Genomic DNA, 72,089 nt, shown 5'->3' with positions numbered 1-72,089 from the left:
CAACATTCAGTCCCTCCCTCCTCCCCAGAGATGGGTGGTGGGGTGGGACTGAAGGATCAAACTCTTTAATCAGCCACTGGTTTCCCTGGCAACCAGCTTTAATCTTAGAAGCTTACCAAAAGTTGTCTCATTAACATAAACTTGGGTGTGATTGAAAAGGGCTTGTAAAATGAATAACAAAAGACACACATTTTACCTTAATTCTCCTGGAGTTATTTCAGGACATGAGAATACAACTAAACATTATAATGACAAAAGCCCTGGTGGCTCTTATATCTGAAATTACAAGGGTTTTGTCAGGAACAGTGGACCAATACTGAAAATTAATCAAAGAAAACCTCAACTAAATTACAGTTGGGAAGGCCTGTAGAGAAAGCTCTCACACCCTACTCCTCATTCTCAGTGACATGACAGATGTGAAGGAGAGAAATCTAGTGTCTGGGTTGCCATTCTGAATTCTCAACTTGTGTCTTTCTTAATTTTCTAGCACATGAAGGTGATTTTCTAGTTATCATTTTATTGTCTATTTATAATTTAATAGTATTATAGTCAGAGAACATCATATATGTGATTTCAATCTTGTGAGTTTTATTGAAATTTGCCTTAAAGCCAAATACATAGTCAGATTCATATATGCTTAAGGTGAAAGTGTTTTTTGCAGTGCAATGCAGTATTCTTTGTTTCCAATATGTCAAATTTTGTAACGCATAGAAATTAAATTGCCTGTTCCTTTTTTGATAATATGAATATTTTATTGAGTGGTTGAAGTATTGTTGATTAACAACATTAGTTTCTTGTTTACAACATACTGATTCAATTTTTTATGGATTATACTTCATTTACCAATGGTTGTATTTCCCTCTGCTGTACAAAAATCTTCTGTGTTTTTGCTGAACATTTTCTGTCAATTATTAAATTCTTCCACTGTGATTATAGATTTATCTATTTATTCTGGTGATTTTGTCAGTTTTTGCTTTATACATATTTTTTCAGGCTATGATTTTAGGTACATATAAAAGAAATTCATGCATGGGCCCAAAATAGTGAAACTGCAGGACAACAATGGCAAAGAGAATATCATAAAACAGCAGGAGGGAAAAGAGATGATCTTCAAAGAAGCAGAGTTCAAAGAAGCAACCTGGTTAAAGGACAATGTAATCTACACACAATGAAATGTTATCCTCAATGTGCTGAAAGTAAATAACAACAATCTGAAATTCTAACCCACTGAAACTATCTTTCAAGAATGAGGGCAAACATAAAAAAGAATGGAATAATGCCACTTGCAGCAACATGGATGGACCTAGAGATTATAATACTATGTGAAGTAAGTCTGACAGAGAAAGACAAATATCATATAATACCACTTATATGTGGAATCTAAAAAAAAAGAAAAAGATACAAATGAACTTATTTACAAAACAGAAAGAGACTCACAGACATAGAAAACACACTTATGGTTACGAGGGGTGGGGGTGGGGGTAGGTAGGATACATTAGGGATACAGGGACCTACTGTATAACATGGGTAACCATACACAATATTTTGTAATAACCTATATGGGAAAAGAATCTGAAATATATATATATATATATATATATATATATATATATATGTCACTGTGCTGTACACCTGAAAATAACGTGATATTGTAAATCCACTATAGCTCAATAAAAAAATAAAAATGAAGAATAAGGGCAAAAAAAGGTCATTTTCAGACAAATAAGGCTGAATCTTCAAGATATAAAAATGTTAGCCAGAAGGAAAGGGATCCCAGATGAAAGGTCTAATATATGAGAAGAAATAGGGGATGGAAGAAGGTAGTCCATGCAAATGGAAATCAAAAGAAAGCTGGAGTAGCAATACTCATATCAGACAAAATACACTTTCAAATAAAAACCATTGTAAGAGACAAATTAGGACACTACATAATGATCAAGGGATCAATCCATGAAGAAGATATAACAATTGTGAATATATATGCACCCAACATAGGAAAAACTCAATATATAAGGCAAATACTAAAGCAATAAAGGGAGAAATCGACAGTAACACAATAATAGTGGGGGACTTTAACACCTCACTTTAGTCCAGACAGAAAATCAATAAGGAAACACAGGCCTTAAATGGCACATTAGACCAGATCGACTTAATTGATATTTATAGATATTTTTGATATTTATAGATCAAAAGGATCAGAATACACATTCTTCTCAAGTGCACATGGAACATTCTCTAAGATGGACCACAGGCTGGGCCACAAAGTGAGCTTCAGTAAATTTAAGAAAATTAAAATCATATCAAGCATCTTTTCCAACCACAACACTATGAGATTAGAGGTAAACTACAAAAAAAAAAAAAAAAAAACTGTAAAAAACACAAACACATGGAGGCTAAACAGTATGCTACTAAGCAACTAATGAATCACTGAAGAAATCAAAGAGGAAATCAGAAAACACCCAGAGACAAATGAAAATGAAAGTACAACAATCCAAAACCTATTGGATGCAGCAAAAGCTATTCCAAGAGGGAAGTTTATAGCAATACAATCTTATCTGAGGAAACAAGAAAAGTCTCAAATAAACATCTTACACTTACACCTAAAGAAACTAGAGAAAGAAGAACAAACACAACCTAAAGTTAGTAAAAGGAAAGAAATCATAAAGATCAGAGCAGAAATAAATGAAATAAAGAAAAAGAAAACAATAGCAAAGATCAATGAAACCAAAAGCTGGTTCTTTGAAATGATAAGCAAATTTGATAAACCTTTAGCCAGACTCATCAAGAAAAAAAGGGAGAGGACTCAACCCAATAAAATTAGAAATGAAAAAGGAGAAGTTACAACTGACACCACAGAAATACAAAGGATCATAAGAGACTAGTACAAGCACCTTTATGCCAATAAAATGGACAACCTGGAAGAAATGGACAGATTCTTTGAAAGGTACAATCTCCCAAGACTGAACCAGGAAAAAATAGAATATATGAACAGACCAATCACAAGCACTGAAATTGAAACTGTGATTTAAAAACTCCCAACAAAAAAAGTCCAGGACCTGATCGCTTCACAGGTGAATTCTATCAAACATTTAGAGAAGACCTAACACCTATCCTTCTGAAACTGTTCCAAAAAATTGCAGAGAAAGGAAAACTCCCAAACTCATTCTATCAGGCCACCATCACCCTGATTAAAAAAAAAAAAAAACAGACAAAGATAACACAAAAAAAGAAAATTACAGGCCAATATCACTGATAAACACAGATACAAAAATCCTGATCAAAATACTAGCAATCTGAATCCAACAATACATTAAAAGGATCATACACCATGATCAAGTGGGATTTACCCCAGGGATGCAAGTATTTTTCAGTATCCACAAGTCAATCAGTGTGATATACCTCATCAACAAATTAAAGAAGGGCTTCCTTGGTGGCGCAGTGGTTGAGAGTCCGCCTGCCGATGCAGGGGACACGGGTTCGTGCCCCAGTGTGGGAAGATCCCACATGCCGCGGAGTGGCTGGGCCTGTGAGCCATGGCCGCTGAGCCTGCGCATCCGGAGCCTGTGCTCCGCAACGGGAGAGGCCACAGCAGTGAGAGGCCCATGTACCGCAAAAAAAAAACCCCCAAAAAAACAAATTAAAGAATGCAAACCTTATGATCATCTCGATCATTGCAGAAAAAGCTTTTGACGAAATTCAGCACCCATTTATGATAAAAACTCTCCAGATAGTAGGCATAGAGGGAATATACCTCAACATAATAAAGACCATATATGACAAACCTACAGCTAATGCCACACTCAACACTGAAAAGCTGAAAGCATTTCCTCTAAGATCAGGAACAAGACAAGGATGTCCACTCTCGCCACTTTATTCAACATAGTTTTGGGAGTCCTAGCTACAGCAATCAGAGAACAAAAAAGAAATAAAAGGAATCCAAATTGGAAAAGAAGAAGTAAAATTGTCACTGTTTGCACATGACATGATACTATACATAGAAAATCCTAAAGACGCTACCAGAAAAGTACTAGGGCTCATCAATGAATCTGGTAAAGTTGCAGGATACAAAATTAATGCACAGAAATCTCTTGCATTCCTATACACTAACAACAAAAGACCACACAGAGAAATTAAGGAAACAATCCCATTCACCACTGCAACAAAAAGAATAAAATACCTAGGAATAAACTTACCTAAGGAGGTAAAAGACCTGTCCTCAGAGACTATAAGACAGTGATGAAAGAAATCAAAGATGACACAAACAGATGGGGAGATATATCATGTTCTCGGATTGGAAGAATTAATATTGTGAAAATGACTATAGTACCCAAGGAAATCTACAGATTTAATACAATCCCTATCAAATTACCAATGGCATTTGTCACAGAACTAGAACAAAAAAAATCTTAAAATATATATGGAGACACAAAAGACCCCAAATAGCCAAAACAATCTTGAGAAAGAAAAACAGAACTTGGAAGAGTGAGGCTCCCTGACTTCAGACTACACTACAAAGCTATAGTCATCAAAACAGTATGGTACTGGCACAAAAGTAGACTTATAGATCAATGGAACAGAATAGAAAGCCCAGAAATAAACCCATGCACCTATAGTCAATTGATCTATGACAAAGGAGGCAAGATTATACAATGGTGGACAGTCTCTTCAACAAATGGTGCTGGGAAAACAGGACAGCGACATGTAAAAAAAAAAATGAAATTAGAACATTTTTTAACACCATACACAAAAATAAGCTAAAAATGGATTAAAGACCTAAATGTGAGACCAGACACTATAAAACTCTTAGAGGAAAACTTATGCAGAACACTCTCTGACATAAATCGCAGCAATATTTTTTTCAATCCATCTCCCAAAGTAATAGAAATAAAAACAAAAATAAGCAAATGGACCTAATTAAACTCAAAAGCTTTTGCACAGCAAAGGAAAACATAAACAAAATGAAAAGACAACCCACAGAATGGGAGAAAATATTTGCAAATGATGTGATCGACAAGGGATTAGTCTCCAAAATTTACAGACAACTCATGAGGCTTAATATCATCAAAACAAACAACCCAATCAAAAATGGGTAGAGGGACATCCCTGGTGCTCCAGTGGTTAAGAATCCATCTGTCAATGCAGGGGACATGGGTTCGATCCCTGGTCTGGGAAGATCTCACATGCCACGGAGTAACTAAGCTCATGGTCCATGACTACTGAGCACGTGCTCTACAGCCTGTGAGCTGCAACTACTGAGCCTGCGTGCCACAACTACCGAAGCCCATGCGCCTAGAGCCTGTGCTCCACAACAAGAGAAGCCACCACAATGAGAAACCTGCACACCTCAATGAAGAGTTGCCCCTGCTCGTCACAACTAGAGAAAGCCCGTGCACAGTAATGAAGACCCAGTGCAGCCAAAAATAAAAATAAAAAGAAAAGGGCTGAAGACCTAAATAGACATTTCTCCAAAGAAGACATACAGGTGGCCAAGAGGCACATGAAAAATGTTCAACGTCACAAATTTTTAGAGAAGTGCAAATCAAAACTACAATGAGATATAACCTCACACCAGTCAAAGTGGCTATCATCAAAAATCCACAAACAATAAATGCTGGAGAGGATGTGGAGAGAAGGGAACACTTCTACACTGTTGGTGGGAATGTAAATTTGTACAGCCACTATATCTGAAGTCAGACAGAGAAAGAGCAATATCATATGATATCACTTATGAGCGAAATCTAAAAAGAAATTATACAAATGAACTTATTTACAAAACAGAAACAGACTCACAGACTTAGAGATGAACTTATGGTTACCAGGGGGTAAGGGTGGGGGGAAGGGATAGTTACTGCATTTGGGATTGACATGTACACACTGCTATATTTAAAATGGATAACCAGCAAGGACTACTGTATAGCACAGGGAACTCTGCTCAATATTATGTAACAACCTAAGTGGGAAAAGAATTTGAAAAAGAATAGATACATGTGTATGTACAACTGAATCACTTTGCTGTATACCTGAAATTATTGCAACATTGTTAATCAATTGAACTCCAATATAAAATAAAAAGATTTAAAAACGAAACAAGAAATAAAGGGTTAAAAATGCTAAATATTAGATAAACCTAAACAAATATTTACTATAAAACAATAATAATTTAATAATATTTAAATTTAAAAGGAAAAATCCAAAATAATATTAAAATATATGGTAGGTTCATGTTTTGAAGGAGATAAAGATATTGATTACTTTAGACATTGTAATTTAAGTACTCACATTGCAATTTACAGGGTAATCATGATTAAAAAATGAAAACCACATTCTAAATACAAATAAGGTGTATAACTTCCAAACTAGTAGGAAAAATATGAAAATTAAGCCAAAAGAAGGCAAAAAAGAATAGGAAGTAAAAGATAGTATAAACTAGGATAGTAGATTTTTTTTTTTTTTTGTCTGTGTTGGGTCTTCATTGCTGTGCTCGGGCTTCTCTTCGTAGCGGTGTGCTGGCTTCTCATTGCGGTGGCTTCTTTTGATGCAGAGCACGGGCTCTAGGTGCATGGGCTTCAGTAGTTGTGGCGTGTGGGCTCAGTAGTTGTGGTTCATGGGCTCTAGAGCACAGGCTCAGTAGCTGTGGTGCACAGGTTTAGTTGCTTCATGACATGTGGGATCTTCCTGGACCTGAAATTGAATCCATGTCCCCTGCATTGGCAGGTGGATTCTTAACCATTGTACCTCCACGGAAGCCCTGGATAGTAGATTTTTATGTGACTAAGTTCATTAAAGTTAAATGAACTTGATGCTTTAATAGGTAAAAGAAAAATATTGGATTTTAAAATCCATTCTACAGGCTGCCTACAAGACTTTTGAAAGGTTGAAAATAAATAGTAATAGAAAAGAATAGGATAGAAAGTAAATAGACAGAAAAGGTATGCCAGGAAAAAAAAAAAAGCCAGCATATACACATTAAAATGAGAAACCAATAGAGTTCAATACAAATAGCATTATTAAAATGAACAGGTGCTAACAGTGATCAAGATAAAAACATAAGACTGTTATTGGCTCACTCATCCTTGTCATTTTATAATTTAAGCCAACATGGTGGTATGTCTTATATCTTCCATTATCAAAAGCTTTTTCTTTCTTTTCAAATTTCTTATTCTCCCTCTCCTCCCTCCCCCTTCCTTCTCCTCCTCACCTTCCTCCTTCTTCTTTTATTTCACTAAACCACCAGCATTAACCTTATGGGGGAAAAATAGTATCTCAATGTTTTATTTTGAATTTCTGTGATTACTTGTACGGTTGAACATCTTTTTTTGGCATTTGGATTTTGTCCTTTATGTATTAGTGTCTCACAGCCTTTGCATATTTATCTAATGGCATCTTTACATATTTATATCTGGCTTGGTCAAAGGGGGAGGCTACCACTCAATATCTGTAAGTAAACAGATGAATTTATGAGTTGAAAAAGGGAGAACTGAGACTTCCCTGGTGGCACAGTGGTTGAGAGTCCTCCTGCTGATGCAGGGGACACAGGTTTGTGCCCCCGCCAGGGAAGATCCCACATGCCGCGGAGCGGCTGGGCCCGTGAGCCATGGCCGCTGAGCCTGCGCGTCCAGAGCCTGTGCTCCGCAACGGGAGAGGCCACAACAGTGAGAGGCCCGCGTACCGCAAAAAACAAAAAAAGAATCTGCCTGCCAATGCTGGTGACACGGGTTTGAGTCCTAGTCTGGGAAGATCCCACATGCCACAGAGCAACTAAGCCCATGCACCACAACTACTGAGCCTGTGCTCTAGAGCCTGCGAGCCACAACTACTGAGCCCGTGTGCCACAACTACTGAAGTCCTCACGCCTAGAGCCTGTGCTCCTCAACGAGAAGCCACCACAGTGAGAAGCGCACACACTGCAATGAAGACCCAGCACAGCCAAATTAATTAATTAATTAATTAATTAATTTAAAAAAAAGAGAAACAGAGACCTGTCAGGGAATTGTTGAGCAAACTGCCGGCCTTGGCCAGGCATGATGATAACCGCTTGTCTGACTTACCTCACAACAGGAGGTCCTGATAAAGAAGGCTATGCTGCCGCTGATAACTGACCACGAGAATTCAGGAGGGGCCTGAAGGAGGAAGGAGGAGATGTATGTCTTGCCAACCTCCCAGAAGCCGTCATGCTGGAATCCATCATGGTTGAGAGATGTGTGAGCCGCCAGGAAGGACCCTGAGTCAGACCAAATATGGACACAAGCAAGATGACTGGCCAGAGACAACACAGAAACTAACCCCATCTCCATAAACCCTGAGACTGCGAGTCACGTGGCAGAGCAGTTCTCCTGGGTTCCCTTACCCTGCTGCTCTCTGCCCAGGTGTCCCTTCCCAATAAAGTCTTTCACTGTGTCAGTATGTTTGGCTCCTTTGACAATTTATTTCCGAGTGTTAGACAAGAGCCTACTCTTGGGCCCTGGAATGAGTCCCCTTTCCTGCAACAGAACTATGCTGATCGGGCACAATATCCTTCAGAAAAGCTCATTTCCAGTCTTATGAGGTTCTTGGGAAGTAGTTTTCTAGTAGTTTATCTAGTTGATTATAGAGAGGCAAGAGTGGGTTTACATTGGCTTTACAAATGTGGCTTGTGCTAGTTACAGAGATGAGAGTGGGTTATTCTGGCAAGACTTGCTGAGTAGTCTTTTCCCTTGATTTTCAGGGACACGGGGCTGTCTCAGATTGGACAGCTTCCAAAGGCATTTTCACAAAAACAAATTGATTTAAGAGGGTTACTTGTTACCATGGCTATGAAACTATCAGTCTCTCCTAGGAGCATATTTTTAATATTCAGCTCACCATATTAAAGATATTAAGCTTTTGTCATGTTGTTTACATTTTGTTTTCATTTTGTCTTTTAATTTGGAGACTCTTCAAATGTAAAAATCTATAGTTTGTCAGATTTCCTTGTCTTATTTATTTTTATTTTTATTTTTTGGCCTTGCCCTGCAGCTTGCAGGACCTTAGTTCCCCAACCAGGAATCGAATCCATGCCCCCTGCAGTGGAAGTGTGGTGTCCTAGTCACTGGACCTCCAGGGAATTCCTTCCTTGTCTTCTTATGCTTCCTATATTTTTATTTTTATTTTTTTAATTTGCATATGTTTAATGGTTATTTAATAATACCCTTTTCTCTTTATTTTTCTGTATACCTTTATTAGAGTATAATTGCTTTACAACACTGTGTTAATTTCTGCTGTACAACAAAGTGAAGCATTATATGTATACATAAAGGTCATCACAAAGCACTGTGCTATACAGCAGCTTCCCACTAGCTATCTATTTTACATTTTGTAGTGTATATGTGTCAATGCTACTCTCTCACTACGTCCCAGCTTCCCATTCCCCCCCAATGTCCTCAGGTCCATTCTCTATGTCTGCATCTTTATTCCTGCCCTGCCACTAGGTCCATCAGTACCATTTTTCTAGATTCCATATATACGCATTAGCATGCGGTATTTGTTTTTCTCTTTCTGACTTACTTCACTCTGTATGACAGACTCTAGGTCCACTCACCTCACTACAAGTAACTCAATTTCGTTCTTTTTTATGGCTGAGTAATATTCCATTGTATATATGTGCCACATCTTTATCCATTCATCTGTCGATGGACATTTAGGTTGCTTCCATGTCCTGGCTATTGTAAATAGTGTTGCAATGAACATTGTGGTACATGTATCTTTTTGAATTATAGTTTTCTCAGGGTATATGTCCAGTAGTGGGATTGCTGGGTCATATGGAAGTTCTATTTTTAGATTTTTAAGTAATCTCCATACTGTTCTCCATAGTGACTGTAACAATTTGCATTCCCACCAACAATGCAGGAGGGTCCCCTTTTCTCCACACCCACTCCAGTGTTTATTGTTTCTAGATTTTTTGATGATGTCCATTCTGACTGGTGTAAGGTGATACCTCACTGTGGTTTTGATTTGCATCTCTCTAATGATTAGTGATGTTGAGCATCTTTTCATGTGTTTGTTGGCAATCTGTATGTCTACTTTGGAGAAATGTCTATTTAGGTCTTCTAACGATTTTTGGATTAGGTTGTTTGGTTTTTTGATATTGAGCTGCATGAGCTGCTTGTATATTTTGGAGATTAATCCTTTGTCTATTGCTTCGTTTGCAAATACTTTCTCCCATTCTAAGGGCTGTCTTTTTGTCTTTTTTATGGTTTCCTTTGCTGTACAAAAGTTTTTAAGTTTCATTAGGTCCCATTTGTTTGTTTTTGTTTTTATTTCCATTACACTAGGAGGTGTTTCAAAAACTACCTTTCCTATCTTTTTAGTTTAAAATCTTTCACTACTCATGACATGTGATGAGGAATTTTCCACTTTTTATCATTAACTCTCATTTTCAAAGCAACTCTTTATATTGATTTGTAATAGTTTCATGTCTCCATATCTTGCTTCCTCTAAAATTCCAAGTTCCATGAGTTCAGGGTTTATATCAGTTTTTTCCTTCCACAGCACATATTACAGTATATGTGAGGTATGTGAGACTGCAGTGGGAAGCCTTGGATGAAACAGGAGTATGTAATTAAGACTGAGAGATGATAGACTATCTAGTGGTGTAAGAGTTAGTAAACACTGATGGAAATCAAGGATAAGTTGGATGTGGGAAAAGATTCAGGAAGAGGTAACTGTGGATCCAAATTTGATAGAATTCAAATTGTCAACAAAACTTGTTCTCTTGGACAACACAAATTTCTATCATATTAAAAAATAATAATTCTTCCCTTTATTTGGTATTAGTTCAGTAGATTGGAAATAGTGGAGTCCTCTTGTGGGATCTTAGTAAGGGGAGATGATTAAGCATAAAGACTGGTCTTGTAAAAAAAAAACCCTAACAACTGAACTTAATAAATGCCTAGGGAAGATTAGAAGACTGAAGACTCAGGTGGTAGCTTTATTTAAATGACTTCTTCTGAACTTAGCAGACAAAAGTAACCATAATTAGTATGCTTCCTCTAGGGTGGTCCCTAAAGGTGCACAAATCCCCAAGCCACACCTAGTACATCCCTACGGGTAATCAAAATCACAAGGTGTTTTCCTTCCCCCAAAAGATTCTCAAAAAATTTTGTGAATGTCATATTAAGTTCAAAGGCAGAAGGGCCTACATCTGAACCTCCTATTATGTGAAGTAATAAATTTCCTCATGATGATGAAAGAAAGAAAAGGGAGGGAGGGAGGAAGGAAGGAAGGGAAGAGAAAAAGAAAGAATCAAAGAAAGAAGGAAGAGAAAAGGGAGGGAAAGAAAAGAGACACAAAGAGGAAAAAGCAAATAGCTTAGAAATGAAAAGTCCCATTCAATTACTTGACAGATGTGAAGGAGAGAGGCCTAGGGTCTGGGTTTCCTTGAGAAAAGTGCTCTTCCAGTTATAGGCTAATTGTAAAATGCTGTGGTTTTGACATGCAAAGATATCTGGAAGCCACCTAGTTCAATTCCTTGAATTTTTAAAGAAAAAAAATCAAATGCTGAAAGGTTAAATTACTTACTAAAGTTAGTACCAGAGTTGGAGCTATAGTTGAGATCTTCTGATTCATAAACTAATGGTATGTTCTTTACAGTATGCTTCATTATACACTCCAACCTCAACAGCTAATGGGTAAGAGAGCACAAACTCAGCTAAACAATAATGTGTAGCTACATGTTAATGATTCTGCATGAGATGATCCCTCTGGATGAATTCCTGAGAATGTAATTAACATTTCCCAGGAGTACTAAAGTCAAATTTTCGTTATGCACCTCACATGATCAAATTTTGCTAGGCCCTAGGAAGAAGATAAATCACTTATGGATGACTCTGATAAATATATCCTTCTCTTCCTACAGCTTGCAAAATAATGAATTGGTAAGGCATATAAAGTTTTTAAGAAAAGATGGTTTTATCTGGTTAAGTGTGACGTTTCCTGTTAGGACCTACTATTCAGTTGCAGGGGTAAAAGACAAAAACCACACCAGAAAGGAGATTGATTTTATCCAGATCAGAGTACCTCAGCAGGGTGGACTTGCCTTAGACTTTTACAGGCAGAGATAAACAAGTATTGTTGGGGTGATTTACAGCTGAGGTTGTTTTATAAACTGGGTAAGTCTTAGTCAGTTAGTGGACGAATGTTTTTTTTCTAGTTAGCTAGTTTCAGGGGACAAATAGTTCTAACCTTAGCTGAAAATCAGGAGACAAAGAATGGGAAGTTGGCTAGGTATGAAGCAGGTTCAGGCAAAGGGGCAGAATCTGTGTCTGGCCTTGTCACAACCTTTACCCAATCAACAATTTTTTTTTTTTTGGCCATACCTCATGGCATGTGGGATCTTAGTTTCCCAACCAGGGATTGAACCTCTGTCCCGGCAGTGGAAGCATGGTGTCTTAACCACTGGACCACCAGGGAAGTCCCAACAGTTATTGAATCACTCATTATTTCTTAATTAAACTAGATTCCTCAAGTAATCAAATTCTCCATTGTCTTGACCTGGGCTTGATGAAAAGCTCTCAGTTATAAAATTAATTTATGGAATATATAACAGTTTGTTGTGAATGCTTTCAAATTTTTAGTTATCAATGTTTTTGCAATTAAAGTTGTCTACCAAGAGCTCTCAGAATGGATAGACTTCAGTAATGTAGCCAGGAATAACATAAATACTGTATAGAAAAAAATCAGGATAGTGGTGATAGTTGTACACCTTTGTGGATGTACCTAATGACACTAAATTTTACACTTAAAATGGTATGTTTTTGTTATATATATTTTACCACATATATTTTTCTTTTAAGTGTATAGAAAAAAGAAAAAATCGGAAAACATAATAGAAAAATCTTTTTAATAACAGTAAGAGAAACTAGACTATCTAAGAAGAAAATCATAAAACTGTTTAAAGAGGCATAAAAGAACACAAGGATAAATGGAGAGATTTACTATGTTCTTGGATTGGAGGATTCAATGTCAAAAAAACCAAGGAAGTTCTCCAATTTACCTATGCATTCTATGTAATGCAAAGGAACACTTAATTTATATACACATATACTATAGACAGACACACATACACATGTACAAACATTGATTCTATATTATCAATTATCTGGAATGAATAATTCAATGAGTAGTATTGTGAAAAGTGACTAGCTGTCTGGAAAGTGATAGTTGAACTCCTACAACTTACCTTACACCAAAATTAATTCCAGGTGGATCAATAAAAACAAAGAAAATCTAGACCTTCCTTCTACAAATGTACTAAAATCTTAAACAGGCATCACATTGATGATGCTGAAATTTGGCGTCTGTACACAGGTATCAAATTGAATCTTGGAGCCAGAGCTCTGGGTGAAGTAGAAAAGAATAGCTTTATTGCTTTGCCAGGCAAAGGGGGCCACAGTGGGCTAATGTCCTAAAGACTGTGTGTCCCATCTCAGGGAGTGGGGGTTGTGAGTTTTATAGTCAGGGGCAGGGCTGCTAATAAGGATCAGGGTGCATCCGGGGCCTGCATTCTTTCATTCTAGAGATCTTCTGGCATCAGGTGGTCTGTGATCTGTGGTTCTTGAGGCTATTGAATTGTGACCATCTCTCTGGAACATCTTCTATTTGGTGATGGTTTCAGTCCTGCAGAAAAACTCAAAGATATTCTTATGTATATACCTTGAGGAGAAACCAGGACCCTTCCCCAAGTCTGCACTACTGTTTCTTGACTGCTCCTCCCTGTCTCTACATCCCCTCCCTTCCCTGATTAGCAACTGTTTGAACCTGACCTTTGGAATTCAGAGAAGGGAACACAGAAGGACTTTTATGCCCAGGAGCCCCACAGGTCCTGCCCAGTTTCAACATCAAACAGAAATTCCAGGAGGAGGGATGGAGGGGGAGGTTGGGGTTAGCAGATGTAAGGGTTTATATATAGAATGGATAAACAACAAAATCCTACTATATAGCACAGAGAACTATATTCAGTATCCTATGATAAACCATAATGGAAAAGAATACAGAAAAAAAGTATATATATATATCTGAATCACTTTGCGGTATAGCAGTAATTAACACAACATTGTAAATCAACTATACTTCAATAATAGATAAATAAATAAAAATAAACAGAAATTCTAAACAAAAAAGAGACAGGTAAAAATGCTAACAGTTCCCATAATAATCACTAAAACTACAGTAAGTTATGTCTATATACCCACCAGAATGACTGAGTTCTAAAAGGTTGATAAAACCACATACTGGTGAGAAAGTCAGCAACAGGAAGCTTTATGCCCTGCTCTTGGGAGTGTAAACTGATACAACTTCTTTGAAAAACAGTTTGTCATTGAACATACACAATGACTCCAAACTTCTACTCCTATCAATTCAAAAGAATATAATTTATTAATAAAAAAGAATATCTGGAAGAGTAGATTCACATAAATAACATACTTTGAATAGAAGAATAAACATAAGGGATATGCTCTCCCACATATCAAAATATTAAGCTATTAAACATTGTCATATTAAAGCAGTTATAGAGAAATGAGTCATTGAAAGAGAAGAAAGCTCAGAAATAGACTCAAGGAGATATAGATAGATAGATAGATATTTATCTAATCTATGTTTCAAAAATAAATAAATAAATAAATGAAAATAAACAGAAATTTTATATATATATAAAATAACCTAAATTTTCATTTCAAGTCAGTGGAAAAAGATGAGCTATTCAATAAGTGGTGTCTGTTTTGATGAAATAGATGCTTACATTACATCAAATAATAAATACTTAGGGTGGGGAAGATTTTAAAATTTAAACAAGTTGTAAGGTTACCAGAAAAATATTTTAGGGAAATACCTTTATAATTTTGAAGTGACAAGTATGTGTGTGTGTGTGTGTGTGTGTGTGTGTGTGTGTGTGTGTACATGAATAAATATATACCTTAAATATACATTATATACATATACATTTATGTATAAATATATGTAATATATACATATATTACATATACATATACATATGTAATATATAAATATATACATTTAAAAAAAAATTTTCCCAAACTTAGAGTTTGAGTGATAATAGCTTGATTTTTTTTTTCTTTTTTTGCCGTACGCGGGCCTCTCCCTGTTGTGGCTTTTCCCATTGCGGAGCACAGGCTCCGGACCTGCAGGCCCAGCAGTCATGGCTCACGGGCCCAGCCACTCTGCGGCATGTGGGATCTTCCTGGACCGGGGCACGAACCCGTGTCTCCTGCATAGGCAGGTGGACTCTCAACCACTGCGCCACAAGGGAAGCCCAATAGCTTGATTTTTGAATGCATGACAGAACATTTACTAAGTCTGTTTGCTCTAACGTGACACTCTTGGGAAATACCATGTATCTGACAACCATCAACAACTTATGTAGATGCAGAAACACTACTGTTCTGTAAGATGAGAAGTTTACTTGTAAACTTGGTAAGTTGTTAGGATGTTTGCCACCTGGTAGAGATGTTATTACCAAATGTGACAGGTCTTTATTGCTCTGAAAAAATTAACCGCTCATAACTAATTTAGCAATCTTATTTGGTGTTTCTTTCCCCTCTGACTATATAAGTAAGAATCTGTTCTTCAAATCCTTCTCAAATCAACTCTTTTCTTACCTGTTGGTTACTTTATAATGAAGCCAAATCAAGTCTCTGTACCCCGGCACCAAATTAAATCTCAGAGACAGAGTTTTGGATGAAGTAGAAAAGAATAGCTTTATTGCTTTGCCAGGCAAAGTGGGCCACAGCATGCTAATGCCCTCAAAACTGTGTGTCCCCATCTGGGGGGTAGTGAGAAGTTTCATAGTAATGGTTCAAAGAGGGCGTGATCAGCTCATGGACATTCTTCTGATTGGTTGGTGGTGAGGTAAGTGCAAGTCAGCATCAACCTTCTGGTTCCAACCGGTCTGGGGTCTACATGCTTGTGGGCAGCATGCATATAACTTCTTTTACCTGGTAGGGGTTTCAGTATCTGCAAAACAGCTCAAAGATATTGCTATGTATATGCCTTGAGGAGGAACCAGGACCCTGCCCCAAGGCTGCACTATTGTTTCTTGACTGTTCCTCCCTTGTCTCCCCTCCCTTCCCTAATTAGCAATTGTTTGAACCTTCCCCTTGGAACTCAGGAGAATTGAAGGCTGAATGAAGCCTATTTCCTTAATCAAGAAATGGGCGGGGGAGGGCCTTCCCTGGTGGTGCAGTGGTTGAGAGTCCACCTGCTGATGCAGGGGACACGGGTTCGTGCCCCCGTCCAGGAAGATCCCACATGCCGTGGAGTGGCTGGGCCCGCGAGCCATGGCCGCTTAGCCTGCGCGTCCCCAGCCGGTGCTCCGCAACGGGAGAGACCACAACAGTGAGAGGCCAGTGTACCAAAAAAAAAAAAAAAAAAAAAAGAAACGGTGGGACAGAGAGGCATATCCAGCTGGGGAAGAATCTCATCTCGTTGCCTTAAAGAAATGGGGGACACAGAAAGGCCCAGGAGCCCCACAGGGGCTCAGTTTCAATGATTCAATAAAACTTAGATGTGTACTAACAAATCTATCTAAGAATTTTGTCCTTTGATATAATTGTATGTTCACAGAAAAGGCCCTGGAACGATATGGACAGAAGAAATTGGACAGCAATTATTTCTGAGGGTGGAAGTTGGAAATTGAATTTTTATAACATTTCTGCATTACTTTTGCATTTTTAAGAAATTCTGACTTAAAAAAATGTTATGTCTAAGTAAAAGCAAAGAAAGCAGAATGATCCATGAACTCTGTGTTCACCACTAGAGAAATGATTTAGCAAACTATGGTACCTCTATTCCTTGGAAAAATCTTCCATCATTAAAATTATGATTTTGAAGATTATATTATAACATGTAAAACTATTTTTTTGTGTGTGGCCATACCACATGGCTTGTGGGATCTTAGTTCCCCAACCAGGGACTGAACCTGGGCTCTCGGCAGTGAAAGCACAGAGTCCTAACCACTGTGAGGCCAGGGAATTCCCTAAAACTATTTTTTTTTAAGAAAACAAAAACTATGTATAGAAAAGAAAGCATAAGAGGAAAAACTTCACATCAAAGAAAAATTAATGAATTTCTCTATGGGAGAAATAGAGAATTTTATTCAAGCCAACCTGAAGATTATAACCCAGGAGTCAGACGGTCTTTCAGAAAACTCTGAGGATGGTTCCACTTGTTAGAAGTAGAAGTCACAATTATATACATTTTGGACACAAAGGATTGGCTATCAAAATGACACACTGACATTTTACATAAAGGTCACCAAGGATACATAGTCTAGATCTACAGGTACCAAGAGTACAACAGGTCACCATGACTCCTCACAGCATTAGGAAAAGAATGTTATCTTTAAGGAGTTATGTTTCTTGAGTCAGAAGAAGAAAAAAAAAAAGATCTTTATTGTTGAGCAGACATTCCCACCTTTGAGGAGGTCTGGTTAATGTATAATGCAGATGCACGTTGCACATTAGCAGGGGTCCAAGGCAGGTAGGGAATATGTTCTGCTTAAATTTTCTTATCCTGTCTTAAAACATGAATTTTATTCCATCAACCAGTATATTAATGATTATCTTTGAGTAATAGGTTATTAATAATATTTTATTTTACTTTTCAGGATTTTCCTCATTGTCTAATGAGCATTTATTATTTTTTATAATGAGGAAAATGTTGGTACAAACAAAACACAGCATATTTCAGCATGCCCTGACTCTTCTTTTAAGATGTGTGATGCAATAGGCTGGCCTCTCGTGGCTTTTACAAAAGCTTGTAGTTTGTGTTCCTCCCCATACCTAAGAATTTTACCTCAAATAATGAGTATTTGATAGTTGTGTTTTGTAAAGGAGGGCAAGTTAACACCTTAAACTGTGATTGAATTACATAGACAGTAGGTCTCTTGCAAGTTTTAACTAGGAAGACAACATTTCTGTACTGTGTTGTTAAGCAAAGCAACTTCTTCAGATGGTCTATTTGGAAAACAATCCATTTTAACTTGACAGTGAGAGGAAAAACCCTACCCTCTTAGGTTTATTTCCTGGAGGTGTGCTAATTAAACTAACAAAAGACAGATTAACAGTCGAAAAGGCACTCTGTTTTTGTTTGGGTTTTTTTTTGCGCAGGCCCAGCGTCTGTGGCATGTGGGACAACTTGTGGCCTGCAGGATCTTAGTTCCCTGGCAAGGGATCCAAACTGCACCCCCTGCAGTGCAAGCAGGGAGTCAACCACTGGAGTGCCAGGGAACTCCTCGACCAAAGTTTAAAGGTATAAGGCCAGCAAGCTTGGTCATCATTTTTACCTATGTTATAAGACATTATGAAGGGACACTGCTTAGTGAAAGGGGTATGTTTAAGAAGGAGCAATGGAGAAAAGGGAAGAGGATCTAAGGAAGGTACAGGAAGAAGAGGATGAACAGAATAAGGAGGAAGAAGAAGGTAAGGTACAGGGGTCAAGGAAGAAATTCAATCTAGGATTGGATCAGGAGAGGGAGAAGAGATTTTAAAGTTGGATTTTAGATCCTCCACATTGTTATTAGCCTTTCCTGAGGCATCATTAATAGCAGGAACTTTAGAGTTTTCTTTTAGCGGGCTCTTCATGCTGTTGCCAGACTCAATGGGTCCATCGGTTGGGGTGCATAGTCAACGAACGTGCCAAGTACTTTTGATCAAAGCAGAAGCATTTATTACTTGTGACAAGTAAGGAGTCAGAGAGATAGCTCTCAAAGCACTGTCTCTCTGAACAGCAAGATCAGGGAAGTTTTAAGCTAAGGGCACGTGCATATTCAGGAAAGGACGAGTGCAATCTTCTAGGTAGAGGTGAAGTTCTAGATGCCCTTACCAGTGCGACCATAGGCAGACGTTGCTGTTCAAAACATGGTGGCAATCCCCACCCTTAGGGTGGAGATTTTAGCATTAAAATGAGGCAGAGGTTACTCTAGGTTGACAAAATCCAGGCACCTAATTGAGTGAAGTCAAGAGGGTCAGCAAAGGTCAGCATCATCAATTCTTAGGCTCCACTTAGTCTGGTGGTTGAGTGCTCCAGGGGATTTGGATCCTGAAAAACAGCTCAAGAATGTGCTTCAGGCTGATCTTTACCTTTGAAACAGAACTGGGAGTCTTTATGACTGATTTATTATCTTTGCTATGGTTGCTTCTCTGTCTTGATGATAGTCGTTTGTTCCTATATTCTTTGTTCCTTTTGAAATCATTAATTTCTGAGACATATTCTTTGTTTCCACAGGAAGACCTAGGAAACCATAGTTTACCTTTCCCCTAATCATCAGTAAACAGAACACAGAGGGGTTCTGAAATAAACTTGTCCAGTGCATGTTACAATTTCTCTTATTGCCTGGTATTCTACTTCTGCAAGATATGATATAATCTGGTTTAACCCCATTCCCTTCCTTACTACTGTCTTACTAACAATGCCCATCTGAAAATGCAGGTGATTGAATTTTTGGAATCTTTCAACCATTTGTGTCTAAGGTGGCAAGCAAATGAATTATCTTATTCATATACCATATCCCACTGAGAATGAACAGACCTGACACAACTGGGCAGTCTTTAAAAGCCAGTTGAATTCATCCACCTTAACCATGAATCTGAAAAGAATAGTAGCTTCAACAAAGAATGATTGATTAGCAGCATCAGTCCCCAAAACTCAAAGCTTTTAGCACCTGAATTGCTGAGCTAGTTTCCTTTTTGACTGCTGAACCCTGTGGCTACCTTCTCACTTTCTGTTCTTTGTTTTCCAAATTGACCTTGAATTTTGTTTTCCAGTTGGTAATTCAATGCACCAGATCTTTTTGACTGTTCAAATAATCACAACAATGAGATCACTTTACATAGATTGAGAAGTTAATACCCATTGTCAATGATAGAGAAAGAATAACTTTCTTGGCATTACTGAAAATAGTTATACCCTTAAAAGGATGTAATCTGGCAATATCTGTTATGTTGAAATTACAGTTCACCCTAGCAATTTTCCTCCTGGGAATCCTTCCAAAACTTATCGATTGTTCACAAGTGGCAAAAATTGGAAATGAAGTGAGTTTCATTAGGTAATGATGAATTTTAGGTAATTATTAAAAATGACTTAGAGCTATTACTGTAACCTGGATGGACTGCTATGGCTTGTTGAATAAAGTAAGAATCAGAGAAGTGTGAACAGTATTCTATTTAATAAAATGGTGAGTAAGATCCCTCTATACGTATATTAATATATGGTTAAATGAGCATGGAGAAAACTACTAAAGTACACATGGATTAGGGGGAATTAGTGGTTTATCCTTATACCAATATCACACTTCTTGATTATTATATAGTACATCTTTAAATCAGGTTGTGAAAGTCCTTTTTAACTGTTCTTCTTCAGGATTGCTTTCATTTTCCTTTCTGAACCTGCATTTCCAGGTTCCGGTCTCCAATTATTCCCCTTCTTGTCAAATCCAAAGGGTATTTTCCAGTTTATTCTTACCTGATCTTTAACAGGACTGAAGGTTTTCGACTCACGTGAACGGCTCTCTTTCTCTGCCTCTGTGATATCATTCTCCTAGTTTTTCTTCTGTCTTTCTGGCTATTCCCATGTATCTTTAAGGCGTATCTTCTTCCTTTGCCATTAAACATTGGAGATTTTCAAGACTTGGTCTGGATCTTTCCTCATTCTACACTTCACACAAACGAGTATTGTTTCATAACCAGAGCTTTAATCAACTTATAAAAGATAGAACTTTACTTCTCTCTCAGTATAGTCTAGGTGGTCCCTGCTGGTGGAGAGCTCTTCTTTACAGAACTTTCAGGACCCAGTTTACTTCTGTTTTGTTCCTTAAACATTCCCTTGGGCAGAGGTTATAACCTGGAGTCCATTATACTGGTTTTCTGTTGCTGACACAACAAATTACTACAAACTGAGCTGCTTGAACAACACCTCCTTATTATCTCACAGAGTTTCATTTTCAAGCTCATTAAGGTTGTTGGCATAATTTATTTCCTTCTCATGCTTTCCATGTGGCCCTCTCTCTATTTAAGCCAGCGACAGTTGAGCCCTTCTCATGCTTTCGTTCTCAGACTGTCCCCTGTGTCACATCTCTCTGGCTTCCTCTCCTACCTTCATCTTCTGGGTTTTAAGGTTCATATGATTATGCTGGGCCCACCAAGACCCAGATAATTCAGGCTAAATTGCCTATTTTAAGGTCAGCTGATTAGTGATCTTAGTTATATCTGCAAAGTCCCTTTTGTATATAAGTAACATAACCATGGAGTAACACCCGGAGGTGAAGGTCACAGGGGCCAAACTTATGCCTACCATATCCATGGATAGAGTTCAAGAATACCATGAATTTGGATGGCAAAACAATTAACTCTATTTTCACTAACATTTTTTTGAAATGTACCATTTCCTTCAATTATAAATGTTGGCAACAAAGACACAGAAATATAGCAGTATTAACAATAAATTTTTCACCATAAAAATCACAGGTGGGCTTCCCTGGTGGCGCAGTGGTTGGGAGTCCGCCTGCCGATGCAGGGGACACGGGTTCGTGCCCCGATCCCGGAGGATCCCACATGCCGTGGAGCGGCTGGGCCCGCGAGCCATGGCCGCGGAGCCTGTGTGTCCGGAGCCTGTGCTCCGCAACGGGAGAGGCCACAGCAGTGAGAGGCCCGCGTACAGCAAAAAAAAAAAAAAAAAAAAAAAAAAAAAAAAAAAAATCACAGGTAAGGTATTCTTATATTATGCAGATAATCTTGAAATGTCATTCATGTCCATCACTTCCAAAATCACAGTTGTTATTAGATCTGCTACTAGATCTTATTTATTTTGTTAATAAAGAAACGCATTATCATATCACACATTTGTTTTTTAATATTTTTATAACTTTCATACTGAATTAATTTCCTTTGTAATCTTATATATTTTATTTTAAGCATTCCAAAACATTATTCTAAGGAGGGGTCTATGGGCTCCACCAAACTGCCAAAGAGATTTAAAGCACCAGAAGAAAAAAAAGAATTCCTGCCTTCAGGAATAGTTTTCCTTTCTAAGGTTGAAATTAGGTTACTGCCATTTCTATATTCCAATATAAACAAATAGAGAAAGAGGAATTTCAGGGTAAGACATTCCTTCAGGCAGAAGTTGCATGCAACATTTTTGCTCATATGTCATTGTAAGAACTGAAATGTGGCAATACTTAGCTGCAAGGGAGGCTTGGGGAATGTATTCTCCAGTTAAGTGACCTTGTACCTAGCAGGAAGGAGAAACAGAATATAGGGGACAACCAAGAAAAGAAAAAGAAAACCAATGACCTCATTTGCCTCTTAAATGAATAATAGGCATCTTTTGTACAAATTTCTTACTATAGACATGCTAATGATGTCATGCAATTTTCTAAAATATGTTTTATAAGTTTAGGAGTTAACAAGCCTTGAGGCTAAGTATTATGCTCTTGAAAGATTGAGATAGCATCTATAGTCAAAGTAATTTGACTAAAGAGAGACTTTCTTTTGAATATTGTGAAACACAGAGAGAGGATCTGTAATTTATGATAGGGGACATAGCATAGAACAATCTAATCTTTTGGGGAATCTTTCCCCAGCCTGACCAGTCGGATAACAAGTTTCTTTGTTTAGCATACTGAATTATAAATACCTTAAAGAGAAGGCAACTTAAAGTCCAGCCCCTGATTAAACAACTTTCAGGTTCTAGAGATTGTGTCCTCCCCTTGCAAGTCTCCTTGCTGGTGACACTTCAGGCCTGCTATATTGACAAATGTCCGTTGTACTTTAGGAGTGGTGGAAAGACCACACTTTTGGAAAATCAGACAAGCTTTATTCATCTAAAGGAGACAGGAAAAAGTCAGCACAAACAGGGGCAAGGATACACAGCAGAGATATCAGCCGCTTCATTTCAGAATGAGTTGTAGCTTCCCGGGCATTAAATCTTGTTGGGCATTAAGCCTTCCTTAGGCTATATAGGAGTGGGGTCCATGTCAGACTTTCTTGCAACAAAACTCCTTGTTTCTTGCGTTCACTTCTGTTTGCTGACCTGTGTGGCTTAGGCTCTGGAAAACCCCATATCTGAGCCAAGGACACCACCCCATGTTCTGGGAGTTGCTTTTAGCTATGTATTAGTTCATGTAACTATCTCAAGAATCCTACGAGGTAAGTGTTAGTGTTATTTTCAATTTACAGATGAGAAAACTGAGCAGAGATAGGTTAAGTGATTTCCCCAAAGTTGTATGTCTAGTGAGTGCAGAGCCATGATCTACACCTCAAGAGTGCCCTACCCCGCCCTACACATTACAAGAACTAACCAACTCTGCCCTTTCTCATTCTTGTTCACTCAGATTGGATTCCCTTGTTTACTTTGTTGACTTTAAAAATAAAAGTTATTTTACCAGCAAAAATGGGTTTATTCGGGAATAGCAGAGGAATTGTAACAGAGAAGAACAAACCTGATACCTTTAGCTCTAACCTTTGTGCTCTGTTGCCACGTTGACTGTGCTTAGTCATACTGGTTCTGCACCTTTGTCCAAAAAAATGTTGCCTAGAGCGTGAAATGTACTTGATAGCGCATTCTCAAGGCTCTGCCTTCCAGGCTTGACCTTTAAAGGTATAAGACTTTTCATTTACATAGAGATAAACAGTTGCAGAACAAAGAATAACATTTGTCTTGTTGGAGGTTTACAGGAACATGGTGACCAGACCTTTGTGGACAGATACAAGAAGAAAGGATTCTCACATCCCCTCCAAGGTCTGGCCTGCACCAAGAAGTCTACAACAACCAACCACACCCTCTCCCCCTTTAGTATTAAAAGAAGCCTGAATTCTAGCTCTGGTAAGATGTTTCTTTGGGACACTGGTCTGCCATCTTCTCCGACTGCTGCCTTTCTGAATAAAGTCGCTATTCCTTGCCCCAACACTTGGTCTCTCGATTTATTGGCCTGTCATGGGGCAAGCGGTATCAGTTTGCACTTGGTGACTGAATTGCAATTTGGGTCAAGCAAGCTATAGCAAAAGCCATAGGCAAGTCCAACAAACAAAGGAAAGTTACTTTATAGAGAAAATGGAGGAACTTGGGAGGGGTTCTTCTGAAGGAAAGTGCATGGTGAAAAGTGAGGGTGATGACAGTTTCTCACTGGCTGAGTTGCTGGGGTAGTCTCTTTCTTTCTTTTCTTTTTTTTTTTTTGCGGTACGCGGGCCTCCCACTGTTGGGGCCTCTCTCGTTGCAGAGCACAGGCTCCGGACGCGCAGGCTCCGCGGCCATGGTTCACAAGCACAGCCTCGCCGTGGCATGTGGGATCCTCCCGGACCGGGGCACGAACCTGTGTGCCCTACATCATCAGCAAACGGATTCTCAACCACTGCGCCACCAGGGAAGCCCTAGTCTGTTTCTTGTATGAACTGCAATGTACATCTTTGCTCTTTGGGGCCTGTAATTGACAATTCTTCCTGTAATTGACTGGGAGTGGTACTGTACTGCATGAGAGCTCCCCCTTCTGGCCTCCCAACTTTATTTTGGTGAGGTTTCCCTTTATTAATTTTCACAACTTTCTCCTGTAGAAATCCCCCAGCAAAAAGAGTCTACTTCCTTTTCCTTGAGGAGGTTTCTCTGCGATAATGGATGTTCCCCCTTGTTAGAAATTTTCAGCCCGGAGTTAGACTTACCGAATTGGCAATCTTGCAGGTGGTGCTCTTCAGTCCCTTTTTAACAAATCCTTCGAAAGAATCTGATGCAAGTTAAAGGCGGAGAGCTACTGCTGCAGTTTTCTTCCTCAGATACGTGAACTAGCTTGGCAAGTTTGGGAGATGACTGGGGGGCGGGGCTGGCCCCGGACGCTACTCATCCGATCGGCACTAGGACCCCGGCGCCGGGGACCGGGTCTCGCGGCGGCCGTTGAGCCCGGGGCGGGGTTGTGCTGTTCCGGGAGTGGGGCCTCCAGCTCGACCCGCCTCTGGAGGCGGACCCGAGTTGACTTAAACTCTGCGGCCGGCAGGCGCTGCGTTTTCCTCCGCTCGCCCTGGCTGGTTTGCGTGCCCGTTGGTAAGTGGGGGGGGCCTGGTTCCCGGCCGGCACTCGCACGTCTTTTCTGGTCTTGGCTGGGCTGGGGGCACCGGGAGTCCAGGTGTCTGCGGGCGGGGGCTGGGCGCGTGGCGGCGAGCGCTTTTGTTCTGTGGCGGGGACAGAGTGGCGACTGCGGGGTCTCCGGGGTCTCGGGCCTCGGGCCCGCGGTGAGCGCGCCCCGCTGGCCGCCGCCCAGAGCTGGGCGGGCCCGCTGGGCTCGGCTCGCTGCCCTCCCACGGCGCGGGGCCGGCCCGGAGGAGCCGCGGACTCAGAGCCTGACCCAGAGGGCGGCGCCTCGCCGGGTGTTTTCTGTGGATCGCCTTACTCTTCACGGTAGAGGTCGCGGGTGCCGACTGCGAGGACGCATTTTGTTAAACTCAAAGGCGATTGGTTAGGCTGGATGTGAGAGTGGCTTATGTTGTTATTGATTTCCTGTCGCTGGCTTGAAAAAAAGATCTTTGTTTTGTATTTATTTTTCTAGTGTTTTCTTCCTCCCCACCCCCATTATGCAGAACCTCCCGAAACAGAATTGCTTCGCTTGTATCTCCAAGTGGCCCGCGAACGCGCTTGTGCCGGAGACGTTTTCTGTTCCTCTGCAATAGTTAGTCCCTCGAGGCACTTTTAAATGCACAAATGCGTACCGATTTTAGATGTTCTCGAGGGACGCGAATTCCCTAAGCAGATGACCTTAGGATCCTGAGTTCAGCAAGCTTCCGGAGAATCGTTTCACTGAAAACAATTTGTAATACTTCTAGTGCTTGTAATCAAAATAAAGAGAACAGCAAGTGATGGGGATGAGCTTGGGTGCATTTAAATAGGCGGGTCGCAGAGCTTCTTTGGGGATTTTTCTGATTAATGCGTTAGCTGTAAACCACATTTAAGTTTTAGTGTTATTATGCATGAGTTAAGGTTTTACTTATTTTTTTACTGTACAGTTGGCTTCTCGTTTACTAATCCAATAAAGAATTAAGTTAAAGTGTTGCTTAGCGTGATAAAATAATAGTGGCCCAGGAGGAGCGCACGTGAATTCTCACTTAAAAAGTGAATGGTATTTTAAGGCAGACCCAGTTTCTGTTTCTGTTACTTTGCCTTCTTAATAAGAATTCAGTAAACTTAGTTTGCTTTTGGTGCAACCTTAAGGAACAGTTTGCACAGCAATGTCGTATCAAGTAAACAGATTAGTGTGTATTTTTATTATAAATTTGATGTGAACTTTATATAAATAAAATTCAAGTATAAATTTTGTATTAAATTATATATTATATATTTAAGTTTTATATTAAATTATTATCAGTTATAAAATGTTTCTTGCTGTTCCTAGGACCAAAGAAGTAAACACTGTGTGGAGTGGTACTGACACGTTTGGAAGGAAATGGGAACATATACAGTAATGAATGAGTAGTATCATATTTAAAGGTAAGCGTGTCTCCTCTAAGTAGTCTACTCTAATTTATCTGTTGTGGAACAAAATTATTAAGTTGAATCAGCATTGGTTAAATATTAAACTATAGGATGCTGTGGATTTGACGTCAAAGCTTGAGAAATATGGTTGGCGTAGCATGGAGAATTCAGCTGTTCATCTTTGCAAGAAAAGGAATAGGAGATGATGGTGAGGTGACTGTGGTCTAAGTTACTTAGGAAGAGGTCTACTTAACATTATTCTTTACATGGTCTGTTTCTTATTTTATTTTTTGAATTCATCGTATGTGGCACGTGGGGCTGGAGGAAGGCAGTACAGAGCAGAACTCTGGGAGAACCATTCCCTGAAATATCAACCTATAAAGCCAAAGGTCATTTCAGGGCTTCCATCCTGTAAACTCCAAGTAGTGTTAGGAAATCTTCTGTAATGATTAAGACCATAGTCCCTGCAGTCAGACTGCTGAGCGTCAGATTTTGGCTCTACCACTTGCCATCTCTGCAGACTTCGGAGAATTATTTAACTTCTCTGCCTCAGTGTTCTCATCTTCTGTGAAATGGGGGTAACCGTAGTACCTAGCTCACAGGATTGTTGTGATAAGTTAATGAGTTTGGTAGATAGAACACACTTGGAAGAGCTCCTGGTAAATGGTAAGTGCTTAATAAATCTTAGCTGTTGTCATGAGAAGAAATATATTTTATGGCCTAAGAAAATTAACAGTGTCTTACAGGAGATTCAGTTTGCTCATTTAAGCTCTAAATCAATTTATCGAGTTTGTGTTGATTAAACCCTTCACTGTAGATCATGGTGGAGGTTCTGTTTTTGTAAGGAAGTACCAGACACAACTCTGGTTTTTATCTGCAGCCGTATTTTTTTTAAATTAATTAATTAACTTATCTTGGGCTGCGTTGGGTCTTTGTTGCTGCGTGCAGGCTTTCTCTAGTTGCGGCTAGGGCTTCTCGTTGCGCTGGCTTCTCTTGTCGCGGAGCACAGGCTCTAGGCTCGTGGACTTCAGTAGTTATAGCTCGCGGGCTCCAGAGCGTGTGCTCAGTAGTTGTGGCGCACTGGCTCAGTTGCTCCTCGGCATGTGGGATCTTCCTGGACCGGGGCTCGAAGCCGTGTCCCCTGCATTGGCAGGCGGATTCTTAACCACTGCGCCACCGGGGAAGCCCTAAAGGCGCAATCTTAAAAAAAGAAATGTAATCTTGTGGACCTCTGAAGAATTCTAAGTGCTTTGTTGGCAGACAGCTATGTAGTGTGTCTATGCTTGATATCCTAAGTGTGCTTGTAAATGGAAGGGCAGTGTTAGAGGCTAGCCTGTTGAGGTAAATGTCTCAAGTGATTGCAGAGATTCAATGACAGTCACTAAGATTCTCTTGAGATATGTTAAATTACAAGACTTCATTTGTAAACAAAATCTTAACTTGTGGTTAAAATTGTGGTTAAAAAAATTATATTGTCCACTTAGGTTTCAAGAAACAAAAAATCATAAGCAAATTTTTTTAAGCCCCCAAAGGGAATTTATTGGATCACATAAATTAAGAGTTCATGTGAGAAGATATACAGATTGCCAACAAACACATGAAAGGATGCTCAACATCACTAATCATTAGAGAAATGCAAATGTAGGTGATACCTACAATGAGGTATCACCTCACACCAGTCAGAATGGCCATCAAAAAGTCTACAAACAGTAAATGCTGGAGAGGGTGTGGAGAAAAGGGAACCCTCTTGCACTGTTGGTGGGAATGTAGATTGATATAGCCACTATGGAGAACTGTATGGAGGTTCCTTAAAAAACTAAAAATAGAACTACCATCCCACCCAGCAATCCCATTACTGGGCATATACCCTGAGAAAACCATAATTCAAAAAGAGTCATGTACCACAATGTTCATTGCAGCGCTATTTACAGTAGCCAGGACATGGAAGCAACATAAGTGTCCACTGACAGATGAATGGATAAAGAAGATGTGGCACATATATACAATGGAATATTACTCAGCCATAAAAAGAAAGGAAATTGAGTTATTTGTAGTGAGGTGGATGGACCTAGAGTCTCATACAGAGCGAAATAAGTCAAAGAGTATGCTAACACATATATATGGAATCTAAATAAAAAATGGTTCTGAAGAATCTAAGGGCAGGACAGGAATAAAGACACAGACTTAGAGAATGGACTTGAGGACACAGGGAGGGGGAAGGGTAAGCTGGGACGAAGTGAGAGAGTGTCACTGACATATATACACTACTAAATGTAAAATAGCTAGTAGGAAGCAGCCTCATAGCACAGGGAGATCAGCGAAGTGATTTGTGACCACCTAGAGGGGTGGGATAGGGAGGGTGGGAGGGAGGGAGGGAGGGAGACGGCAAGAGCAAAGAGATTTGGGGATATATGTATACGTATAGCTGATTCACTTTGTTATAAAGCAGAAACTAATACACCATTGTAAAGCAATTGTACTCCGATAAAGGTGTTAAAAAAAAAAAGAGTTCATGTGGCTTGACTTTCAGGTTTGGCTGGATCCAACATTTGAATCTGAAAGAAAGTTTTAAAGACCTGAGACACTGTCTTTGAGTTCTGCTGTCTTCTTTGGCATTGACTTCATTCTCAGGCACAGCTCTCCCTTCATTGCGTAGCCCTAACATCTCCAGGTATATAGCCAGTCAGCTTCAACTTGCACAGAGCATGTCTTTTGTCTGGTTGCTCTGCCAGGTCTATAATTACATTAGTGCTCATCGAGTCATGTGCCCATGTCTGTGCTAACAACTGGGAAATGTTTTGTTTTTTTAAACTGTAGTTTAGAGATATAATTCATATATCATATTCATATAATTCAGTTTATTCACTTACAGTGTACAGTGGTTTTGCATATATTCACAAAGTGTGCAGCCATTACCACAATCACTTTTGGAACATATTCTTGCCCCCAAAAAGAATCTCTACTCATTATACTCTCCATATATTCTCTATACTCTCCATTCTCCCTCAAGCCATGCATCTCCAAGCAACCGTTAATCTAGTTTGTCTCTAGATTTGTGATTCTGAACACTTCTTATAGATGATGTCATATGTGATCTTTTAGGACTCTTTTCTCACCTAGCGTGATGTTTTCAAGATTGATTCCTGATAAGCATGTATGTATTTCATTCCTTTTTATTAGCAAGTAATAATTCCGTTGTATGGTTATGCCACACTTTGTTTTCCTTTCATCAGTTAACACACATTTGGATTGTTTCCACTTTTTGGCTACTCTGAATAAAGTTGCTGTGAGCATTCATGTACAAGTGTTTGTATGGGCATACATTTTCAATTCGTGTATGTATATATCTAGGAGTTGAATTGCTCTGTCATATCATAAGGTAACTGTATTTGACCTTTTGAGAAATTGCCAGACTGTTTTTGATGAACCATGTACATTCTCAGTAGTAACAGCAATGCATAGGAGTTCCAGTTTGTCCACATCCTTACCAACACTTGTCTTTTTGATTGTAGCTATCATAGTGAGCATTAAGTGGCATCCTGTGATTTTATTAATGATGTTGAGCATCTTTTTGTGCATATTGCCTATTTGTATATCTTTGGAAAAACTGTCTATTCAAAACCTGTTAACTTTAAATTCAAGTTGTTTTTCTATTATAGAGGTGTAAAAGCTCTCTATATATTCTGGATTCTAGTTTCTTCCTAGTGATCATATATATGAGGGTTTGTTTTTGGATTCTGTTCCATTGATCATTGTTTATCCCAGTTCAGTCCCACATGACTTTGTTTACTCTAGTTTTTTTTTTTTTAGCCATTGGTATTAGTTATTATAATTAGTTGTTGCATAATTACCTCAAATATTAATGGCGTAAAACAGCAAATAGGGGCTTCCCTGGTGGCGCAGTGGTTGAGAGTCCGCCTGCCGATGCGGGGGACACGGGTTCGTGCCCCGATCCCGGAGGATCCCGCATGCCGCGGAGCGGCTAGGCCCGCGAGCCGTGGCCGCGGGGCCTGTGTGTCTGGAGCCTGTGCTCCGCAGCGGGAGAGGCCACGGCAGTGAGAGGCCCGCGTACAGCAAAAAAAAAAAAAAAAAACAGCAAATAGTTATTATCTCATATAGTTACTGTGGGTCAGGAATCAGGGAATGGCTTAGCTGAGTGGTTCTGGATCACGGCTTTTCATGAGGCTGCTGTCAAGATATTGGCAGGAGCTGCACACAGTTTTTGAAGGCTTGACTGAGGCTCAGGGATTTGCTTCCAAGATGGCTCACTCACATAGCTGTTGGAAGGAGGCTGTAGTTTTTTGCCATGTGAGTGTCTCCATATTTTGCCTGAGTGTCCCGATGATGTGACTGCTGGCTCTTCCCCTTCTCATCAGGTCCTTTCAGATGGGCAGCAGCATCATTGGAAACCACAGAGGTTCAGGGTACAGGGAAGCCTTGCAAGATCATCAGTACCATTAGAGAGAGTGCAAAAAAGCTAAAAAGCCTCCCAGTGTGATGTGTGCCCTTGCTCAATGGTAGCTCTTCTTATTAATTTGCAATTACTATTTTAAGATCTGCTGGTAGTGGAGGGTCTCCTGCAGAGGTGGGGGGTGGGGTGGTGCTGTGGCTCATGGGGACAAGGACATTGGCAGTAGCAGTTCTGGGAAATACCCATTGGCATAAGGCCCCACCAAAGCGCCTGTAGCAATTTACTCTAGTTTTGTAGTTTAAAGTTTTGAAATTGGGAAGTGTGAGTCTTTCAACTTTATACTCTTTCTCAAAATGAATTTTGGGGTCGGGTTCTCAATTTCTGCAAAGAAGACATCTGGGACTTTGGTAAGGGTTGTAATGAATCTGTAGACCAATTTGAGGAGTAGTGCCACCTTGAGAGTATCAAATCTTCCAGTCCATGAAAGTGGGATGTGTTTCCATTTATTTAGGTCTTTAATTTCTTTTGGCAATGTTTTCTAATATTCAGAGTGTACAATTTTCACTTTTTGTTAAATTTATTCCAAAGTATTTCATTCTTTTTGCTGTTACTGGAAATGGAATTGTTTTCTAGATTGTTGTTCCCTCACCCCCCACTTCAGATGCACAAGCCCACATTGTCACCTGTGCTTCTGACTGGGTACAGATTGGAGGATCCCAGGACCAACCCTCTCCTTTTTTTTTTTTTTTTTTACATCTTTATTGGAGTATAATTGCTTTACAATGGTGTGTTAGTTTCTGCTTTATAACAAAGTGAATCAGCTATACATATAGATATATCCCCATATCTCCTTCCTCTTGCATCTCCCTTCCAACCTCCCTATCCCACCCCGCTAGGTGGTCACAAAGCACGGAGCTGATCTCCCTGTGCTATGTGGCTGCTTCCCACTAGCTATCTATTTTACATTTGGTAGTGTATATATGTCCATGCCACTCTCTCGCTTTGTCACAGCTTACCCTTCCCCCTCCCCATATCCTCAAGTTCATTCTCTATTTGGTCTGTGTCTTTATTCCTGTCTTACCCATAGGTTCTTCATGACATTTTTTTCTTAAATTTCATATATATGTGTTAGCATACGGTATTTGTCTTTCTCTTTCTGAATTACTTCACTCTGTATGACAGACTCTAGGTCCATCCACCTCATTACAAATAGCTCAATTTCGTTTCTTTTTATGGCTGAGTAATATTCCATTGTATATATGTGCCACATCTTCTTTATCCATTCATCGGATGATGGACACTTAGGTTGTTTCCATCTCCGGGCTGTTGTAAATAGAGCTGCAGTGAACATTTTGGTACATGACTCTTTTTGAATTACGGTTTTCTCAGGGTATATATATGCCCAGTAGTGGGATTGCTGGGTCATATGGTAGTTCTATTTTTAGTTTTTTAAGGAACCTCCATACTGTTCTCCATAGTGGCTGTACCAATTCACATTCCCACCAGCAGTGCAAGAGTGTTCCCTTTTCTCCACACCCTCTCCAGCATTTATTGTTTCTAGATTTTTTATTTTTTATTTTTTTTTGTTTCTAGATTTTTTTTTTTTTTTTTTTTTTTTTTTTTTTTTTTGCGGTATGCGGGCCTCTCACTGTTGTGGCCTCCCCCGTTGCGGAGCACAGGCTCCGGACGCGCAGGCCCAGCGGCCATGGCTCACGGGCCCAGCCGCTCCGCGGCATATGGGATCCTCCCAGACCGGGGCACGAACCCGTATCCCCTGCATCGGCAGGCGGACTCTCAACCACTGCGCCACCAGGGAGGCCCTGTTTCTAGATTTTTTGATGATGGCCATTCTGACCAGTGTGAAATGATACCTCATTGTAGTTTTGATTTGCATTTCTCTAATGATTAATGATGTTGAGCATTCTTTCATGTGTTTGTTGGCAATCTGTATATCTTCTTTGGAGAAATGTCTATTTAGGTCTTCTGCCCATTCTGGGGTTGGGTTGTTTGTTACGAGCTGCATGAGCTGCTTGTAAATTTTGGAGATTAATCCTTTGTCAGTTGCTTCATTTGCAAATACTTTCTCCCATTCTGAGGGTTGTCTTTTCATCTTGATTATGGTTTCCTTTGCTATGCAAAAGCTTTGAAGTTTCATTAGGTCCCATTTGTTTATTTTTGTTTTTATTTCCATTTCTCTAGGAGGTGTGTCAAAAGGATCTTGCTGTGATTTATGTCATAGAATGTTCTGCCTATGTCTTCCTCTAAGAGTTTGATAGTTTCTGGCCTTACATTTAGGTCTTTAATCCATTTGGAGCTTATTTTTGTGCATGGTGTTAGGGAGTGTTCTAATCTCATACTTTTACATCTACCTGTCCAGTTTTCCCAGCACCACTTATTGAAGAGGCTGTCCTTTCTCCACTGTACATTCCTGCCTCCTTTATCAAAGATAAGGTGACCATATGTGCGTGGGTTTATCTCTGGGCTTTCTATCCTGTTCCATTGGTGTATATTTCTGTTTTTGTGCCAGTACCATACTGTCTTGATTACTGTAGCTTTGTAGTATAGTCTGAAGTCAGGGAGCCTGATTCCTCCAGCTCTGTTTCTCGTTCTCAAGATTGCTTTGGCTATTCGGGGTCTTTTGTGTTTCCATATAAATTGTGAAATTTTTTGTTCTAGTTCTGTGAAAAATGCCAGTGGTAGTTTGATAGGGATTGCATTGAATCTGTAGATTGCTTTGGGTAGTATAGTCATTTTCACAATGTTGATTCTTCCAATCCAAGAACATGGTATATCTCTCCATCTGTTGGTATCATCTTTAATTTCTTTCATCAGTGTCTTATAATTTTCTGCATACAGGTCTTTTGTCTCCTTAGGTAGGTTTATTCCTAGATATTTTATTCTTTTTGTTGCAGTGGTAGATGGGAGTGTTTTCTTGATTTCACTTTCAGATTTTTCATCATTAGTGTATAGGAATGTCAGAGATTTCTGTGCATTAATTTTGTATCCTGCCACTTTACCAGATCCATTGATTAGCTCTAGTAGTTTTCTGGTAGCATCTTTAGGATTCTCTATGTATAGTATCATGTCATCTGCAAACAGTGACAGCTTTACTTCTTCTTTTCCGATTTGGATTCCTTTTATTTCCTTTTCTTCTCTGATTGCTGTGGCTAAAACTTCCAAAACTATGTTGAATAAGAGTGGTGAGAGTGGGCAGCCTTGTCTTGTTCCTGATCTTAGTGGAAATGGTTTCAGTTTTTCACCATTGAGGACGATGTTGGCTGTGGGTTTGTCATATATGACCTTTATTATGTTGAGGAAAGTTCCCTCTATGCTTACTTTCTGCAGGGTTTTTATCATAAATGGGTGTTGAATTTTGTCAAAGCTTTCTCTGCATCTATTGAGATGATCATATGGTATGTCTCCTTCAATTTGTTAATATGGTGTATCACATTGATTGATTTGCATATATTGAAGAATCCTTGAATTCCTGGAATAAACCCCACTTGATCATGGTGTATGATCCTTTTAATGTGCTGTTGGATTCTGTTTGCTAGTATTTTGTTGAGGATTTTTGCATCTATGTTCATCAGTGATATTGGCCTGTAGTTTTCTTTCTTTGTGACATCCTTGTCTGGTTTTGGTATCAAGGTGATGGTGGCCTTGTAGAATGAGCTTGGGAGTGTTCCTCCCTCTGCTATATTTTGGAAGAGTTTGAGAAGGATAGGTGTTAGCTCTTCTCTAAATGTTAGATACAATTCGCCTGTGAAGCCATCTGGTCCTGGGCTTTTGTTTGTTGGAAGATTTTTAATCACAGTTTCAATTTCAGTGCTTGTGATTGGTCTATTTATATTTTCTATTTCTTCCTGATTCAGTCTTGGCAGGTTGTGTGTTTCTAAGAATTTGTCCATTTCTTCCAGGTTGTCCATTTTTTGGGCATAGAGTTTCTTGTAGTAATCTCTCATGATCTTTTGTATTTCTGCAGTGTCAGTTGTTACTTCTCCTTTTTCATTTCTAATTTTGTTGATTTGAGTCTTCTCCCTTTTTCTCTCAGTGAGTCTGGCTAATGGTTTATCAATTTTGTTTATCTTCTCAAAGAACCAGCTTTTAGCTTTATTGATCTTTGCTGTTGTTTCCTTCATTTCTTTTTCATTTATTTCTGATCTGATCTTTATGATTTCTTTCCTTCTGCTAACTTTAGAGTGTTTTTGTTTTTCTTTCTCTAATTGCTTTAGGTGCAAGGTTAGGTTGTTTATTCGAGATCTTTACTGTTTCTTAAGGTAGGGTTGTATTGCTGTAAACTTGTGTCTTAGAACTGCTTTTGCTGCATCCCATAGGTTTTGGGTCATCGTGTCTCCATTGTCATTTGTTTATAGGTATTTTTTGATTTCCTCTTTGATTTCTTCAGTGACCACTTCGTTATTAAGTAGTGTATTGTTTAGCCTCCATGTGTTTGTATTTTTTACAGATCTTTTCCTGTAATTGATATCTAGTCTCATAGCATTGTGGTTGGAAAAGATACTTGATATAATTTCAATTTTCTTAAACTTACCAAGGCTTGATTTGTGACCCAAGATATGATCTATCCTGGAGAATGTTCCATGAGCACTTGAGAAAAATGTGTATTCTGTTGTTTTTGGATGGAATGTCCTATAAATATCAATTAAGTCCATCTTGTTTAATGTATCATTTAAAGCTTGTGTTTCCTTATTTATTTTCCTTTTGGATGATCTGTCCATTGGTGAAAGTGGGGTGTCAAAGTCCCCTACTATGAGGATGTTACTGTCAATTTCCCCTTTTATGGCTGTTATTATTTGCCTATGTATTCAGGTGCTCCTATGTTGGGTGCATAAATATTTACAATTGTTATATCTTCTTCTTGGATCGATCCCTTGATCATTACGTAGTATCCTTCTTTTTCTCTTCTAATAGTCTTTATTTTAAAGTCTATTTTGTCTGATATGAGAATTGCTACTCCAGCTGTGTTCTGATTTCTATTTGCATGGAATATCTTTTTCCATCCCCTCACTTTCAGTCTGTATGTGTCCCTAGGTCTGAAGTGGGTCTCTTGTGGACAGCATATATATAGGTCTTGTTTTTGTATCCATTCAGCCAGTCTGTGTCTTTTGGTGGGAGCATTTAATCCATTTATATTTAAGGTAATTATCAATATGTATGTTCCTATTCCCATTTTCTTAATTGTTTTGGGTTTGTTATTGTAGGTCTTTTCCTTCTGTTGTGTTTCTTGCCTTGAGAAGTTCCTTTAGCATTTGTTGTAGAGCTGGTTTGGTGATGCTGAACTCTCTCAGCTTTTGCTTGTCTGTAAAGGTTTTAATTTCTCCATCAAACCTGAATGAGATCCTTGCTGGATAGAGTAATCTTGGTTGTAGGTTTTTCTCCTTCATCACTTTAAATATGTCCTGCCAGTCCCTTCTGGTTTGCAGAGTTTCTGCTGAGAGATCAGCTGTTAACCTTATGGGGATTCCCTTGTGTGTTATTTGTTGTTTTTCCCTTGCTGCTTTTAATATGTTTTCTTTGTGTTTAATTTTTGACAGTTTGATTAATATGTGTCTTGGCGTGTTTCTCCTTGGATTTTTCCTGTATGGGACTCTCTGTGCTTCCTGGACTTGATTAACTATTTCCTTTTCCATATTAGGGAAGTTTTCAACTATAATCTCTTCAAATATTTTCTCAATCCCTTTCTTTTTCTCTTCTTCTGGGACCCCTATAATTCTTCGAATGTTGGTGCGTTTAATGTTGTCCCAGAGGTCTCTGAGACTTTCCTCAGTTCTTTTCATTCTTTTTTCTTTATTCTGCTCTGCATTAGTTATTTCCTCTGTTTTATCTTCCACCTCACTTATCCGTTCTTCTGCCTCAGTTATTCTGCTATTAATCCCTTCTAGAGTATTTTTAATTTCATTTATTGTGTTGTTCATCGTTGCTTGTTTCATCTTTAGTTCTTCTAGGTCCTTGTTAAATGTTTCTTGCATTTTGTCTATTCTATTTCCAAGATTTTGGATCATCTTTACTATCATTATTCTGAATTCTTTTTCAGGTAGACTGCCTATTTCCTCTTCATTTGTTAGGTCTCGTGGGTTTTTATCTTGCTCCTTCATCTGCTGTGTGTTTTTCTGTCTTCTCATTTTGCTTATCTTACTGTGTTCGGGGTCTCCTTTTTGCAGGCTGCAGGTTCGTAGTACCTGTTGTTTTTGGTGTCTGTCCGCAGTGGCTAAAGTTGGTTCAGTGGTTTGTGTAGGCTTCCTGGTGGAGGGGACTAGTGCCTGTGTTCTAGTGGATGAGGCTGCATCTTGTCTTTCTGGTGGGCAGGTTCACGTCTGGTGGTGTGTTTTGGGGAGTCTGTGGCCTTATTATGATTTTAGGCAGCCTCTCTGCTAATCGGTGGGGTGTGTTTCTGTCTTGCAAGTTGTTTGGCATAGGGTGTCCAGCACTGTAGCTTGCTGGTCGTTGAGTGAAGCTGGGTGTTGGTGTTGAGATGGAGATCTCTGGGAGATTTTCGCCGTTTGATATTACGTGGAGCTGGGAGGTCTCTTGTGGACCAGTGTCCTGAAGTTGGCTCTCCCACCTCAGAGGCACAGCACTGACTCCTGGCTGCAGCACTAAGAGCCTTTCATCCACTCAGCTCAGATCACAAAAAGAGGAAAAGGGGAAAAAATAGTAAATCTTCCTCTCAAAGTCCACCTCCTTAATTTGGGATGATTTGTTGTCTATTCGTGTATTCCACAGATGCAGGGTACTATCAAGTTGATTGTGGAGATTTAATCCTCTGCTTCTGAGGCTGCTGGGAGAGATTTCCCTTTCTGTTCTTTGTTTGCACAGCTCCCAGGCTCAGCTTTGGATCTGGCCCCACCTCGGCGTGTACGACGCCAGAGGGTGTCTGTTCTTCACTCAGGCAGGACAGGGTTAAAGGAGCAGCTGATTCGGGGGCTCTGGCTCACTCAGGCCCGGGGGTACGGAGGGGTACGGATGTGGGGTGAGCCTGCGGCGGCACAGGCCGGCGGGACGTTGCACCAGCCTGAGGCGCGCCGTGCGTTCTCCCGGGGAAGTTGTCTCTGGGGTTCTCGCTGATCGCCATGGCTCACGCCCATGTCTGGAGTTCCTTTAAGCGGTGCTCTTAATCCCCTCTCCACTCTGGACCTCATGGCCACTGGCTGGTCCACTGTGTTCAGGAGATTCAGCAGGAACCCTGGCAGCTCCTCAATGTCTGCTAGTGTTGGAGGGTGTCCTGCAGAGGCGGGGGGGTAGCTCTGGTTCACCATGGGGACAAGGTCACTGGCAGCAGAAGTTCTGGGAAGTACTCCTTGGTGTGAACACTCCCAGAGTCTGTCCCCAACCCTCTCCTTGAACGTCAGACACCAGTCTCAAGTCCAGGTTGATACCTGTATTTCTGATTGATTGGTAAGAGGTTTCTAAGACCCCCCTCCTCTGTTCAATTAATTTGCTAGAGAGGCTTACAGAAGTCAGAGAAACATTTTACTTATTGGATTATTGGTTCATTGCAAAGGATATTAAAGGAAACTGTTACACAATACTCAACTGAGTAAATTTGAGGATCTAATTGGCTTTTTTCAACAATTCATGGATTGAGAGTAAATTGGAGCTCCGAGGAGCTGTACAGAATGGAAGCCTTTTATAGAAACCTGGGCCAGAGAAGGAGGTTATTAGCAAAAGAAAAGAAAGTATTGTTTCAGGCAAGGTTACCTCACTAGTGCTGACCAGGAAATTCCAGAAATTTAAGCCCTGGGAGGTTTTAAACTGCAATTAAATCTTAGTTTGCTGTCCTGGGGGCAAGTGGCTCCAACCTAGGGCCTGTTTTTTTTTTTTTTTTTTTTTTAATTTTTTAACAATAGGAATCATCAACCAGATGGAAGAGATGTGTAGGGTGAAGTACATGGGAGGAAGGGATGTGGAGCTTCCACACCACTTCTCCCCAGATCATGTGTTCATCAACCCCGAAGCTCCCCAGCCCTGTCCTTTGGGGTTTTTATGGAGACCTCTTTACACAGTCATGATTGACTAAATCACTGGCCATTGGTGATTGATTCAACCTCCAGCTCCTCTCCCCTCCTGGAGCTGTGGGGTGGGGGAGGGAGGTGCAGGGCTGGGGGTGAGGGGTGGGACTGAGTGTTCCAACCCTCTAATTGTTAACGCAAAGACAGTGAGGCCAAACAAACTGAAATGTCAGAGTTTGCAGCAGAGAAAGGTTTATTGCGAGCCCATGCAAGGAGATGAGGTGACTCATGCCCTGAGAAGCCCTAAGCTCCCTGAAGGGTTTCAGCAAAGCATTTTTAAAGGCCAGGTGATTAGCTTGTGCCCGATTCTCTGATTGGCTGAGGCAGCAGGGTGGTGTCGCAGGTTAACCTTCTCAGTCCTCAGGCTCCAGAAGGCCTGGGGAGATGTGCTCAGGATCATCATGTAGTTTGTCCAACAACTCAGGAAATGCGCATCGAATACTGTTATCTAGGTACTTCAGAGAGGAGCTAAAGCACAGGATATGGGGGAAGGCCTGTGGCAGGAAGGCCCCATAGGGTCCTGCTGTGTTACAAAATCATTTGGTTGCTTCTCCTGGCAACCAGCCTCCATCCTTAGGTGCAGTCAGAAAGTCACCTCAGTGACATAACAAAAGACACCTTTATCACTCTCACTAAGGAAAATCCGAGGTTTTTAGGAGCTTTGTGCCAGAAGTGGGGATGAAGACCTAATAATGTATTTATTATAAATTACAGTATCACAGGGGTTTGTCCTTTTCATCCAAATGATCTGAATATATTGGCATACAGTTGTTCATAGTATCTCTTTTTAAATGTAAGGTTGGTAGTAATGGCCTTATTCCTGAGTTTAGTAATCAGAGTCTGTTTGCTTGCTCAGTCTAGCTAAAGGTTTATCAATTTTGTTGATCTTTTCAAAGACCCAACTTGTGGCTTTGTTCCTTTTCTCTCTTTTTGTATTCTTGTGGCTAAAGTTTATGACCGCAAAGGATACAATATAGGACCAACGGGAAAAAGATGTGCATAGGCAAAGTCCATAGAAGTCAGGTGTGTGCTTCCAGATTCTCCCTCCATTGAGAGCTGCATGGACATGCTTTCTCTGCAGCTGGAGACTGCAGGAACACATGGTCTCAGGAAGCAATTATATACAGTAAAAATTCTTAAAGACCCTAAAGAACATTTGTATATGTAGGTTACATCAATATTTACTGTATTAAAGACTGAAACAGGAATTTTAAAAAACTATTTTATTTAAAAATAACAGTAGGGCTTCCCTGGTGGCGCAGTGGTTAAGAATCTGCCTGCCAATGCAGGGACCAGGGGTTCGAGCCCTGGTCCAGGAAGATCCCACATGCTGCGGAGCAACTAAGCCCATGTGCCACAACTACTGAGCGGGCGCTCTAGAGCCCGCGAGCCACAACTACTGAGCCCATGTGCCACAACTACTGAAGCCCGCATGCGTAGAGCCCGTGTTCCGCAACAAGAGAAGCCACCGCAATGAGAAGCCTGTGCACTGCACCGAAGAATACCCCCAACTCGCTGCAACTAGAGAAAGCCCACGCTCAGCAACAAAGACCCAACGCAGCCAAAAATAAATAAATGAATAATAATTTTAAAAACCACAGTAAATCCTTACATGTTAATATGAATGTTTTCCAAAACAACACAAGACACTAGTGAAAAGAGTGGCATTGTTTTGTATTTTTGCAAATCTCTTTAATGTCTGGTTAATCGTTGGATTCTTTTTTTTTTTTTTTTTTTTTTTTTTGAGGTACGTGGGCCTCTCACTGTTGAGCCCTCTCCCGTTGCGGAGCACAGGCTCCGGACACTCAGGCTCAGCGGCCATGGCTCATGGGCCCAGCCACTTCACGGCATCTGGGATCTTCCCGGACCGGGGCACGAACCCGTGTCCCCTGCATCAGCAGGCGGACTCTCAACCACTGGACCACCAGGGAAGCCCAATAGTTGGATTCTTATATCTGCTTCTGCATTCAGTTTCTTGCTACATGTTACTTTAGTTGAAGTAGTTGAAGGATGTTTATTGGATGACAGAAATTCATCTTCAATAGGTCACTGTTTCATTATGCCCCTAAAGATTCACTGCCACAATTTCTATCAGTTTTTACATTTTCCTTCTATATGATCATGTCATTGGGCAAAGTGTTGTGGCTAGGGTGGCTTAGAGCGTGGGATTATTCACTTTACAACTGAGTGATTGCCATTCCTTCTCATCCAGCAAAACTTGAATGGCTCCCCTATGCTGGTGGGGAAGGAAGACAGTACTGATCATGGGGGTAGGGGGTACTCAGAAACCATTAATCTAATTTACTCCAGACAGTTGCCACCCTCTTCAGTATAACTACAGGCCAATGGAAGATCTTAATCTAAGGACACTTAGAAACTCAGCAGCTGCTGACTTTGGGAGTGGATGTCCTTGGAGCTGTGTCCTTGGGCAAAGGCCTGAATACCTCATCCTATTAGTCATGATTTCTCATGGTTTCCTGATTAGAACCCTCTTGTGTACATTTTTTAGACTGTAGTTATGGCTCTGAATTTAACTGCTTGCTGGATCTGTCATCCTTTACTTGACCCTTCTGACAAGAAGGTAGATTCTGTCCCTATACGTTTCTTCTGGTACTTGAGGTCTCTTTGCATCATTAATCTTAACCTCCAGTTTTATAGAATCTGAATCTTAACCCCATGACAACAAAATGCCTCTGTTGTAGTTCTTGGAATCCTGTCAACAACCTGGGACTACCAGAGCAAACACTATAATGCCCCTATTATGACAGGGGTAACCAACAGGGAGGAGAAGATTTTTATCAGATTTCTCTTCAGAGGCATTTCAGCATGCTTTATGGGAACTGTTCACTTCTACTCAGGGAGTTTGTCTACCTCAAGAGGCACAGAATTGCCTCACTCCTATTGTAATAAGTGATGCTTATCTCCTAATGCAGTTTGTACCCCAATAGAATATTGTGAAGTAGCTTATACTTGCCTACCAAGTATTAATCATTTATACTTGAGGCAGTTGTCAGGGATTTCCAGATACTTGAGACCACTACCCCTCTAATGGGTCATGTTTCCTTGAGGTGGGAACCTAGAGGGCCCAAATGAGTTGCTAGGCAGAACTCCAAGGAAGGATAACTGACTTCTTCCTGTGTGCTCTGTGATCTTTCGTTCCCACTTTAGGGAACAATACGCCTAGAAAAGGTGGTCTGAAATTTGTCTGACCTCTACTATAAAGACACAGCAAACTAGTGTAAACTTTCTCGCCCCAGAGATCATTGCGTTGCTCTGAATTTCCTGCCACCCATCATGATGAGTGCCAGCACCTCATGCTGTACTGAGATTATCAGTCAGGGAAAGGAGAGCAATTTATTCCCGCTTCTCCGTTCTCCCAGGAGAAAGCCATGTGGCTCTGACTGGTGAACCTTGATGGCATCTGGGACATATGGGGAACCTGGTTGTGGCCTGGTCATCCTGCTGAAAGTTACTGCCTAGTCACTCTTACCCAGTATTACCTAAGAGGAAGTATAATTAAGTAGGGTATCTGATTGTGTTGGCCTGTGCTTCTGAATCGAAGTTGGAGCTAGGTACCTGAAAGATTGGAGAGTAGACTGTGTAGGTGAACAGGTTCACCATGGGGCTCTGATGACCTTTCTTTTCCTTTAAAAGCCTCACAGGCAAAGCTTAGCTTAATCTCAGTCTGACCCACACCTTGGCAGGACACCCCACAGGTCCTCCTGGCAGCCTCCTGAGAAATGCCACAGTGTGGTTTCTCTTTCTCCCTAGTTCCACTTGCACTCAAGACTTGACAGCCTCGCTTCCCTTGGGGTATAAGTGCAGGCTATGAAATGACTGCGGTTTACAGTTCTCATCTGCCTTGGTATTACCTTGTGGGACTAGGGACACTGAAGTTGGTTTTGCTGTTCGGGTAAAAAACTACATAGGAATCCATTCAGTCTTGTCTCCTTTCTATCTGCAGCAGTGTAGAGAGCCGACTTAACAGCTGGGACAGTGGCCCTGCCAGCTGCGGCGCTCCTGCTTAGGACTGCTTGGCTTCCTGCATTTGTTGTGACCATTAAATGTATTTAGTATTCAATACAGTTCTTGACATAAATTTTCAAGTGTTAGCTGTTACTATTTATAAGTTGTGTTATAAAGGTAAAATTTAGGGTAGTCTATTCTTGAAAGCCTAATTCAAGGACTGATAAAAGCCTTATTTCTCTTAGGACTAAGGACACAAAAAGTCAGAGCTGGAATAGGTTGAGTAAATCTTGATACTTTTGGAATTCCTCAGAAGTGGGTTTTACCACTTATGTGTTGGTATTTGTGGTTTTGTTGATTTTAAAGAAGAATCTATAGCTTTTTCCATTGGAGATGAGTTTTACAATGAAAAATACTGGTTTTTCCTCAATTTAATCACATCAGTGGACTCTCCAAATAAACACATTAGAAGTGGAACTAAAGACATAAGGGAAGGTTCCAATTTAAAATACCAGAAGAGATATATGTTTTTTTCAGGTATGAGAAGAGTACTATACTTTTTAAGAAATCCTGTATTTTTGAGGTAATGAAATGCTTACAGATGAAATCATGTAATATTTATGGTTGACACAGATGTGAAGGGAGGGGTGGAGACTTTTTCCCATTTTCAGGTTTAAATAGGGACTTCTCTTTAACTTGGTGTTCAACAATCATAGATGACATTTCTTCATTTGACAAACATTTATTGAAGCCTGCTAAACAACTGTCTAGATATGCATCTTTTTTTTTTTTTTTTTAAATTTCTGGGCCGTGCCACGCTGCATACTAGTTCCCTGACCAGGGATGGAACCCGTGGCCCCTGCAGTGGACACGCAGAGTCTTAACCACTGTTCTGCCAGGGAAGTCCCTAGATATGCATCTTTTGCTTTGCCCTGAGACAGTCTTTTTTTTTTTTTTTTTTTTTTTTGCGGTACGTGGGCCTCTCACTGTTGCGGCCTCTCCCGTTGCGGAGCACAGGCTCCGGACGTGCAGGCTCAGCGGCCATGGCTCACAGGCCAGCTGCTCTGCGGCATGTGGGATCTTCTCGGACCAGGGCACGAACCCGTGTCCCCTGCATCGGCAGGCGGACTCTCAACCACTGCACCACCAGGGAAGCCCCCGAGACAGTCGTGCTTTTAGTAGCATTGTCTTTCACTATAATAATGTTCCAGTTTCTTTGATAAATTAATGGTTACCCTTGCATATAAAAAAAATTCTTGATGTAGCTTAATTTGCCCTTTCATGTTCTGTTTCTTACTACTTTGGCCTAAAGTAAGCCTGGCCATGGCAAACCATAATATAATAGGTCCATTTCTGTAGAGTTTTTTCTGTTGGTGGTTGTAAGTGCTTGTGCATTTGTGTTGAAGATAGATATTAATATGATTATTCTTCAGAGGTATGATTTTTAGGTTATTTTTTGGTTTGTAATTTTCTGTAATAAAGCTGACTTCAAATAAAGGAGGCTTTCCAGTTAAACCATATTTGCATTGTATGGATATAGAATATTTTAAAATAAAAAAAATCACAAGCCTTTTCTTAACGTTAGTAAGGTCTTTATGAAGATTTTATATGAAAATCCACATGCATTGTTACATTTATAGTCTACTGCAGCCATTCACTTACCTTTTTTTTTCCCAGCTTCACTAATTCATCTTAATTTCGCAGTTTACAACTTGCTATTTACAACTTCCTATGCCATGGATTTTAGTGACTTGCTTTCTTCCCACTTTTCTCACAGGAAGTAATAGTAATAATATATATAAGAGTTCAATCCATAGACTGTCAGACCTAAAGATAGACTTTAGGTGTTTTTTTAATTAAAAATTTTAAAAGACTGTTTTTGTGATGACACACAGGAAGCCTCCATGGATTCTCTCTTTGGAATAGGAGTATATTAATTATGACTCTAAATCCCCCCAGTGTAGACCATAGCACTTTATCAATGTCAACACACCCGGGCTGCTTGCCTCCCTTCCCAGTGAGGGCCACCACAGTTTATCAGCCTCAACATATTAGTATTGCTTGTTCTCCAAACCGTAAAACCTACAGCCAGATGGGTGGGTTAGTAGAGCCAAACTTTGTGTGGCTATATCAAGTATCATTATTTACAGTTTGCTAATTTACCTATACCTATTCATAGTTGGGAAGATTCCCCACAACCGAATATAAGACTCCAGTGCTTTCATCGCTTGCTGGCACATGCACCTGTCACTGGGCTGCTTGCTGACCCTTTTGCCACTTGACAAGAGTACATGAACTATTGGATCCAATCCGTAGTAACTGCCAGAGAGGAGAGAACCTTAAAACTACAAAGCAGTCAATGGACAATTGTGCACTAACCTGCAACCTAAAGTACTCTAGTGTTTTGATTTTTTTTTTTTTAATCTGCACTGGAAACTAGAAATGTGGGTGTATATAATATGCTGAAAACTCCTATTTCCTTGTTGATTTCCCCCCACCTCCCACCCCGCCAATTCTGTTCACTATTGAAAGTGGGGAATTGAAGTCTTTGACTCTTGGTGAATTGCCTATTTTTCACTTTGTGTTTTGCTTCTTGTATTTTTTTATATAAATTTATTCATTTAAAAAATTTATTTTATTATTTTTGGCTGCATTGGGTCCTCTTTGCTGCACTGGCTTTCTCTAGTTGCAGAGAGCGGGGGCTACTCTTCGTTATGGTGTGCGGCCTTCTCATTGTGGCGGCTTCTCTTGTTGCAGAGAATGGGTTCTAGGTGTGTGGGCTTCAGTAGTTGAGGCTTGCGAGCTCTGGAGCTCAGGCTTAGTAGTTGTGGAACATGGGCTTAGTTGTTCTGCAGCATTTGGGATCTTCCCAGATCAGGGCTCGAACCCATGTTCCCTGCATTGGCAGGTGGATTCTTAACTACTGCACCAACAGGGAAGGTCCCTACTTCTTGTATTTTAATGCTCTCTCTCTTTTTTGTAATTTAATTGTATTTGTTTATTTTATTTTTGGCTGCGTTGGATCTTCGCGGCTGTGTGCGGGCTTTCTCTAGTTGTGGCGAGCGGGGGATACTCTTCGTTGTGGTGCGTGGGCTTCTCATTGTGGTGGCCTCTCCTGTTGTGGAGCACCACCTCTAGGCGCGTGGGCTTCAGTAGTTGTAGCACACGGGCTCAGTAGTTGTGGGTCACAGGCTCTAGAGTGCAGGCTCAGTAGCTGTGGTGCACGGGCCCAGTCGCTCCAAGGCATGTGAGATCTTCCCGGACCAGGGCTCGAACTCGTGTCCCTTGCATTAGCAGGCGTATTCTTAACCACTGCGCCACCAGGGAACCCCTTAATACTCTCTTAAGTGCGTATATAGTTATAGTTGTTATATCTTGCTTGGTGGACTGACCCTTTATGGTTATATAAAGTCCCTCTTTAGTAACATTTTTTGTTTTAGTGTATTTTTTCTGATAATTAGTATAGTCATTCTCCCTTAATTGTGGCTGTTGTATGCCTAATATCTTTTTTTTTATCCTTTTAAAAAAAATATTTATTTATTTATTTATTTGGCTGTGCCGGGTGTTAGTTGCAGCCCAAGGGATCTTTGTTGTGGCATGTGGGATCTTTAGTTGCAACACGTGGGATCTTTTAGTTGTGGCATGTGAGATCTAGTTCTCTCACCAGACCTGGGTCCCCTGTATTAGGAGTGCAGAGTCTTAACTGCTGGACCACCAGGGAAGTCCCTCTTTTTTTATCCTTTTATTTCCAATCTGTTTTTATCTTTGACTCAAAGGTATGCCTATTGGAGACAGCATATAGTTAGCTAGCCATTTTTAAAAAATATAATCTGACATTCTGTCATTTGGATTGTTTAATCCACTCACTTTTAATGTTATTATGATATAGTTGGATTTACATCTCCTGTTTGTACTTTTTATTTTCTGTCTCATATCTTTTTGTCCCTCACTGTTTTCTTTTGCATTAAGTGAATATTTTGTAATGTAGCATTTTAGCTTCTTTAATAATTTTTTCAGTATTTATTTATTTTTGGCTGTGTTGGGTCTTTGTTGCTGCATGCGGGCTTTTTTCTAGTTGTGGCGAGTGGGGACTACTCTTTGTTGCGGTGCACGGGCTTCTCATTGCAGTGGCTTCTCTTGTTGCAGAGCACGGCTCTAGGCACGCACGCGGGCTTCAGTAGTGGTGGCTCATGGACTCCAGAGCACAGGCTCAGTAGTTGTGGTGCGTGGGCTTAGTTGCTTCACAGCATGTGGGATCTTCCCGGACCAGGGATTGAACCCTTATCCCCTGCATTGGCAGGCGGATTCTTAACCACTGCATCACCAGGGACGTCCCACCTTTATTTATTTTTTTAAATATTTATTTAGTTTTGGCTGTGCCAGGTCTTAGTTGTGGCATGTGGACGTCTTAGCTGTGGCATGCATGTGGGATCTAGTTCACCAATCAGGGCTTGAACCCCCACGCTCCCTGCATGGGAGCGTGTTGGAGTCTTACCCACTGGACCACCAAGGAAGTCCCACAAATTACTTTTAAAAAAATCATATTTGTTTCTACCTTTAAAGGTCTTAAGCATTTAAAATCTGATTTGTTATATTTGTGATTTTTAACCAAGTTAAAAGACTGTCACTGGTGTGTGTGGGGGGAGTAGAGAGCTGAATAATGTAGGGCCCAGTGAGGTTATTTGTTTTTTTTTTTTTTTTTTTTTTTTTGCGGTACGCGGGCCTCTCACTGTTGTGGCCTCTCCCGTTGCGGAGCACAGGCTCTGGACACACAGGCCCAGCGGCCATGGCTCACAGACCCAGCCGCTCCACGACATGTGGGATCTTCCTGGACCGGGGCACGAACCCTTGTCCCCTGCATCTGCAGGCGGATTCTTAACCACTGCGCCACCAGGGAAGCCCGAGGTTATTTGTTGTGGTTTTCTTTGTACCAGTAATCCTGGCGTATGTGCATGTGTGTGTGTGCCTATGTATGTGTAACTGACTTAATCCAGTAGAGACAGGTTGATACTGGGAATACAGGGAAAGGGAGTAGGATTTTCTCTCTCTCTCTCTCTCTCTCTCTCTCTCTCTTTTTGTTTTCTGGCTGTGCTGCGCGGCTTGCAGGATCTTAGTTCCCTGACCAGGCATCGAACCCGGGCCCATAGCAGTCAAAGCACTTAGTCCTAACCACTGGACCACCAGGGAATTCCTGGGAGCAGGATTTTAAATGTAGAGATTTGATACTATAAGTACAGACTGCATTTACAAGGCTGTGTCTTATAGATTTGGTGACAGGAGGATGATGGATAGTGCTATTTTTTTCCCTCTGAAATATAAGCAGCTGAGTAGGGGGAGCATGTGTATGGGTTGGGGTGGTGGGGAACCAGGGAGGAGAGAAGAATGGAAAAATTAAATTACTTTAATATAAATAAAATTTCAACAAAATGAAGTAGAATTGTCATGCACTGTTGATATGTGCAGTGTGTAAACTCATTTTGTTGGCTTGTGTGTTTTTTCCCCAGAAAACTTTGGCTACTCCTGTGCAGAGAGGTTCTTAAGTTCAGCCATAGCTGGAATTTGTTAGGTAAATGCCATGGCTGTCACAGGTGAGGGGAGATAAGAGCGTGGGGTGCAAATTTGGGGGCAAAAGAGTTTATTTTTCCAAGAAAAATTTAAATGATAGACCATGGAAATCCTGTCTCTGTTTATCTCCATTAAAATATATCTTCAAAAGGTCTAAGAATACATTGTATCCAAAAGTAGAGGCTGCAGTCAGGAAGAAGGTCTTTTGTTTTGTTCTGTTTTTGTTTTTGGCTGCAGCAAGTGGCATGTGGGATCTTAGTTCCCGGACCAGGGATGAAATCAGCGCCCCCTGCAGTGGAAGTGCGGGATCTTAACCACTGGACTGCCACAGAGATCCCTTAATTCTCTCCTTTTAATTTAGGTAGTTCAAGGTTGGTTTTCCTGTCTTCAGTCTTTTTCTATGCAAGCAAAGGAGAGAGAGGGGGTAAAAACCCAACAACCCCAAATTATTTGTAAGGAGCATTTCTCTTCCTACCCATAAGCTCTGTGTTAGTCTGCAGGGCTGCCCTAACAAAATAACCACAGCTTGGGTAGCTTAAACAATAAATTTCTGCAGGTCTAGAGTCTGGAAGTCTGAGATCAATGTGTTTGGTTTTTCCTGAGGTCTCTCTCATTGGCTTGCACACAGCTACCTTCTCTGTGTCTCCTCAGATGGTCTTTCCTGTGTGTGTATACACCTGGTTGTCTCTCTTATAAGGACATTAATCCTGTTGGATTAAGCCCCCACCCTTATGACCTCATTTAACCTTAATTGCCTCACTCAAGGTCCTATCTCCAAATATAGTGAACTGGACTTAAACATATAAATTTTGAGGGAACAGAATTCAGTCTGTAGCAGCCTCCCACCCCCAAGCTCACATAAGAAATAGGGCAAATTATTGGGAATTTATCATTAACTCTTTTGTAATACTGCTACTTGGTAGTACTGCTTTTTACTTTGTATTATACTTCTCCCTGATCAGTTGTCTTATTAAGGAGCTTTCCTGGGAGAAAGCATGTGAGGAATATACAGACCTTTCTCCTTGGGACCTGTTTTTAAACCAAAATGTGCATGCTGTCATGCTGGACAAGGGTGATCTGGCTCCCTGACAAATTAAACTCTCAAAGAGAGGGAGGTTTCTTTACTACCTTAATCAAATGACAGGTCAGGACAAACATAGAGTTCACCAATGACTTTGACTTAACATAAGTGAGAAGAAGCAAGCAGAGAAATAGAAAGCAAAATCGTATGTAAAAATGCAGAATGAAAGTTAAAACCACTTGAGCACGAAGTGCTTGTAACGAACCAAGTCCACGCATGCATCCATAATAGAAAAGTCCAGTTGGTCCAAGACACTAGTCTTCTCAACGAGGCACTCAAGCAGGTCTGGATTACTGCTGGGTACAAGTGATGAGGTGAAGACTGTCCATTCAGGCAAAGCCTCTGGTGGCCAATGCCTTGGTGAATGGATCCTCGACAAGAGATGAGGTTACAGCAACACTTGTCTCAAATGCAAACAGTCCCAGCTCACCTAAGTTTATAGTCCCAGGAGCACGTTATCTCCAAGATCAGATGTTCAGTTTGGGAGGGGGAGAGTTTCTAATGCCACCTGTGTCACCTTAGGTCACCTTGGCAGGAGATCCCCAAAATTTCTGCCTCTTCCTACCAGCATGCACAGATCAGTCTTGGCTCAGGTACAGCAATGACAAAAAATGAAACCTGAAGTCATGGAGTCAGTTTCTAGTCAGAGCTTTATTTCATGCTTGACACCAGGCCTCAAAAGGCTCGCTTCTACTGTATTTATGAGCAAATACATAAATAAACATATAGATAAAATTCATAAGAATCACATCAACAAATCAAACACATGGTAACATGTGCCTTCTTCAATCTAGTTTGAGTACACTATGATCCATCATGTAATAGATCTAAAAGATCTACAGATTGTTTTGGATTTTCTACATAACATCTCTTAATAGCTTTATGTTTTCCTTCATAATTCTTATACTTTCTAGGATCTCCAGTGCAACAATGAATAGAAGTGGATGATAGTGGCATCTTTATTTAAGTTATCTATTATCATTAATAATAATATTACTGTTGTTGGTCTGAATTTTTGAAATTACCATTTATCAAAATTAAGGAAACTTCTTTCTGTTCTTGGTTTTATACAATTGTTCTTTTAATGAATTTTAATTGAATTTTATCAAAAGTTCTTGCATCTGTTGAAATGATCATATGATTTTTAAAATAATTATAATGTAATTACTTTGATTAATTTTCAATGACAAACTTTGTATTCCTGAAATAAACTCAGTTTGATCATGATGTTATCCTTTTCATGTATCACCCCATTTGGTTTGCTAACATTTTGTTCAGGACTTTTGTGTTTGTTTCTGTGAGATTAGCTTCTTAATTGTTTTTCTTTTCAGCTTTGGTACGATAGGCTCAGTAAATAGGCTATGAAGTGTTCCCTCTTTTATCCTTTTAAAGAGGTTATATTAGATTATCTCTTCCATAAATGGTAGCACACTCCAGTACAGCCACACGCCCCTGCTGTTTTCTTTATGAAGATATTTAATTATAGATGTTAGGGTATGTTTTTTCAAGGAATTTCTCCATTCCACCTAAATTTTAAATGTTTGGAAATACTCAAGATATACACATTACCGTTTTAATGTCTGTAAGATCTAGTGATAGCCTCTTTTCCCAATACAGTGGGTTTTTTTTTTTAATGATGATCAGTGTTGTCAGAGGCTTATTGCTTTTTATTTGTTACCACCTTGTGACTTACTGAATCTCTGTTCTCATTTTGTTTATTTCACTCTGTCTTTTCCTTGGATTAACTTACTTTTAACTTTATATGATAAATACTGAGATTGTTTCCCAGTCTTCTTTTAAATAAGTCTATTTTTAATGTTATAAATTATTCTCAAGTCATATGTTAACATGGGGTTGGGAGCCCATTATGGACTGAATGAACTGTGTGTCTTGTCCCCCACCCTCCCACCAAATGCTTATGTTGAAACTCTGACCTCCAGTGTGACTATTTTTAGAGATGGGGCCTTTAGGGAGATAATTAAGGTAAATGAGGTCATATGGGTGGGGTGTGATTCAATAGGTCTGGTATCCTATTGGATAATTAGAGGAAGAGACAGCAGAGCTCACTGCATTCTTTATTTCTTAATTATTTGGCAGTTTCCTAGGTCCTTTTTCTACAATTTCTAGATTAATTCCACTGTGAATTAACCTGAATTATTGTAATCCTTCAAAAATGAGATTTGCTTATGGCCTAGCCATATGGTCAGTACCGGTAAAAATTCCATGTGCATTGGAAAAAATGTGTATTCTGCAGTTGTTCGGTATACTATTAATATGTTTAAGTCAAACTTTGTTTGCCCTATCATTTATTGTTACAGATTTGTCCATTTTTAGATATGTCCCTGTACTGTTGGTGAGAGTATAAATTATTTCCGTCTTTTTGGAAGGCAGTTTGTCACTGCTTATGAAAGTAATTTTAGTGTCTTATGACATATTGATTTCACTTGTAGGAATTTCCAGAAACAGCACAAATATAAAAGCATAAATACAAGAATTCTTAGTGTAGGATAGTTTATAAGTGCAAAAACAAGAAAACCAAATGCCTATCAATAGAGAAATGGTTAAATGGTGATATACACAGAAAGTGGAATGTTATGCAGACAGTGAGATAGATATATGTGTAGTTGAAATGATAAGATATCCTAGGTATAGTAATGAAAATGAGGCTAACTGTAGACAGCATGTTTGGTAGGACTCCATTTGTCTTAAAAGATGAGGTCTTGTCTATGTATTGGTGTTTTGTTTTTGTTTTTGTTTTTTGGTTTTTTGTTGTTGTTGGTTTTTTTTTTTGGTACGCGGGCCTCTCACTGTTGTGGCCTCTCCCGTTGTGGAGCACAGGCTCTGGACGCGCAGGCTCAGCGGCCATGGCTCACGGGCCCAGCTGCTCCGCGGCATGTGGGATCTTCCCAGACTGGGGCATGAACCCGTGTCCCCTGCATCGGCAGGCGGACTCTCAACCACTGCGCCACCAGGGAAGCCCTGGTGTTTTTTTATATATAGAAATTTTCTGAAAGAAAGGTAACAGTACCCCTAGGGAGTTAGACATTGGAGATGGACAGTAGTAAGGGCTTCTTAGTATATGCTTGATTTTTTAAAATTTTTATTTTTTACAGTGATCATGGGTTACTTAGAATAAAGAGCTAGTTAACATAAGTAAATGCAGAAAGTAATTGTCTCTTAAGTGTAACAAACAAAATACTAACTATATTGGGTAGAATGAATTTCTGTTGAACATGCTAGAAAATTTTATTGACATTTGCCATATTTATTATTACATCTTCCTTTGCTGTTCCTTTTATCCAAATCAAAGATGAAGCTTTCTCTAGTCTGAGGTTTCAGGAATTTTGCTAGACATAGTCAGCATTGATGATAAGGTAAACTAAGAAAATTATCTTAGAAATTCTGACCTGGCAAAACAGCTTTTTAATAAAAGATTTTTATTTCCTACAGATTCCTGACATTCAAAACAGCTGGCTTTTAATACACTGCTATTGCATCAAATCAACAATGAACTGGAATGCAAAATCAGAGAGTATCACCTTACCACCACAGTATCCTAAAAAACAGGCATCTTTTTTGGAGCAAGCTTTAGTAAACACACTTACCACAGCATCTCAAAGTTCTTTAAACCATCCTGGAAGTAACCAAGAACCATGCCTATTTCTCAGTAATTTAAATCCAGTTTCACAGCCGATGCTCAACATCAGAAATTATAAAACTCCTCAACAAATCCCTATTTCTGATATGCATACTGGGACCATTGTGACCTCACAGACTTCAGTAGAAAGAATAACATATGCAAATGTTAAAGGACCCAAACAACCAAATCACGATTTGCAAATGTCTTCAGGAGTTACACAGGATGTATGGTTGAACTCACCAATGAGGAATTCTATGCTTTCTCATACAGGGGCAACTGTATCTCATCAGACTGGTTTTGGAACGAATACGCCCAATGTACGTGCACTACAGAATCAATTTCTAACATCAGATACCTATTCCATGCAACTACAAATGATCCCTTCTAATTCTGGAAGAGTTCCTATAACTTATCAAGGAAACCCGAGACTTAACCTACCTTTATCAGAGCAACAGGTTGATTGGGCACAGCAGTGTGCATCCAGTGGATCGACTTACCCAGATTACAGACCACTTCCAAAGCAATATAGTTATTCATCAGGAAGCTTTTTTCAGGATCCTACTCTTCAGAAACAAACGTCTATGTCATCTGTATCATTACAAGTTAAAAATAGTCAATCTCCAAATCCTGCCCTGGCTTTACAGTCAAAGCAGATTGCAACTGTACCGTCATATCAATATGCGGTTACTCAGACTGACAAAAGACCTCCTCCTCCTCCTTATGACTGTAGGTATGCAAGCCAGCCTCTGCAAAGTACTCAGCATGTTGTTAAACACACTATGGAAGTTCCTCAGAGTCAAGAAATGCACTTACCTGAAATGAGGAAAGACTTTTGTAGAGGCTTTCAGCAGCAGTGGCAAAACCTTAATGAAAATTTCAGCACAATGGGAAATTCCTGTAACTTGAGAGTAAATACCAATGTCAATCAGCCTTTTAATGAACCTGTTAGATCTTATGTGGATGGTGTTCAGGCTCTTACTCAAAATAATCAAGAGAAAAGAGTGGATTCTCGAAATCTAACTTCAAATCAAGTACTGGACACAAGTGCCACAAAAGAAAAGTTAGTGAGGGATATTAAAACATTAGTAGAAATAAAAAAGAAGTTTTCGGACCTTGCAAGGAAAATTAAAATTAATAAAAATCTTTTGATGGCAGCAGGTTGTATTAAAACAACTAATACCTCTTACAGTGAATCAGCTCAAAATTGTGGGTTGTCTCTGAAACAAACTGCCAAAATCCAGTCTGGACCACAGGTAACCCTAGGCCCTCCAGATACTGTGGAGGATAAACCACCAACAGTAATGGAATCTGCAGAAGAAACAAATAGAACACACAATACATTGAATTCCAACCTTCAGGACAGAAATTTTAACCAAGTCAGTTCTGTTTTACTAAATTCTGGCTGTTCGCAAGTTGTGAGTTCTTTAAAGACATCAACTGTTGAGATTACCCAGGCAATATTAAATAACACCCAGTTTTCATCAGGAAACTTAGTCAACGTTGCACAAAATGTGCCAACAAATTCTGAAGCAGCTTCTCTTCCTCAGTCTACATCCTTTGAGGAATATGTTTCAAAGTATCCAAATAAAAATAGGCTAATTCTCAGTTTACTTGCATCTGGAAATAAAACTCAGAAGAAATTATTAAAAGATACTAATGAACGTATTCATGATTCTAAACTGCATAGTTTTGAAATGAATCCAAATATCCAGAACACTGGTAACCAAGTGAATTTGAAAACCATGGAAACTCCAGGTACTCCAACTACTTGTAATATAAATGCCAAGATTTCAAACAACTCTTCTTGCTTTGAGCATAAATCCTTCCATGGAATGTCTTCTAAAAGTGACTCTCTCTTTTCCCTGGAATTGCTAGCAACATGTCTTTCTTTGTGGAAAAAGCAACCTTCAGAACCTGTGGAAGAAAAACAGTGTAATGAGTCAAAAACAAACACAACAGCAGTTGGAATTTCAAAGCCTGTGGACATCTGTGAGAAGAGTCCATTTTCAGCTGTGGGAAAGTCTCAGAATAAAATTGTAAACAGCTCACAAGACACAGTTTTATCAATGGTAGCACAGAATTATGAGTCTTCCGGAGCAACTACTGTAAAGGGGATTGCTGTAGTATCACCCTTAATTCTTTCAGATGTCAAAACATTGTCTGTCAAAGGTGTAACACCTGAAGCTTTACCTGAAACAATGTATCCAGTTATTAAAGAAGGCAGTGTTTGTAGCTTACAAAACAAATCCTCAGAAAATACTGCTGCTTTGAATGTTAATGAACCAGTGACAAGTACCACAAGCACCAAGATTCTCCCACTAATTCAGAAGGATAAGCAAAGTGAGTCAACTAATACTAATTCAGAATTCACACCTAATACCAATCAAGGAAAGCATAACAAATCAGAACCAGATATCCAGTATCCTGTGAGTGATCAGCGAACCTCATGTATATCAAAGGACAGTGATATTGTGGGCAGAGATGTATTACAGATTGGCAGTATTTGTTCTCTTGTTGAAGGTGATACCTCTTATAATTCCCAAATAGCAAAGATATTCAACTTGCCCTCTTTGCAAAAGGTTGAGCCACAGAAACCTGTACCCAATCACCAAGTAATGAATAGTAGGCAAAATGAACAATTTGACAATATCACTGGGAATAAAGACTTTGACTTTCAAAAAGATAATTTTGTGCAGTGCACAGATGTTTCACATAAAATAACTGATCAGTCAGAGTCACTGCAACCTCCAGAACCATCGACTTTGAAGTACATTGGAGCAAAGAGTGGAATTCTAGAGGAAAGCAGTTTGGAGCGTATCACTAAAAATGAAAGCATAGCTAAAGATATGTGTTCACCAGCTGCTATTCAGCAGGATAGTTACCCTCAGGAAGCGGCCCAGGATCCTACAACAAATGAGAATCTCAAAGATAAGACATCAGTCTTATACCTACATGATCAGCTGTCAGAACTTTTAAAAGAGTTTCCCTATGGTATTGAACCTGTGAACATGCATGAAGGTTTTGTGGTCCAACAAATGGCACACCAAATCTCAAAAGCTCAAACTTGTGATAAAACCGGTTGTGACTCCAAAGACTCAACAGACCAGATACAAATTACAATATTAAATTCAGAGCAAATGAAAGAATTATTTCCTGAACAGGACGATCAACCCAACGAGGTAGACAAACTGACAGAGCCTCAGAAAGAAAAGCCTGTCACAAAAGAAGGGAACCAGTGTAACCCACAAGCACATGCAGTTGAAGAAACCTGTGATTCTATAATACTGGATTCAGAAAAAGATGATGTCCGTTGCTGTGCATTGGGGTGGCTCTCTATGGTTTATGAAGGAGTACCTCAATGCCAGTGTAATTCCACTAAGAACCCAACTTCAAAGGCAGAAAAAGGGAAAGATCCACATTCTTCTTTGGAGACTAACGGTTATAAACAGGGAGAGAGAACCTCTGACAGAGATGTTCCTATTGCATTTAACAGTCCTTCAAATAATCAGCTGAAGATTATTCTGACTTGTCCAATTGAGAAAAAATCTTTTCCTGAAACAGAGCAAGGCAGGAATATAAAAGATAAATCCAAATCAGAACATAACAGCTCATTAAGGACAGAACAAGAATTATCTGGTCACTTTTTATCTAAAGGTGATAAAAAACCAGATTCTTTGCAGAGTCACAAAAGAAAAAGAAAACTGCAATTTCATGAGATAACTTTTCACTCCACTAACAAAATTACAAAATTTTCTCAAGAGAGCCTGCAGAGGAAGCTCATGGCACAAAACTTACGACCACTAAAACCAAAGATGGGTTTTTTGACAAGTAAAAATAAAGATTTGCATGTGAAGAATGGTTCTTTGGTACAGTCAGTATCACCGGAAAAGAGAAAATTGAAAGTAGGTGGCTCTAAACAAAAAGTTTTGGAAAAGAAGTTAGATGAAGGGAGCATACTTGATTCAGAGATAAAGAGGAAGAAATCTGTTAAACAAGAGCAGAATAAGAATGTGGGAGGTGGTGCAGTTAAATTCTGTAACCTTTTGTCAACCACAGGTGAAAGAGCCAGGATTAAAGAAAAGACAGTGTCAAATGTTAAGTCCTCAGGCTCTATGGATAGCTCATCTAAAATTAATAGAGTTCTATCACCAAAGGAGTATTTATCAAGGCAGAAGCATAAAGAAGCATTAAAGAAAAACTACCTGAAAAATGTACCATGTGATTCTCAGTATATGAGGTCCAATAAACTTTCTACGCGAGTGGGAAGTTGTGGGAGATCAAATGAGAAACACAATGGCAGTGTACAAACCTCTAAGGAATCATTAAATATTGGTACAAGCCATGGTAAAAACCTCAAAGCCCATCATTCCAAGGAGTCTAAAACATACATTTCAAGGAATATTAAAGGAACAGTTGGTGGAAAGCAACCTGATAAAATGTGGATTGATAAAACCAAATTAGACAAAAATTTGAGTAATGTAAATAATGACGTTGAATTCAGCCAAATGGCTTCCCAAGCAAAGGATCAAAGAAAACTGTATCTGAACAGAGTTGCATTTAAATGCACTGAACGTGAGCGCATCTGTCTCACAAAATTAGACAATTCACCCAGGAAGCTTAATAAAGAAAAGAAACCAGAAAATAAACCTAAGACCCCTTTACCTGTGAAAGATACCACAGAGAAACTAAGCATGTTGGAGTTTAAATTATGTCCAGATGGACTATTTAAGAATACAAACCCTGTTAAAGGCCAGAATGATCTGCCATCTACTCCTAGGAAGGAGCAAGCTCCTGTGCAAGGTCCAGTATGATTTTTTTGATGGTGTCTGCAACATTGTAATACTGTAGTTCAGCAAGTGACGGAGCATCTCTTCTAACTTCCCTGTAGCTAGGAGAGACTTAAATGCATTTTGCCTTTACTTAGTATTTAGTTTTCTCAGTAAATTTATGGTTCATTGGGCAATATTTGTTTTGAGTTTGTGTCCCACTTATTTTAAATTATACTACATTCACATTAAGACAAGAGGTATATAAAATTGTAAGGTTTGCCAAATACAAAGATCTCCTTTTGTGCCAAGAAGTGAAAAACATTCTTTGTGCTAAGTCAGAAAAGCATCAAGTGTACATTATTTCAGGTCTTGCCCTTTGTTCATTCTCTTGTTGGGGCTTGCAGTTTCAAAGCCCTGTGAATTTGAAATTTTGGTCTAAATGTTAGGAGATATGTAATGTTAATGAAATCTTTTTGTACATACGGAAGTGGTTTGACTTACTGTCATCTTTGAAGCAGTTGGTGATTGTGTTATCACTAAAGTTAAAGTGGTACCTTCTAGTCTACTCATGAAATACACAATGGGAGGATCTTGGAAGCAGTGTTGTCCATTGTTGAGTTACCAAACCCGAATGGAAATCATGACTGTTGGTTAGCCGAAGGGTAGAATTCTCAGTGTAGTGCAAGATGGAAGGAGAAAATAGAGGACTCATTACTTGTGGTAGAAGGAAATATTTATGGGTTGTGGATAGTATATGTAAAACATTGTGTTGAGAAACTCAGATTGGAAAACTAAAGGATTTGAATGGAAATCATAGTTTCTCCTGTACTGTGTTCAGACAGTATCTGTTTGGGTGCATAAAATTACAATGTAAATAAGGTACTTTTTCTTGGAAGGTGGTAGGGATGTATGAGTATATAGAGTATAAAATTCATTTTGTAAAGTACTGGTGATTACACTTGGTTCTTAAAACTAGATCCTTAGAGTCTGAGGGCCTGGTTGGAAGTGGGTGCAGCAGCAGTGTGAGGTACATTCTGTCTCATGTGCCCTTAAGTATCTTGAGATGTGTTGGTGTTCAGCCCAAGTGGGAGAAACATAAGTACATAATGAAGGTAAACTTTTAAATTGTGAGATTCAGGCACGTCATAGGGGAGAAAGCATTTTTCCATGCCCTTTTTAGTTATGTGTTATGTGTTATCTGATGCCTTCTAAAATCTAATTTAGGCTTACATGGTTTTCCTTCATTATAGTACTAAGAGAGATGAATAGCAATATCTAGAGATCTGAAAATGAATATTTAAATAGTTTCAGGAATAAAAAGTACAAAAGAAGACTGGTTAAAATGTGTGACTGAGGAGAAAAGGATGCCGGAAGCCAACCAAGAAATAGGTAAAACCATCTATTTAAGTTTTTATTTTACTTACCTGGCACTCTGTCATATATAAGCTAGATTACAGTTATGAAACTATGGTGAAGTTTGGTTTTTATCCATATTCTTTTAAAAAATAGTTCAGTGTCTGTATGAGTGGTAGGAAGACATTCTCCTATTTTTTCTGTCATGCTGTGGACAGAGAAGTAGTGATCTATTTCCTTTTAACAAGAGAATTCTCATCACAGTGACTTAAGACAAGGGGTTGGCATACTTCTTCTGTGTAGATAGGTTTTGCAAATCATAATGTCTCTCCTAAATACTCTAACATTGCAGTGAGAAATGGCTGTACAATAACGAATGAGCATGGGCTATGTTCCAATTAAACTTTACCAAAACTTGCTAGAGGCTGGGCTTGGCCCACAGGCATACCCTGTTAGCCAACCCCTAGATTAGATTATTTGCAAGTTAGTTAATTAAATTCTCAAAACCAGGGAGACAAAGATGTTCCCATTTATCAATGAGAGGTTAGATCATTTGGCTAAAGTTACATAGACAGTAACTCAATAGGGACTTGAACCACATCCCTGTCTTCAAAGTTTATTAAGTGTGGAATTTGAGTTATTTTGATGACGAAAGACTGATGCTCCTAGTTTTTTGTTTTGGTTTGGTTTTGGGTTTTTTGTTTTTTGTTTTTTTGCTAGGAAGGGTTTTGGGTGAGGGCCAACCAGAAAACCAGAGTTTTTAGTATCTGATTTTTAATTAGTGGAATGAATGTATTTTGTATTTTAGGGTTTTGCATTGAGAACTGGAACCTAGGATTCAGGAATTTTATTTTAGTGTTGGTTAATTAAATACGAAGAGTTCATAAGAGTTTTGAAAATTGGGAGAAGCAGAATTTTGCCATGAGCAACAATAAAGAGAAGACGTGTGACAAAGGTTGAGAAGAGCTTATAAAGAATATATGTAAGCAGGCATGTAGAAATGGAGTCTTATACATTAAAGATACATAAAGAGAAAAAGAAACCTGAATGAAAGAATCAAGGGAAGAAGAAATGTGCACTGTTAATTAGAACAGGAAGACAACTGAAAGAGAGAAAAATGAATTAGTGGGAGAGTAGAAAACACACCCCTAAAGTTGGAACACAGGAAGTGAAATATGAGAAAAATGGAAATAGGTGTGGAGATTGCAGCAAGAAAGTTCCTTGGAAAAAGGGAGGGCCGTAAGTTTTGTCTCAGAGAGAGTTGAGAGGCATAACTGGAATCTGAATCTGAAAATACTCAGAAGACAGATATATGCACAGGTTGACCAGAGGCTCAGGGAGCAGCATGAGCTAAACGACAGACATGAAGATACCTGCAGACAGGATGAGCAATAAACACTGAAGGTGGGACATCAGTACTCAGGATCACTATGAAAATGACACAAAGCAGGGCCCAGGCGCAATGAGAGATGCAGCAGGGTGAGAGAAAAGCTAAGAAACAAGTCCAGAGCTCTGTCAAAAGTCTTACGAGGGCTTCCCTGGTAGCGCAGAGGTTCAGAATCTGCCTGCCAATGCAGGGGACATGGGTTTGTGCCCCGGTCCGGGGAGATCCCACATGCTGTGGAGCAGCTAAGCCTGTGTGCCACAACTACTGAGCCTGCACTCTAGAGCCTGTGAGCCATAACTACTGAAGCCCACGCGCCTAGAGCCTGCTCGCTGCAACTGGAGAGAGCCTGTGTGCAGCAACAAAGACCCAACGCAGCCAACAATAAAAATAAAATAAATTTGTATTTCAAAAAAAAAAGTCTTAGGAGACTCAGGGAAATCATGACAGAACATACCAAGAGGAAGAGGCTAGAGAATTGGAACTCCCAGAGAGCTATAAAAAACACACTTTAGATAAGCAACACCTAAATTTGGTGGCAAAGGTTGGAGTGTAGATGGGGCAAGTCATGAAACTGTCAGGGTGAGGTAGAAGAAGAGGAGGTGACAGAATCCAGCGGAAAGCAGCTTAGAGCTGCACCTCAGGTATCGGCATTCATAACAGAAAGCTGATGTGCACGGAGAGGAATTTGAAACAGATAAGGAATTAAGAGTAGCTGTCCTCTGTTACCAAAAAAAATAAAGAAGAGGACAGAGTGCTTGACCCACCCAGGCAGAAAAAGTTAAAAGAAAACTTATTCAGAAAGGAGTGGCTAGAGCAGGAATGTAAAATACGGGAATTCAGAATTGGAACAGCTTCTGAGATATAGAGGCACATCTAGAAATACACAGAAAAAGGAAAAGGTGGCTGGGCCCATCAAAAAAGGGATAGTGAGGCTAATGACAGCACTGAAATAGTCTAAAGAAACAGAAAAATACAGATATTTCTTAGAATACCTAGTGCATAGCAAGGCCAAAATATGCAAGCTGTAGTTTCCATTTACTCTTTGGAACTGGCTTGCATCTGTGCTTTTTATATTGCTAGTTTAGATGGCTGTTAAGAAAGTCACGTTCATAATAGTGTGCAAATAATAAGAGATTTTATTGGGCAAGGGTACAGGTAGAGCAGAATAGCCCTGGGCAGTGAAGATGGGGATGGCATTAGAAAACAGCCCCCAAAGGGAGAGGCAAGATGTCCTGTGTATCTACTTTATAATTCTGTAGGTAAAGAGCCATAATTTGTCACACTTAACTCTTTCCCTAATTTTTATCCCAGAGAACAACGCATGTTTTCTGTCTCAGTTTATACTGATTGTATACTGGTCACTAACATTAAGAGTAATAAAGTAAATAAAATTTTTGTTTCCTTAGATGATAATGTTTTGGCTAATTCAAGACTCTCCAAGAGAAGTTTCAGTGCAGATGGATTTGAGACACTACAAAACCCAGTAAAAGATTCAAAAGCAATGTTTCAAACCTACAAAAAGTTGTACATGGAGAAGAAAAGCAGAAGTCTTGGTAGCAGTCCTTTAGAATAATTTTGAGACTTTAATTCTTCTGATGGTTCTCTAATTGCCACAAGAAAATTTCTGTCACTTTCTGTTCAAATTATTTTTCTGGAAATACTCAGATTGCCGTGATAAAATTTCTCAGAGTCTGGTTATCATTTTAGGTTATGTATATCATTAAAGTTACTTAATTAAATTGGCTTGAGAACCTTATTTGTGGGTAGCAGACATAAATAGATGGTATCTGTCAGGGAAACCATAAGGTATTGAATTCTGACATTATTGAACCAAGTTTACCATTATTTTAAAGGAATTATTATACAAATCTTATTTTGAAATGCTAACTATCCATCCTAAGGGAGACCTGTTCATTACTTAAGGACTTGTTTATTTCCTCTGGGACTGTATTTTTGTTTCTAAAACTTATTAGCAAAATTTATTTTTCAGAAATCCTCACTGTGAATGTTAAAGTATATTCTTAAGTATTTTATACTGAATTGTAAACTTTTTGTTGGAGTCTTGTTTTATACTTGTTAAACTGAACATAATTTTTGGATACTGTTTAAATATTACTTTTCATACTTGAAATAAACATTTATTTTTTAAAAAGTATATCCGAAACAGTTTGATTTGTGTTTGATTTCCTGCCCTCACAACAGAGCACGTTTTAGAAAGGTGTTTTTAAAAGGAGAAATGTTAATTAAGCTGTCACAAGTAAATATTTTCAGGTTCATTCATTAGAAGAGCAAAAATGTACTAGGTTCAGGAAATTGCAAGGAAGGCAAAATATAACTCTTCAAATGTTTCTGGGCTTTATGACTACTAGAAGTAGAAATGTGTTGTTTTCATAAAATCTTAATGCTACATAGTTCACACATATTAAAACTACATTTCTGGGAGTAGAGAGAAATGGAGAGTTTTTCAGTTGGATGTATAGTTTCAATTTTGCTAGTGCGAATATTCTTACACTATTGAACTGTGCACTTAAAAGTGCATGAGATGGTAAACTCATGTATATTTTATCACCAGTTTTAAAAATACATTCTGAAGACTTCAGAAGACTGGGCTTCTTAAAATATTAAATAGCATGCTTCCATAGGAAAAGCCATTGTGCTCATCCTGAGCAATGTCAGTAGAAGGATCAGTTAGAAAAGCAATGATTGGTAGAACTGGCACCATAGCACCAGTCAAGGCAATGCAGTGGTTCCAAACTATGAATATTAGTGGTCATTATATTGGTCATTGTGTTCTTTTGTTTTTTTTAACTTTATTTTACATTGGAGTATAGTTGATTAACAGTTTATTTAACAGATAGTTTCCGGTGTACAATGAACTGATTCAGTTATACATGTATCTATACTTCAAATTCTTTTGCCAATTAGGTTTTTAAATAATATTGAGCAGAGTTCCCTGTGCTATACAGTAGGTCCTTGGTTATCCATATTTTGATTGGGGTATAGTTGCTTTACAATGTTGTGTTTGGTTATCCATTTTAAATATAGCAGTGTGTACATGCCAATCCCAAACTCCCTAACTATCCCTTCCCCCCTGGTAACCATAAGTTCATTCCCTAAGTCTGTTAGTCTGTTTCTGTTTTGTAAATAAGTTCATTTGTATCAGTTCTTTTTAGATTCCACATATAAGCAATAACATATGATATTTCTCTTACTTCACTCAGTCTGACTTAATTTCACTCAGCATAACAATCTCTAGGTCCATCCATGTTGCTGCAAATGGCATTTCATTGTTTTTAATTACTGAGTAATATTCGACTGTATATATGTACCACATTTTCCTTTATCCATTCCTCTGTCAATGGACATTCAGGTTGCTTCCATATCTTGGCTATTGTAAGCAATGCTGCAATGAACACTGGCGTGCATGTATCCATTCTGACCATGTGTTTCTCCAGATACATGCCCTGGAGTGGGATTGCAGGATCATACGGTAGCTCTATTTTTAAATTTTTAAGGAACCTCCATACTGTTCTCCATAATGGCTTCACCAATTCACATTCCCACCAACAGTGCAAGAGGGTTCCCTTCTCTCCACACCCTCTCCAGCATTTATTGTTTGTAGATTTTTTGATGATTGCCATTTTCACTGATGTGAGGTGATGTCTCATTGTAGTTTTGATTTGCATTTCTCTAATAATTAGCGATGTTGAACATCTTTTCATCTGCCTCTTGGCCATCTGTATGTCTTCTTTGGAGAAATGTCTGTTTAGGTCTTATGCCCATTTTTTTTTTTTTTTTTTTTTTTTTTGCGGTAGGCGGGCCTCTCACTGTTGTGGCCTCTCCCCTTGCAGAGCACAGGCTCCGGACGCGCAGGCTTATGCCCATTTTTTGATTGGGTTGTTTGTTTTGATGATATTAAGCCGCATGAGCTGCTTGTAAATTTTGTAGACTAATCACTTGTTGTTGGTCACTTCATTTGCAAATATTTTTGTCCATTCTGTAGGTTGTCTTTTCGTTTTGTTTATGGTTTCCTTTGCTCTGTAGAAGCTTTTAAGTTTAATTAGGTCCCATTTGTTTATTTTTATTTTCATTACTCTATGAGGTGGATCAAAGAAGATATTGCTGCGATTTATGTCAAAGATTGTTCTGCAGGGCTTCCCTGGTGGCGCAGTGGTTGAGAGTCCGCCTGCCGATGCAGGGGACACGGGTTCGTGCCCCGGTCTGGGAAGATCCCACATGCTGCGGAGTGGCTAGGCCCGTGAGCCATGGCGGCTGAGCCTGCACGTCTGGAGCCTGTGCTCCGCAAGGGGAGAGACCACAACAGTGAGAGGCCCGCGTATCGCAAAAAAAAAAAAAAAAAAAAAAAAAGATTGTTCTGCGTATGTTTTCCTCTGAGAGTTTTATAGTGTTTGGTCTTACATTTAGGTCTTTGATCCATTTTGAGTTTATTTTTGTGTATGGTGTTAAAGAATGTTCTAATTTCATTTTTTTACATGTAGTTGTCCAGTTTTCCCAGCACCATTTGTTGAAGAGACTGCCTTTCCACCATTGTATAATCTTGCTTCCTTTGTCATAGATTGACCATAGGTGCCTGGGTTTATTTCTGGACTTTCTAACCTCATTCTATCAGTGGACCCATTAATCCATATTTCTGTTTTTGTGCCAGTACCATACTGTTTTGATAACTATAGCTTTGTAGTATAGTGTGAAGTCAGCGAACCTGATTCCTCCAGCTCTGTTTTTCTATCTCAAGATCGCTTTGGCTATTTGGGGTCTTTTGTGTCTCCATACAAATTTTAAGATTTTTTGTTCTGGGCTTTCCTGGTGGCGCAGTGCTTTGAGAATCCGCCTGCCAGTGCAGGGAACATGGGTTCGATCCCTGGTCCGGGAAGATACCGCGGAGCAACTAAGTCCATGCACCACAACTACTGAGCGTGCATTCTAGAGCCCATGAGTCACAACTACTGAGCCTGCGTGCCACAACTACTGAAGCTCGCGCGCCTAGAGCCCATACTCCGCAACAAGAGAAGCCTGCCCACTGCAAAGAAGAGGAGCCCCCGCTCACCGCAACTAGAGAAAGCCTGCGTGCAGCAAGGAAGACCCAACTCAGCCAAAAATAAATAAAACTAATAAATTTATTTTTAAAAAAAAAATTTTTTTGTTCTAGTTTGGTGAAAAATGCCATTGGTAATTTGATAGGGATTGCACTGAATCTGTAGATTGACTTGTGTAGTATAGTCATTTTCACATTATTGATTCTTCCAATCCAACATGATATATCTTTCCATCTGTGTCATCTTCGATTTCTTTCATCAGTGTCTTATAGTTTTCAGAGTAGAAGTCTTTTGTCTCCTTAGGTATTTTATTCTGTTGGATGCAGTGGTAAATGGGGTGTTGTTAGTGTATAGAAATGTAACAGATTTCTGTGTATTAATTTTGAAACAGGCAACTTTACCAAATTCATTGATGAGCCCTAGTAGTTTTCTGGTAGTATCTTTAGGATTCTCTATGTATAGTATCATGTCATGTGCAAACAGTGACAGTTTTACCTCTTTTACAGTTTGGGTTCCTTTTATTTCTTTTTCTTCTCTGATTGCTGTCACTAGGACTTCCAAAACTATGTTGGCAAGAGTGGACATCCTTGTCTTGTTCCTGATCTTAGAGGAAATGCTTTCAGCTTTTTACTGTTGAGTATGGTGTTAGCTGTAGGTTTGTCTTATATGGACTTTATTATGTTGAGGTAGGTTCCTCTCCCTCACCTTCTGGAGAGCTTTTATCATAAACGGGTGTTGAATTTTGTCAAAAGCTTTTTCTGCATCTATCAAGATCATATGGATTTTATTCTTCAATTTGTTGGTGTGGTGTATCACACTGATTGATTTGTGGATATTGAAAAATCCTTGCATCCATGGGATAAATCCCACTTGATATGGTGTATGATCTTTTTAATGTATTGTTGGATTTGGATTGCTAGTATTTTGTTGAGGATTTTTGCATCTATGTTCATCAGTGATAATTGGCCTGTAATTTTCTTTTTTTGTGTTATCTTTGGTTTTGGTATCAGGGTGATGGTGACCTCATAGAATGAGTTTGGGAGTGTTCCTTCCTCTGCAATTTTTTGGAACAGTTTCAGAAGGATAGGTGTTAGCTCTTCTCTAAATGTTTGATAGAATTCACCTGTGAAGCCATCAGGTCCTTGACTTGTTTATTGGGTGCTTTTTAATCACAGTCTCAATTTCAGTGCTTGTGATTGGTCTGTTCATATTTTCTATTTCTTCCTGGTTCAGTCTTGGGAGATTGTACCTTTCAAAGAATTTGGCCGTTTCTTCCAGATTGTCCATTTTATTGGCATACAGTTGCTTGTATTAGTCTCTTATGATTCTTTGTATTTCTATGGTGTCAGTTGTAATTTTTCCTTTTTCTTGATTTGAGTCCTCTCCCTTTTTTTTCTTAAGTCTGGCTAAAGATTTATCAATTTGTTTATCTTTTCAAAGAACCAGCTTTTATTTAGTTAGTTAAAAAAATTTATTTGGCTGCATCGGGTCATACTTGTGGCATGCAGGATCTTGGCACGTGCAGGATTTTTGTTGCCGCATGCAGGCTCATTAGTTGTGGCATGCGAACTCTTAGTTGCAGCATGTGGGATCTAGTTCCCTGACCAGGGATCAGACCCAGGCCCCCTGCATTGTGAACATGGAGTCTTAGCCATTGGACCATCAGGGAAGTCCCAGAACCAGCTTTTTAGTTTCACTGAAATTTGCTGTTGTTTTCTTTGTCTCTATTTCATTTATTTCTCCTCTGATCTTTATGATTTCTTTCCTTCTAGTAACTAGATTTTGTTTGTTTTTCTTTCTCTTGTTGCTTTAGATGTAAGGTTAGGTTGTTTATTTGAGATTTTTCTTGTTTCCTGAGGTAAGGTTGTACTGCTATAAACTTTCCTCTTAGAACTGCTTTTGCTGCATCCAATAGGCTTTGGATCATTGTGCTTTCATTTTCATTTGTCTTTAGGTATTTTTTGATTTTCCTTTTGATTTTTTTCAGTGATCCATGGGTTGTTTAGTAGCCTATTGTTTAGCCTCCACGTGTTTGGGTTTCTTATAGTTTTTTTCCTGTAGTTTATTTCTAATCTCATAGCATTGTGCTCAGAAAAGATGCTTGATATGATTTTTATTTTCTTAAATTTACCAAGGCTTGCTTTGTGGCCCAGCATGTGGTCAATCCTGGAGAATGTTCCATGTGCACTTGAGAAGGATGTGTATTCTGCTGCTTTTGGATGGAATGCTCTATAAATATCAATTAAGTCCATCTGATCTAATGTGTCATTTAAGGCCTGTGTTTCCTTACTGATTTTCTGTCCGGATTGTCTGTCCATTGGTGTAAGTGGGATATTAAAGTCCGCTAATATTATTGTGTTACTGTCGATTTCTCCCTTTATGGCTGTTAGTATTTGCCTTATGTATTGAAGTGCTCCTATTGGGTACATACATATTTACAATCGTTGTATCATCTTCTTGGATTGATCCCTTTATCATTTTGTAGTGTCCCTGTTTGTCTCTTATAACAGTCTTTATTTTAACATCTATTTTGTCTGATATGAGTATTGCTACTCCCACTTTCTTTTGATTTCCATTTGCATGGAATACCTTCTCATCCCCCCTCTTTCAGTTTGTATTTGTCAGTAAGTCTGAAGTGGGCCTCTTGTAGACAGCATATATATATGGCTCTTGTTTTTGTATCCATTCAGCCAGTCTGTGTCTTTTGGTTGGCGCATTTAATCCATTTACATTTAAGGTAATTATTGATATGTATGTTCCTATTGTCATTTTCTTAATTGTTTTGGGTTTGTTTTTGTAGGTCTTTTTTCTTCCCTTCGTCTTTTGTTCTCTTCTATGGTTTGATGACCATCTTTAGTGTTGTCTTTGGGTTGCTTGTGTGTGTGTGTGTGTGTGTGTGTGTGTGTGTGTATATCTTAGTTCTTGGGTTTGCAGTTCCCATGTGGTTTTGATATAGCAGTCTATATGTTCAGGTTGTTTTAAGTTGCTGGTCTCTTTCTTTCTCACCTAGAGGAGTTCCTTTAGCATTTGTTGCAAAGCTGGTCTTGTGGTGCTGAATTCTCTTTAGCTTTTGCTTGTCTGTAAAGCTTTTTATTTCTCCATCATATCTGAATGAGAGCCTTGCTGGGTAGAGTATTCTTGGTTGTAGGTTCTTCCCTTTCATCACTTAAAATATATCGTGCCACTCCCTTCTTTCTGGCCTGCAGAGTCTGTGCTGAGAGATCAGCTGATAACCTTATGGGAGTTCCCTTGTATGTTATTTGTCATTTTTCCCTTGTTGCTTTTAATACTTTTTCATTTTCTTTAGTTTTTGTAAATTTGATTAGTATGTGTCTCAGTGTGTTCCTCCTTGGGTTTATCCTGCCTGGGACTCTCTGTGCTTCCTGGACTTGGGTGACTGTTTCCTTTCCCATGTTAGGGAAATTTTCAGCTATTATCTCTTCAAATATTTTCTCATGTTCTTTCTCTCTTCTCCTTCTGGGACACCTATAATGAGAATGTTCATGCATTTTTTAAAATATTTATTCATTTATTTTGGTTGCACCGGGTCTTAGTTGCAGCACATGGGATCTTTAGTTGTGGCATGTAGACTTCTTAATTGTGGCATGTAGACTTCATATTTATGGCATGCAGACTTCTTAGTTGTGGCACGCAAAATCTTAGTTGCGTGGCGTGCATGCGGGATCTAGTTCCCTGACCATGGATCAGACCCAGGGCCCCTGCATTGTGAGTGCAGAGTCTTACCCACTGGACCACCAGGGAAGTCCCTGTTGGTGCATTTAATGTTGTCCCATAGTGCTCTTAGACTGTTTTCATTTCTTTTCATTCTTTTTTCTTTATTCTGTTCCATGGCAGTGATTTCCCCCATTCTGTCTTCCAGGTCACTTATCCATTCTTCTGTCTCAGTTATTCTGCTTTTGATTCCTTCTAGTGTATTTTTCATTTCAGTTATTGTATTGTTCCTCTCTGTTTGTTTGTTCTTTAGTTCTTCTAGGTCTTTGTTAAACATTTCTTGCATCTTCTCGATCTTTGCCTCCATTCTTTTCCGTGGTCCTGGATCATCTTCACTATCATTATTCTGAATTCTTTTTCCAGAAGATTGCCTATCTCCAGTTCACTTAGTTGTTTTTCTGGGATTTTACCTTGTTCCTTCATTTGGGATGTAAACGTCTACCATTTCATTTTGTCAAACTTTCTGTGATTGTGGTTTTTGTTCTGCAGGCTGTAGGACTGAAGCTCTTGCTTCTGCTGTCTGCCCTCTGGTGAATGAGGCTATCTAAGAGACTTGTGCAAGATTCCTGATGGGAGGGACTGGTGGTGGATAGAGCTGGGTCTTGTCCCTCTGAACTGGGCAGTGCTCAGTAAAACTTTAATCTGCTTGTCTGCTGATGGGTGGGGCTGTGTTCCCTCCCATTTGGTTGTTAGGTCTGAGCAACCCAGCATTGAAGCCTACAGGCTGGTGGGACTAATGGTGACCTCTGGGAGGGCTCACACAGTTAGTACTCCCCAGAACTGGTGCTGCCAGTGTCTTTTTCCCCTCAGTGAACCACAGCTGCCCCCCACCTCTGCAGGAAACCTTCCAATACTAGCAGGTAAGTCTGGCACTGCTTTTTCTCCCCTGGATCCTATGTGTGCAAGACTTTGTGTGTGCCCTTTAAGAGTGGAGTTTCTGTTTCCCCTAGTCCTGTGGAAGTCCTGCAGTCAAATCCCAGTGGCCTTCAAAGCCAGATTATCTGGGTACCCCTCCTCCTGTTGCAGGACCCTGAGGCTGGGAAGCCTGACTTGGGGCTCAAAACTTTCACTCTAGTGAGAGATCTTCTGTGGTATAATTATTTTCCAGTTTGTGGGTCGCCCACCTGGTGCATATGGGATTTGATTTTATCATGATCGCACCCCTCCTACCCTCTCGTTGTGGCTTCTCCGTTGTCTTTGGATGTAGGGTATCTTTTTTGGTAGGTTTCAGCATTTTTTTAGTGATGGTTGTTCAGCAGTTAGTTGTGATTCTTGTAAGAAGGGGTGAGGACACATCCTTCTACTCCACCATCTTAGAAAAATGGTCGTTGTGTTCTTTAGTGCTGGAATATTTCAATTAAAAAAAAAAGTCTCCCTTAAGAATGTCTTTGATAGGGCTTCCCTGGTGACACAGTGGTTAAGAGTCCACCTGCTGATGCAGGGGACACGGGTTCGTGCCCCAGTCCGGGAAGATCCCACATGCTGCGGAGCAGCTAGGCCCGTGAGCCATGGCCGCTGAGCCCGCGCGTCTGGAGCCTGTGATCTGCAACGGGAGAGGCCACAACAGTGAGAGGCCCGCATACTGCAAAAACAAACAAACAAACAAAAAAGAATGTCTTTGATAAAGTGGTGAAAGTTGTTTATGTTGTAAAATCTCAACCCCTGAATATACATCTTTTAAATATCCTAAGTGATGAACTAGCAAGTACACATAAAGAAATGTATGCATTCCCAAATGATTTGAACCAAGAGAGATACAGAAGCAATGGTGGTGTGATGGTCATTGAGAAGAAGTAGTCCCATGGAACATCATATTTACTTGAAGGAATCATGGACACGTTTGTCTCGAACTATGTCATCCTGATATTTCAAGGGGAATAAAAATACTTGTTGCCAATGATAATTTGAGCTTTGGAAATTTTGTATCCAAGATGCTGAGCTTGATAGCATCTCATTACCTGGATCTCTAGTCAACTCAGTGAGAATATTAATGAACACAATTATTTTTGATGTTGTGTGGTAAGAAGTGTCAATATTTGGAAGATCTGTATACCTTAGTGAACCAATATTTCTGAGGACCAGTGCGAAGAGATAAGAGATCCTTTCAAAATGCCACATAGACCAATGTATTTTAATAAAACTGAAAATTTCTTTGTGGTGACAGCTTCTACACTGCAACTAAATCTTCAGGAAACCATTGCTTGTCAAGTTTTGGCACAGTATCAAAGAAGAATAATGCATGATTATCTGAAAAGGCGATGAACACACTCTTTGTTCACATAAAAAGCTATGTCTGTATGTGAGATCGGATTTTTTTGACATACTTCAGACAACATAGCTCAACAACAGAAGGCACAAGTAAGAATTCAGCTCAGTGCTTTGTGATGACCTAGAGGGGTAGGATAGAGAGGGTAGGCTCAAGAGGGAGGGAATATGGGGATATATGTATACATATAGCTGATTCACATTATTGTATAGCATAAACTAACAGCATTGTAAAGCAATTATACTCCAATAAAGATGTAAAAAAGAAAAGAATTCAACGGTCCACCATAAACTTAAATATTAGAAATTTGCAAAAATGTAAAACAATGGTAGACTTTTGTCAAATGTTTTGATAATTATT

At 39.5% G+C, this 72,089-nt stretch overlaps 1 protein-coding gene and 1 long non-coding RNA gene across 3 annotated transcripts; one reads left to right on the top strand and one right to left on the bottom strand.

Moving 5' to 3' along the window:
• Positions 1 to 20,435: 20,435 nt before the first annotated feature.
• On the bottom strand, positions 20,436 to 24,825 carry LOC309811717. The gene is made up of 3 exons (XR_014295236.1): positions 24,681 to 24,825; positions 23,475 to 23,617; positions 20,436 to 20,626 (listed from the first exon to the last, which is right to left on the bottom strand). It is a non-coding gene; the product is annotated as an uncharacterized lncRNA (long non-coding RNA).
• A 146-nt stretch (positions 24,826 to 24,971) lies between these two features.
• RESF1 (retroelement silencing factor 1) lies at positions 24,972 to 62,832 on the top strand. 2 transcript variants are annotated; one of them, XM_082634745.1, is made up of 5 exons: positions 24,972 to 25,056; positions 26,399 to 26,493; positions 52,979 to 57,968; positions 59,243 to 59,326; positions 62,084 to 62,832. In XM_082634745.1, the coding sequence occupies exons 3-5, from the start codon at positions 53,036 to 53,038 to the stop codon at positions 62,248 to 62,250; spliced, it is 5,184 nt and encodes a 1,727-aa protein (XP_082490871.1). In that variant the 5' UTR covers positions 24,972 to 25,056; positions 26,399 to 26,493; positions 52,979 to 53,035; the 3' UTR covers positions 62,251 to 62,832. The 2 variants fall into 2 exon arrangements, with proteins under 2 accessions (XP_082490871.1, XP_082490872.1); XM_082634746.1 differs by lacking the exons at positions 24,972 to 25,056; positions 26,399 to 26,493; positions 59,243 to 59,326 and having other exon boundaries at positions 52,980 to 57,968.
• Positions 62,833 to 72,089: the final 9,257 nt, after the last annotated feature.

The sequence above is a fragment of the Mesoplodon mirus genome (genome assembly GCF_964341445.2).
Source record: "Mesoplodon mirus genome assembly, chromosome: 11".
NCBI lineage: Eukaryota > Metazoa > Chordata > Mammalia > Artiodactyla > Ziphiidae > Mesoplodon > Mesoplodon mirus.
The sequence above is the reverse complement of the archived record's forward strand: the minus strand, read 5'-3'. Positions and strand labels throughout refer to the sequence as shown.

Excerpts from the sequence above, each read along its gene's own strand:
- RESF1 (XM_082634745.1), top strand. The coding sequence starts at position 53,036 with ATGAACTGGAATGCAAAATCAGAGAGTATCACCTTACCACCACAGTAT. Across the intron at positions 57,969-59,242 it reads GGAGCAAGCTCCTGTGCAAG|TTTCAGGAATAAAAAGTACA; the intron begins GTCCAGTATGAT and ends ATATTTAAATAG. Across the intron at positions 59,327-62,083 it reads GGAAGCCAACCAAGAAATAG|ATGATAATGTTTTGGCTAAT; the intron begins GTAAAACCATCT and ends TTGTTTCCTTAG.